The sequence below is a fragment of the Cherax quadricarinatus genome, chromosome 69, assembly GCF_038502225.1.
Source record: "Cherax quadricarinatus isolate ZL_2023a chromosome 69, ASM3850222v1, whole genome shotgun sequence".
Lineage (NCBI taxonomy): Eukaryota > Metazoa > Arthropoda > Malacostraca > Decapoda > Parastacidae > Cherax > Cherax quadricarinatus.
This window is the reverse complement of record NC_091360.1, coordinates 16,978,874-17,050,962: the sequence shown is the minus strand read 5'-3', so window position 1 is coordinate 17,050,962 and position 72,089 is coordinate 16,978,874. Positions and strand designations below refer to the sequence as shown.

General features: G+C 44.5%; 1 protein-coding gene across 2 annotated transcripts; it reads left to right on the top strand.

Annotated features, from left to right (window-relative positions):
• The first annotated feature begins 30,131 nt into the window (after positions 1 to 30,131).
• Positions 30,132 to 63,228, top strand: LOC128701830 (fatty acid-binding protein, liver). 2 transcript variants are annotated; one of them, XM_053795750.2, is made up of 4 exons: positions 30,132 to 30,278; positions 32,992 to 33,164; positions 48,064 to 48,165; positions 62,674 to 63,228. In XM_053795750.2, exons 1-4 carry the CDS (start codon positions 30,212 to 30,214, stop codon positions 62,677 to 62,679), a joined length of 348 nt encoding a protein of 115 aa, XP_053651725.2. In that variant the 5' UTR covers positions 30,132 to 30,211; the 3' UTR covers positions 62,680 to 63,228. The 2 variants fall into 2 exon arrangements, with proteins under 2 accessions (XP_053651725.2, XP_069955958.1); XM_070099857.1 differs by lacking the exon at positions 62,674 to 63,228 and adding an exon at positions 50,517 to 50,764.
• The last annotated feature ends 8,861 nt before the right edge of the window (positions 63,229 to 72,089 follow it).

The window sequence follows — 72,089 nt, the reverse complement described above, 5'->3', positions numbered from 1 at the left end:
TGGAGATTATAAGTTGTTTGCGAGAATATTAGGGAACAGAATCAAGAGGGTAATAGGCAAGGTAATTGATAGGGGGCAATATGGGGTGCCAGGAAGGTCGATGTATGAAGGGCATGGCATGATTCGAGAATTTATAGAGAAACAGGGGGAGTTGGGTGATGGAGGTGTATTGGCGTTAGATTGGAAGGCTGCTTATGATAGTGTAGAAAGGGAAGCGTTATGGAGGTTTATGCGTTGGCAAGGTTTTGGGGAAGAAATAATATCTTGGGCAAAATTATTGTATCAGGGGGCATCGATGAGGGTGCAGGTTAATGGGAGGCTAGGAGTTAAAATACAGATGCGACGGGGACTGCGCCAAGGCTGCCCACTATCACAAATATTGTTTGCGTGTATACAGGATCCATTTTATAGGGCCATTCGGAGGTGTGTTGCGGGAGGTGGGGAGGGTACTGACCGGGGGGAGGGGGGGGCTGGTATCGTAGGTTATGTGGATGACACGACTGTTTTGGTGAGAGGTAATGGGGATTTGCTTAGGGTGGGTAAGGTGGTGGATGTGTTTGGGGAGGCTTCAGGTATGAAAATTAATGTTGAGAAGACTAAGTTTCTAGACTTAAGGGATAGTACAAATGGGGATGAGGTGGTAGGGGGTGGGTGGAAGGTGGTGGATCAACTAATGATATGTGGGATAATTTATGTGAGAAATACACGGGTGGCTCAAGAGGTGAATTCGGTGAGAATAGTGAATGGAGTATTGAAAAGACTTGGTGGTTTGAGGGCGGCGCAACTAACGCTGCATCAAAGAGTAATAGTGACGAACGTGCTATTGTACAGCAAGATATGGCATGTCGTTGTCATGTACCCGCTGATGAGACGTGAGGTGAAGCGTTTACAACATGGGGTTTTTAGGTTTATATGGGGATCGGGCTGCGAATGGTTAAGTAGAGCGGTGTTAACACTTCCGGTCAGTCGAGGAGGGCTGGGACTTTTACCTCTGGAAAAAAGGATGATGAGCGTGTACCTAAAACGAAGTTATATAAGGGAGGGGTGCGGGAGGGGAGGTGGACTTGTGCGAGTACGTAAGGATATGCAACGGTGGTGGGGGGGTAGGGATTTAATAGTTGGTGAGGCCATGTTGAGGTTATTAATGACAGTGAGGGATCCGTCGTGTGTTAAATTGCGGGTCCTCGAAGGAGTGGAAGGTAGGTCAGTGGTGGCTGCTGTTGAAGGGGCATACCCTATGTATGCGTGGAACGAAATATGGACGCGTCTAAAACAATTACGTGTAAAACCGGGTGTTCGGGAGGTAATGTTTAGATTTTTACATGGGATTTTGCCGTCTGGGGTTGTCCTATTCAATAGGAGGATAAGGGAGGGAGGGGAATGTAGAGCGTGTGGAAGCATGGAGACAATTTTGCATGCGGTATATTTTTGTGACTGTATAGAAGTGGTGCGGGTCTGGTTAGGAAAGGTGTTCAGGTTAGTGGGTGGGGGAGGATTGCAGGTGTTGCGGGCTTTAAGTTTGGATATAGGTGGGGTGAGTAAGATGGTGGAGAATGCAGTGGCGTATTTGGTCACGGATTTTATATATACGTCATGGGCCATGAGGGAGGTGGGCGTGGATGAGAGGATAAAGGTGTTAGCTGCGACATTTTACAGAACTAAGTGTCGTAATAGGGAAATTTATGGAGGGAGTTGGGAGAATGCTTTTACTGAGGGCTATCGGAGTTTTAGGTTGAGGGATTTATGGGATTTACGTGCAATGTAAGGGGTCGCGGCGGGCTGGCTTCCCGATGAGGACAGTGTGAAAGGGTTTAGTGTGGAAGAGAATGAATATAGTACTGAGACATAAGTGCCTTTGACTGTATGATGAGCGGGTTGTGTGTTGTGAACGATACAAGTTCTTCAATTTAATTATTAATTATGCTAATGACAAAGGACGACAGACGTCGTAATGTGATGGAATATTATATATCTGCAACGAAATTATTGGTATGTGTGTAATGAAATGACAAAATGGGTGCACTGTGTGAATGCGAAATATATATATACACATGAAGTATTGCGTGTGGTAGGAAGGCTTCAGTATTTATCGACGTGTGAAGGTCATGCACTGTTATGTTTTGTGCTAACAGACTTACATCTTAGTAGTGGTTTTAATGATATGGGCGAAATATTTTTAGAAAGCTTGACTTATCCTGTTTTCTTAATACATATTGTTTTTTCATGGGAGCTCTATAGAGCCCGTAGGTTTAGGTTACCATTGAATTGATATATATTATAGGGTAATTGATGGATGACATAGGATTAGGTATTTGTGTTTTCACTGGTTGTGTTGTAAAGTGTATGTAACATATGTATATATTTATACCTTCCTGGAGAAGGTGATATGTTTGGGTGTTTAGTAGATATACGTTGTACATGAATCATGTAGAATTGAATTTTATATTATCTCAATACATTGAGTGATACTGAACGTATCATGTTGTTCAATATGGAATAATGAAAGTATTTCATACAATATACAGTTACATATAAAGATTGTTACGTGTCAGGTGGATTGACATGCAAGAAGGGGGGGGGGGTAGTGTTTTCAGAATGTAAGGTGTACATTCCGTGGCAGGATGTACAATCAGGAATGAGATGTACTTGCCAAGGAGTCTTTAGGTTAGATTTAGTGTTCCAGACATAATGTCATTACTTCAAGGATTGGAGTGGTCATTGTTTACTGTACAGATTTGTCTTTCAGATGTAATATGTTAATTGGAAAGTACATGTACTATGCAGAATTTTTCATCACTGTTTTCACTATGTAATTTGTCGTTTATTTTTATGTACTATGTATGTCTTTTCAATAAAATATAAAAAAAAAAAATGCCGCCTCCCATTCTATAGCCAACACCCACCCCCCTCCCAATTTTACTCTTTCTTCAATAAAACTTCTAATCAAACCATGCCCGTCATACATAGATCTTCCCGGCACCCCATATTGTCCCGTATCAATCACTTTACCCAGGACCTTTTTTATTCTGTTAGCTAAAATTCTTGCAAAAATCTTATAATCACCACACAATAACGAAATAGCACGATAGTCTTTGACTGTTAATGGCTCACCTTTAGGCACTAGAACGACCACAGCCATCCGCTGCTGTGCCCCTAAAACCCGATCCCGCTTAAGGATATTGAATAATCTTACCAAAAACCCTTTTAAAACGCTCCAATTTTGAAGATAAAAGTCACTGGGCAACCCATCAATTCCTGGTGCCTTACCTAATTGCGCCCCGGATAAAGCTTCCCATGTCTCACACTCCGTTATCGGCCCTCCCAAAACGAATCGATCATGCTCTGTCAACTCACACTGCACAAACCTTCCAATGGACTGTAATGCTATTTCACTTATTCCCACACATTGCGTTTTCAACTTAACCCAAGCATCAATATACCCACTCATACCCTCAGTCGTCGTCAACACCTGGTCCACTTTGTACCCTTGCATACCTACCTGAACATTCAACCCCATTAACTCCATTGCTTTGCGACGTGTGTGTTGACTCCGCAACACACGCGCCGACGGCCGATCTCCCCACAAAACCTCCTCAATCCCGCCCTTAAGCCTTTCCCCATCAAACCTCTCATTTTGTAAATTCCGGATATTTTCCTTCAAACTTTCAATTTCAATAACAGGATAATTAGCATTAATTTGTGCATAACATTCGCGCAACTGCCCCTCTAAATATTTTTGAAAACCGTATTGTAACTGATTATATCTCTTCCCTCGATTAATATAATATTCCTTAAAACGTTTTTTAGCTATTGTTTCCCACCAATTAACCATGGCAACATCCCCTGGTGCTTCTACCACTAAACGATCCCACATTTGTCCAAAAGACAAAAGACTATCCTCTTCCTTTAATAACTTTACATTCAATTTCCAAAATGATGGACCCCTCCGAGGCACACCCTCAATATCCACATCTATTACAACTCCTCTATGATCCGAAAAAAACACATCTATCACATTCTCCCTCGGCACAGTAACCGCACAAGGCACGTACATTCAGTCCAACCTCGCCGCATAACCTCGTTTAATGAAGGTATGCTCTACCATCCCTCCCCCCCCTCACATCCTTTAACCCCACCCCGGTCAATATATCCCCCAATATACCCAAACAACACCTCGCACCTCTAGGCTCCACATCTTTACGATGTATCACGCAATTCCAATCTCCGCCTATTATTGCAACATTCGGTAAACCACGTGAAAAATAGACCAGTACGTCCTGAACAAATTTAGTTTTAATACTCACGTCACCCTCAGCCGGGCCATATACACATACTAAACTAATGGGAACCCTACCCCAGGTTCCATCCACTCTAATTACCCTCCCCTCCCCCCCTTCACTACGCCTTACTATAAACGGGCTAGTTTCCTTTACCAAAATGGCAGCCCCACCTTTCAAACGTGTCGCCTGCTCCATGTACACATTATAACCACTCATATCCAACTCATAACCAGGCCTAATCATATGACCCACATAGCCGACACGTACGTTGTTGCCCCGCATACGTTACATAGACTTGAGTCCGTAATTCCTTCAACACAACATATGAAGGAATAGGGTGTCGAAGAGTCATTTTAACAGTATATGTACCTTCCAGCGCACCTGCATACGGTCCAGTTGCCCATCTCTCTGCTGTGGCTACGTGAACCGTCCCATAAGTAAGCAGTTCACTGCTAATATCAAAATCAGTCGCCTCAAAAGGCACATTCCTGATTTTCACCCAAGTGTAGTGTCGAGATACATCATGGAGTCGCACCGACACAGCTGTATTAACCGGTATGATGGTCTCCTGATACTTGTCGACCACCGCCTCGTAGACTCGTGCAGACGTCATTTTAACGAAGATTCTTGTCGTTCCATTGAGTGCGACACCACTTATCTCCTCATTTGCTATACCATAGGTATCGCGAATGATCGCTGGTAACAATAAATCCATGTTGGATCCCGTGACAGCCCCACGGATCATCTCAATGCAGACAGTATTGATTCTTCTTCTGCTATTCAGCGCCATGTTGGAGAAAATAAAGTTTCCACCAACCAACGCTAGGGGCAGCTCAATCAGGTAAACTGCGCAAAAACAAACTCAAACAGGAGCGTCTGCGCAGCTCGTCCACACGGCCCGGAAGCGATGAGGACAATGATCATGTCCCGAAGTACCTGGTTTACGAAAATGTAGAACAATGGCAGATTTCCACTGCTGGGGAACAAGTCCTTGCCGCCAAATGAGAGTAAATAGACGTAGAGGACAACAAGCAGAAAGTGTTGACTCTAATTCTAGAAGTGTAAAAGGCACATTATAAGAGTCTTCTCTGCTAGAAGAAAAGTATAAGGGCTCTAACTCTCTGGCAGACTTGGAAGAAAGAAACGAGGGGCATACATGGAGTTCCTGGGAGATACAGACAAAATAATTACCAATTTCAATGGCAACTTCAAGAGGGTTTGCTATAGTGACACCAGCAACCCGAAGAACGGGGGTTGGGTCTGGAAAGTATTTGTCATTCAGTTTCCATACTTTTTTCCAGACTTCGCTCATAGAAGATCCGAAGTAATGGTAGAAACATAATCCTGCCAATAAGTGCATTTACCTTCAAAAATAACACGGTGGACGACCGCTCTCGTCTGCTTAAAATCAAGGAGTCGCTTTGTGGTCCTATTGTAACGATATTTGCTCCATGCAGTGCGTTCAGACGTATCGCACGAGCACAAACAAGAGACCAAGGCACGCGTTTCTGAGAAAGCTTGCCCAAGGTTTGAAGTATAGAATATGAAGCCACGGTTAGAACTTGAGTTCGAAAATAGGTGTAACAGCTCATCAATAGATGATGAAGAAATGTCCTCACTAAAAGCAGTTTGGCGTGGATACGGGTCCCAGTTTACTCAGTCAAATTGTCAACGTGGGCTTCGAGGAGGTGGAGAACGCGAATGGGAAGTAAGGATGATAGGAAAATGATCGTTGTTATGTAAATCTGGGACTACTGACCAGGAAAGTTTAGTGAAGTTGACGGATGATGGATCAGTGTCCATCATTGATTTAGTCTCCTCAGTATATTCAGAGATCGTTTCAAGTGTTTCGGAGGTCAGGGACGTTGTATGTGGGACGATATCGGATACAGAAGGGGGGGGGGAGGATTGCGGTGACGTTGGATGTTACCAAAGAAAGCGGGGACGAGAGGTTAGAGTTAACATGGGAAGAAGCTTGGAAGGGGACAGGAGAGGAAGAAGCCTGGGAAGGGACAAGAGAGGAAGAAACTTAGGAGGGGACAGAAGAAGAAGGGACTGTACGAAGGGAAGGATGAACCTCCACACTCGTAACAGAGCTATTAAGAGGTACAGAACTGGATATTGAAACTGGAAAGAAAAAATATCCGGGAAGGATTAGTGAAGGAGAGGTTAGACGAGATTTACACTTTGGGGATGTTTTGGACTTCGGAGAAGTAGAGGAGCGAGTGGCAGTTGCTGTTTTGCGGGGTCTTGTAGACACCGAAATTTGCGAGTGAGAAGAATACGAGGTGACGAGGTATGAACCTCGGAGTCCTGGACTACAAAAGAGTTAGATACAGAGGTAATTGTGGAAGGTGTGACCACAGGGTAAACTGTGGGAGTTGGGACCCCAGAGGCTGGAGGCCTCTTGGTAACTAGAATAAGAAATACGAGGAAGTTTTCCTTGGAGGCATAGATGAGAGACCGCTATGGCGTAATTAAAACCTTCTGTCTCTTTGAGACAACGGATTTCTCGTTCATTTAAGTAAACTTGGCAGCGACGAGAATAGGATGGGGGAGCTTCAATACAATTGAGGCAAGAGCGAGGTAGACCACAAGATGTATTAGTATGGTGGGCAGCACTACAGACTGGGTATTCTGCCATGGATCTGCAATATTTCGCTGGATGGCCAAAACACCAGTAATTTATACACTATTATGGTGTAGGGATCAACTTTCGGATTTGTAACCAGTGCCCTGCAATAAAAACCGAGGAAGGAAGCTCTTGATAGTCGAAAGTTAAGCAAGCTACACTGCAGGGAAAGAGTCTCCGCCCACAGGCAGTGGTACATATGTGTTCAATTTGAGAACTGAGAGATCTTGGAACTCAAGTTGCTCCAGAATGTTGCCACCATGTGTGAAAATCACGCTGAATAATGGTATGAAGAAGAATGACAGTACCACAACAAGAATTGAGAGAATGGTGTTCATGAATTGTTACAGGAATAGCATTTATGGTGGTAAGGAGAGAAAGATCATGTGCTTCGCTAGCATTTTGTACCGTGATGATGCATGCACCGCTCTTGACAACATGAAACAAAATATTTCGACCAACATGACGTAGGAGTTCCTTGCTGATACTATGATCAGGAAGATAGTCTGAGGAAGATGTCAGCTGCAGAGTGAAAAACTTAATCCACTGTGTACTATGATGCATAGTATGTAAAGGGAGCTATTGTAGTGTTGGTCTTTTCTGAGTAGAATGAGAGGCATTTGAAGCAGTGTCATCAGAGAAAGGTCATGGTCGTTTAGATGCAGGACCGGAGGCGCTCCGTTTTGAAATGAGCGGGCGATCTGAAAATCCGTCACAGCATATGGGAAGAAGCCAGAAGCATGGTCAAAGATGTGCGAAGAGTGGATGTGTGGAAGGATTCAGGCCGAGCCTCGGTATATGGAGCGTGCGACAAAATGTCACTTGCAGAAGATACAGAGACATTAAAAATGTCCGAAGGGTGGTCTGGGAACAAGGCAGGGTCGTAAGAGGGCGCTGCTACAGAAAGGGGCCCAGGAGGAGCAGTTTCATGGATTTGAGACTCCATTTTTGGGTCTCTTTTCTTTTTAGGAAAAAAAGAAAAAATTGCCTATCAGACCCTCAAAGAGTATTTGATAAGGCCGATTACTCCTTATGGAAATGAAAAGATAGAAAAGTCAATGATAACATAGTAAGAAACAATTTCTTAATATGTAGAATTTGTATAGAATATAAAACACTTAAAAATTAAATTAATCCTCCCAGAAACAAAGAATAAAAAATTTAATAAATATGTATAATTAGTGATTCAAAGCTAATATGTACACAGTTAATTTGTGACTAATATAGCGGTGTTGTGCCGATGTTCCGAGCACGTAACTCTGAATCATGGTTTGGAACGCTGAGCCGTTGTTCCCGGAGCGGGATGGGGGTCGCTGGTGGACGTGACTGTTGTGATACGAGCAGTAAATAGAGAGTGACCCCAACATGGGCTGGGATTCTGGAAAACCGAGGTAAGGGCATCTTATGACAACCTTCCGAAGCAGTAAAGACGCCAGTCGTGGACCACAAGGAAACTTTGGTGGGGGTGACAATTGGAGAACGACTTTAGGATGGTATGCAGATTGCTTGACAGCTATGAGTGGAATGGGACCAGTTAGGTATAGATGCCAGTTTAAGTCTGATCTGTGCAAGATCTATGCTGCCCTTCTTGTTTCACTTTGTGCCGGGTGACCCAATCCCCATAGCAAGGCTGAGAAAAAAAAAAAAAAACTTACAAATCGGACAAGCAGACACTCATATGATAGGCTGAAGGCCTTTAAAAGAAACGTTAAGGAGAAATGCAAATTACGTTAACATCGTAATAGTAAAGTCAAGTCCGATTAAAAATTAAAAATCACAAAATCTACCAAATAAATAAATTGAAAGCCCTACATTTAGCAAATAACCAAGAGTGGAATTCCATACCTACAGACTCGATGAGAGCAGGAAGCCAAGTGACTTTCCTCCGTCAGTAAGGGGGGGGGGGGTAAAGGTAATGGTGCACACACCCCTTTCAGAACAATCATACTACCTTTCATATTGCCTCCACCACTCATTCATACTTCCACTCTTATTTAGTGAAATTTTCCCTCCTCATTCCGAAGAGGAATGAAAGGGCCATAATACCTCCTTCATAACGAAGAGGACCTCATTGCAGCTAGTAGTGGCATGGAACCTGTGGCATTCCCTACCTTTCATGCCAGTAAACTAGTAGTCTGGGATAGCAACCTCACATCCACCAAGCCACATTGGTGGACAAAAGAGAGGGCGGCCGGATACCCGTCATAAAGCATACCTTCTGGAATCCGATAGGCAGCCTCCAGAGATACACCCGTCACCTGAAAGACACCCGAAGCCTCCCCCTGGTAGATCTTAGAGGGGGCTGGATCTCCAGACGATCCAAATTCCACGGCAAACTACACTACTACCAAGGACCTCAACAGAATGGGATGGACCACGGTACCCTTCCCCAACTAAGGAACTAAAATGCCTTAGGGAAGAATCCCAGAGGTTGAAAACAGGGAAAGGAAAAGGGAGTGATGGGGCGAGAAGGAATAAGAAAGGTGGGATGGGGAGTATGGGACAGTGAAGGGGAAGATTGAGGGGTGGGTAATTAAGCTCGGTCGAAGGAAGAAGACCGAAGGGTCCATTTCCTCAGACAAATAGCCTCTTCGCCATGGCAAAGAGCCCCATCCCCTCCTTGAAGAGGAGGTTAGGTCTAGTTCTTTAGATCAAGGGCCCCTCACCAACATCAATGCTGAAGAGTAATCAGCTAGATAATTGCGTTGCGTTAGTTAACATTGCAAATAAAAAGCGTTATAATCCTTTGTAATAGACACCGACAAGCTGGTATAGAAAGAATCGTGAGTAAACATTGGGGTATATTCAAAGATTAAGGAATCTTCTTTATTTCAGTATGATAGTATTAGTACAGAGGTGGATGACATATAGGTGCATATGTAGAAAGTTGAAGATTAAGACACATGTACAGCAGTTGGGTATCTTTATTGTTGAAACGTTTCGCCTTACACAGTAGGATTCTTCAATGTAGTAGCGAAATGATGTAATTAGTCCATCAGTACATCTTTATTTCACTACTACATCTGCCCTCCGTATTTGACTGAAGAAGCATACTGTGTAGGCGAAACGTTTCAACAATAAAGATAAACAACTGTTACACAAGTCTTATGCCATACCCCGGCCGGGATTGAACCCGCGGTCAGAGAGTCTCAAAACTCCAGCCCGTCGAGTTAGCCACTAGACCAGCTAGCCACAATAATATTCGTCCAACTAGGTATATTTCTACACCATAGGAAGGTTAGCACAGGCACCACTGTGACCACAAATGCAAGTTTTTACAGACGAATCTCCAGCTGGTCTAGTGGCTAACGCGACGGGCTGGAGTTTTGAGACTCTCTGACCGCGGGTTCAATCCCGGCCGGGGTATGGTTTGTTTGCAATCGTGTCATTACGATTTCGTGAGACACAAGTCTTAATCTATAACTTCTGGGTATTTTGTCATTTTCAACATAATAAGCGGAAAGTTCCTTAGTGTGCAGAGTATTTCAGGCAAACTTAAGCCTATCTTAAGACTAATAATAAGAGTAACAAGACTAATAAGAGAGTAATTGCAGATGACACCTGAATTTGCATGAGTGTCCTCCGTTGAAGACACTGCAAGTCTCCAGGCGGACATCAACGAAATCTTTAAATGGGCGCAGAAAACAATATTAAGCTCAATGATGAGAAATTTTAATTACTCCGATATGGAAAACTGGTGTAAAAGACCTTGGAGTGATCATGTCAGAGGATCTCACCTTCAAGGACCATAACATTATATCAATCGCATCTGCTAGAAAATTGACAGGATGGATAACGAGAACCTTCAAAACTAGAGATGCCAAGCCCATGATGACAATCTTCAGGTTGCTTGTTCTATCTAGGTTGGAATATTGCTGCACACTAAGAGCAGGATTTTCCTTAATTTCCCTGCTAAGTTAAGAGATTATTTGTCTCTCATTAACTCACACTTGTTGCAACACTGGTCTCTTGCAAAGTGGTGTGACTATGACACGCTGGTACTGTATCTGGAATCAGTTATAAACTGTTGATGCAGAAGCAAGTAAGACGCCATCGCTCTTTCTGAGAGGGCTGGGCCCCTCAGAGCTGAATGAGCTGAAAAGGGCTGAAGGGGTCAATACCCCCCCTCTTTGGAGAAAATTTCTCCACAAGGACGGTAGTACCTCCCTGGGTGATTTTTGTCTACCAACTTACTACCACAGGATGGTAGTACCTCCCTGGATGGTTACTGTCTACCAGCCTACTGCCACAGGATGGTAGTACCTCCCTGGATGGTTACTGTCTACCAACCTACTGCCACAGGATGGTAGTACCTCTCTGGATGGTTACTGTCTACCAGCTTACTGCCACAGAATGGTAGTACCTCCCTGGATGGTTACTGTCTACCAACCCACTACCACAGGATGGTAGTACCTCCCTGGATGGTTACTGTCTACCAACCCACCCACTACCACAGGATGGTAGTACCTACCTGGATGGTTACTATCTACCAACCCACTACCACACGAAGGATGGTAGTACCTACCTGGATGGTTACTATCTACCAACCCACTACCATACGAAGGATGGTAGTACCTACCTGGATGGTTATTGTCTGTTTACCTGGAGTTTTACCTGGAGAGAGTTTCGGGGGTCAACGCCCCCGCGGCCCGGTCTGTGACCAGGCCTCCTGGTGAATCAGCGCCTGATCAACCAGGCTGTTGCTGCTGGATGCACGCAAACCAACGTACGAGCCACAGCCCGGCTGATCAGGAACTGACTTTAGGTGCTTGGCCAGTGCCAGCTTGAAGGCTGCCAGGGGTCTTTTGGTAATCCCCCTTATGTGTGCTGGGAGGCAGTTGAACAGTCTCGGGCCCCTGACACTTATTGTATGGTCTCTTAACGTGCTAGTGACACCCCTGCTTTTCATTGGGGGGATGGTGCATCGTCTGCCAAGTCTTTTGCTTTCGTAGTGAGTGATTTTCGTGTGCAAGTTCGGTACTAGTCCCTCTAGGATTTTCCAGGTGTATATAATCATGTATCTCTCCCTCCTGCGTTCCAGGGAATACAGGTTTAGAAACCTCAAGCGCTCCCAGTAATTGAGGTGTTTTATCTCCGTTATGCGCGCCGTGAAAGTTCTCTGTACATTTTCTAGGTCGGCAATTTCACCTGCCTTGAAAGGTGCTGTTAGAGTGCAGCAATATTCCAGCCTAGATAGAACAAGTGACCTGAAGAGTGTCATCATGGGCTTGGCCTCCCTAGTTTTGAAGGTTCTCATTATCCATCCTGTCATTTTTCTAGCAGATGCGATTGATACAATGTTATGGTCCTTGAAGGTGAGATCCTCCGACATAATCACTCCCAGGTCTTTGACGTTGGTGTTTCGCTCTATTTTGTGGCCAGAATTTGTTTTGTACTCTGATGAAGATTTAATTTCCTCATGTTTACCATATCTGAGTAATTTAAATTTCTCATCGTTGAACTTCATATTGTTTTCTGCAGCCCACTGAAAGATTTGGTTGATGTCCGCCTGGAGCCTTGCAGTGTCTGCAATGGAAGACACTGTCATGCAGATTCGGGTGTCATCTGCAAAGGAAGACACGGTGCTGTGGCTGACATCCTTGTCTATGTCGGATATGAGGATGAGGAACAAGATGGGAGCTAGTACTGTGCCTTGTGGAACAGAGCTTTTCACCGTAGCTGCCTCGGACTTTACTCTGTTGACGACTACTCTCTGTGTTCTGTTAGTGAGGAAATTATAGATCCATCGACCGACTTTTCCTGTTATTCCTTTAGTGCGCATTTTGTGTGCTATTACGCCATGGTCACACTTGTCGAAGGCTTTTGCAAAGTCTGTATATATTACATCTGCATTCTTTTTGTCTTCTAGTGCATTTAGGACCTTGTCGTAGTGATCCAGTAGTTGAGACAGACAGGAGCGACCTGTTCTAAACCCATGTTGCCCTGGGTTGTGTAACTGATGGGTTTCTAGATGGGTGGTGATCTTGCTTCTTAGGACCCTTTCAAAGATTTTTATGATATGGGATGTTAGTGCTATTGGTCTGTAGTTCTTTGCTGTTGCTTTACTGCCCCCTTTGTGGAGTGGGGCTATGTCTGTTGTTTTTAGTAACTGAGGGACGACCCCCGTGTCCATGCTCCCTCTCCATAGGATGGAAAAGGCTCGTGATAGGGGCTTCTTGCAGCTCTTGATGAACACAGAGTTCCATGAGTCTGGCCCTGGGGCAGAGTGCATGGGCATGTCATTTATCGCCTGTTCGAAGTCATTTGGCGTCAGGATAACATCGGATAGGCTTGTGTTAATCAAATTTTGTGGCTCTCTCATAAAAAATTCATTTTGATCTTCGACTCTCAGTCTGGTTAGCGGCTTGCTAAAAACTGAGTCATATTGGGACTTGAGTAGCTCACTCATTTCCTTGCTGTCATCTGTGTAGGACCCATCTTGTTTAAGTAGGGGCCCAATACTGGACGTTGTTCTCGATTTTGATTTGGCATAGGAGAAGAAATACTTTGGGTTTCTTTCGATTTCATTTATGGCTTTTAGTTCTTCCCGCGATTCCTGACTCCTAAAGGATTCTTTTAGCTTAAGTTCGATGCTTGCTATTTCTCTCACCAGTGTCTCCCTGCGCATTTCAGATATATTGACCTCTTTTAGCCGCTCTGTTATTCTTTTCCGTCGCCTGTAAAGGGAGCGCCTGTCTCTTTCTATTTTACATCTACTCCTCCTTTTTCTTAGAGGAATAAGCCTTGTGCATACATCGAGTGCCACCGAGTTAATCTGTTCTAGGCATAAGTTTGGGTCTGTGTTGCTTAGTATATCTTCCCAGCTTATATCGGTTAGGACTTGGTTTACTTGGTCCCACTTTATGTTTTTTTTATTGAAGTTGAATTTGGTGAATGCTCCCTCGTGACTAGTCACATTTTGTCGGTCTGGGGCTCCACGCATACATGTCTGAACCTCAATTATGTTGTGATCTGAGTATATTGTTTTTGATATTGTGACATTTCTTATCAGATCATCATTGTTAGTGAATATGAGGTCTAGTGTATTCTCCAGTCTAGTAGGCTCTATTATTTGCTGGTTTAAATTGAATTTTGTGCAGAGATTTAAAAGCTCGTGTGAGTGTGAGTTTTCATCAGAGCTGCCTCCTGGTGTTATTACTGCAACAATATTATTTGCTATATTCCTCCATTTTAGGTGCCTTAAGTTGAAATCCCCCAGGAGCAAGATGTTGGGTGCAGGAGCTGGAAGATTTTCCAGACAGTGGTCAATTTTTAACAGCTGTTCCTGGAATTGCTGGGATGTTGCATCCGGAGGCTTGTAGACTACCACAATGACTAGATTTTGGTTCTCGACCTTACTGCTAAAACTTCCACTACGTCATCTGAGGCATTAAGCAGTTCTGTGCAAACAAGTGACTCTGCAATGTACAGGCCAACCCCCCCCTTTTGCCTGTTCACTCTGTCACATCTGTATAGGTTGTAACCTGGGATCCATATTTCGTTGTCCAAGTGATCCTTTATGTGGGTCTCAGTGAAAGCCGCGAACATTGCCTTTGCCTCTGCAAGCAGTCCACGGATGAAAGGTATTTTGTTGTTTGTTGCTGGCTTTAGACCCTGTATATTTGCAAAGAAGAATGTTATCGGACTGGTGGTATTGTTGGTACTGGGGGGGGATTTTTTTTCCGGCATTAGTATCTGTATCTGTTGGTTTGGAGTGGAGGCCATCGACTGTGGTTCCACTCCAGGAATGACTGGATTTGGTGTACGATTTCTGCCATTTCCTGCCAGTTTTTTTTCCTTCCTGGCACTAAAAAACCTCTCCCTCTTGAGTGGCTGTGGCTACCCAGGTTTTCCCATGGCCTGGATGTTTTGTATCTTTTTGTCCCCTTTAGATGGTATGCCTGGCAATATAAGTTATAGCACAGTCTTTCCTGTACTGAAGAGGTACACATTTCAGGGTGAAAAAGCTTACAGGAGGGGAGTTTGCATTTTCCTGTTGTCATATGGGCATGGCATTTTCTAGGGTGGTCATAGTTGCATGTCCCATCTGTTTTTCCAGATTTCCCATGCCAGCAGATACCAAGTGCATAGTATGTGCACAGGCTTGGTTTCCGCTTGCCTTGGGTTTCTGTGACTGTATTCCCTGTTGGTGCATGTTTCCCTGTCTTACTTCTATCCTCCCTAGCACCAACAATGGAGCTCCCACCAGTTGTTTTTGGTAATTTATCCTCACTATTGCTATTGGAGTCCTCTTGTTTGCTATTTCCTGCGGTATTTCTAGTTTGCAATATTGGTTTTATCTTATCTTTGACTACACTTGTTTCCCTACTATGGCTCCTGTCCCCTATGAGGTCATTTATATGTATTCCTTCCTGCGTATAATTCCCGACTACCTGGACAAAATCTCCAGCTTCACCATTACTGTCTCCCAGGACAGTATCTCCAGCTTCACCATTTCTGTCTCCTAGGACAGTATCTCCAGCTTCACCATTACTGTCTCCCAGGACAGCATCTCCAGCTTCACCATTACTGTCTCCCAGGACAGTATCTCCAGCTTCACCATTACTGTCTCCCAGGACAGCACTATCAGCCCCTCATTTACTGACTACCAGGACATCACCTCCAGCCTTACAGTTTGCGACTACATGGCCAGTATCAAGGGCAGTACCATTCAGCCCAGACTTTTTATGTTCCCATCTGTAGTAGAAAGCTTCCAGGTTTTCTATGAAAGCAGCTTTGATGTTATCCTCTTTTAATACCCTTGTGATTTTAGTCCACAGATTTATCTCATTTGGGCATACCCAAAAACACTTCTCTGTTTTAATACTGCTTGTAGCTAGTTCTGGGATATCTGCACAAGGGGCGTGACACCAATTTCCACAAAAATGACAATTTATCCATATGGAAGCCCGTTTGTTTGACTGACCACAGACTACACACAGCTTCATAATGATTTGAATGGTTGATTTACTGCAATTCTACTAGCAACCTCTTGAATATTATATTAATAACCTTAAATGAAGTTCTAGCTATTTGTATTTCTGTTTCTAACTCTTTTTGTATATTGGACAGCTTACCGTCACGTTCCTGATTTTTAATGTTTGTGTTTATAAGGGCGCCTACGACCCCATCCGTTTACAGTCTGCTTTATTGTCCAACGAAACTGTTTGAAACCAGTCCCGGGTTCGGACCAGTCAAGGGTTCGGACCAGTCAAGGGTTCGGACCAGTCAAGGGTTCGGACCAGTCGATCTGCTCTGATCAGTGGGTCACTTATTTAAAACATACTGGTCGGTGATTTGAGCTAACACATGAAGGATCTACTGGAAATTATCTACCCGAGTAATATGTGATTTGACTGATACAAAAGTATAACTTGCGTTAAGGAGTACTGTACTGTACTGTAAAAAATATTTATATAAAATAACGCTCCATATATAATGTCATTTTCCGTGTAGTACACTGAAAGCAGACGTGTATTATTCCCTGAGAGTGAACGCGTTTTATTCCTGTCAGTCAGGCAGTGGCCGGGACAAGAGCAGATGAGAGGTGTGTTTAGTTCAGTACCAGACGGGTGGTGACGGGGGTAAAGTCATCATGTTTGGGCGGTAGTTTGAGAAGGTAATTTTGGTAAGTTTTTTAGTGTATACCATAGGTGTTTGTGTTTAAGTGCTCTCATGTTTATTTGTAAACCCCTAGTATGCAGGGGCCTGTGTTTTGGAGAGTATTTAACGTTTCCACTGTAGGCTATGTAGCCTGCAGAAAGTGGTTTGTCATGGACCCTCCCTGTTTATAAATGTTCATTGATTTTTAAAAAACCATACCACGGACGGGGATAGAACCCGCGATCAGAGAGTCTCAAAACTCCAGACCGTCGCGTTAGCCACTGGATCAGCTAGCCACAATAAGGTTCGTCCAACTAGGTATATTTCTACACCATAGGAAGGTTAGCATAGGCACCACTGTGACCACAAATGCAAGTTTTTACAGACGAATCTCCAACTAGCGTGGCCGTGACGAACTCTAGCTCAAGTCCTCTCAAAGCTGTTAACATGACTCACGAAATCGTAATGACACGATTGCAAACAAACCATACCACGGGTGGGGATAGAACCCGTGAGTCATGTTAACGGCTTTGAGGGGACTTGAGCTAGAGTTCGTCACGGCCACGCTAGCTAGAGATTCGTCTGTAAAAACTTGTTATATGTTATGTGTAATAAAGTACTGATTTTAATATACTGTGACACTGTGTTTGTGGGGGCTTCCCTCATATAAATGTGCCCTGAAAAATGTGCCCTGAAATAGATTTTTTTTTTTTTATTTTATTTAAAACATCATAAATTACAAGGTAGTATAAAATATTAAATACCACACCAATACAGGATCTGGACAAGATTACTAAGAATTACATCACAAGTGCAAGAGAAAAAAAATTGAAACACGCAAAATACATACACACCATTCACTGACACACATTATACAAAATGATAATATATCTGTCACATACACACAAAACTGTTGGAGGGGGGACGCCCCCATGAAAGCTCATCTATAAATACACCCACATCATTCACACACGTATTGTTCACAGCAGTGATCAAACATAAATTTTTGTAACTATATATACGTACATGCAACTGTTTATGAAATTTAACTTAAGAACAAAATCTGGTAATTATCCGTCAACATTACTCTATAACAAAAATAAGCATTACACAAAATTGCATAAGCATATAAAGCATCAACAACTGCAAGATTTTTACAGCATACGTTGCATCAGCAACGAAACTTAATAACATTACAAAAGTGATGGAAAACAAATTATGTAAAAACAAATATAAAAGCCATCTAAGAGGAAAGAAATTCCCTACAAAATTACAATAAATACTGCGAGAATACATACCAGAAAATTTATATTTGCAAAACTGGTAGACTAACATGGACAGTGAATTCTATAACTCCCTTTTAATCACAAGGCCCTAATTTATACAAATCTTGGGCTTATCAAAACCTTTCACACAAAACTTACATGTCAACACAGCACCACGCAGTACATACCTTCCCGACCCTCACATTCTTTTGCCAAAACTTTACCTCATACACTCCCCCTCCAAAAAACTAATGTCAACCCACTTATAAAGGAAACCAGTCCTTTAAGTATAATTAGCTCGCCAACTGCATGAGGCCATTGACTGTAATACTGCAGTAGGTCTCCGGAAAACGTACCCTCCACTGTCCCTCGTAAATAAGTTTGTTTCTGCACACCGTTCTATATATGCCCGCCGCAATTGCCCTAATCCTAATTCTTCCCCCTCCCGTGTCCCTCATCCCCCAGGAAATATACAGAAAATCCACCACTACATACATAATCGCCCTTTCCACTTCTCTGGAGACCCCGCGTACTTCTAATGTTAAGGCTCGCAGGGTCTCTACATTACCCCCACCCATCAACCTAAAAGCCTTCGCTAACCACACCCTTACCTCCCTCAACTCTTCACAGAAATAAACCGCATGAAAAGCTGTTTCCTGTTCTCCACAGTGATCACAGGTCTGTTCCCTCACCAATCCCATTGAACACAAAACAGCTTTCGATGCCAATATTTTTTTTATTTTTTTTATTATCACACTGGCCGATTCCCACCAAGGCAGGGTGGCCCGAAAAAGAAAAACTTTCACCATCATTCACTCCATCACTGTCTTGCCAGAAGGGTGCTTTACACTACAGTTTTTAAACTGCAACATTAACACCCCTCCTTCAGAGTGCAGGCACTGTACTTCCCATCTCCAGGACTCAAGTCCGGCCTGCCGGTTTCCCTGAACCCCTTCATAAATGTTACTTTGTTCACACTCCAACAGCACGTCAAGTATTAAAAACCATTTGTCTCCATTCACTCCTATCAAACACGCTCACGCATGCCTGCTGGAAGTCCAAGCCCCTCGCACACAAAACCTCCTTTACCCCCTCCCTCCAACCTTTCCTAGGCCGACCCCTACCCCGCCTTCCTTTCACTACAGACTGATACACTCATGAAGTTATTCTGTTTTGCTCCATTCTCTCCACATGTCCGAACCACCTCAACAACCCTTCCTCAGCCCTCTGGACAACAGTTTTGGTAATCCCGCACCTCCTCCTAACTTCCAAACTACGAATTCTCTGCATTATATTCACACCACACATTGCTCTCAGACATGACATCTCCACTGCCTCCAGCCTTCTCCTCGCTGCAACATTCATCACCCATGCTTCACACCCATATAAGAGCATTGGTAAAATTATACTCTCATACATTCCCCTCTTTGCCTCCAAGGACAAAGTTCTTTGTCTCCACAGACTCCTAAGTGCACCACTCACCCTTTTCCCCTCATCAATTCTATGATTCACCTCATCTTTCACCCATCCGCTGACACGTCCACTCCCAAATATCTGAATACATTCACCTCCTCCATACTCTCTCCCTCCAATCTGATATCCAATCTTTCATCACCTAATCTTTTTGTTATCCTCATAACCTTACTCTTTCCTGTATTCACTTTCAATTTTCTTCTTTTGCACACCCTACCAAATTCATCCACCAATCTCTGCAACTTCTCTTCAGAATCTCCCAAGAGCACAGTGTCATCAGCAAAGAGCAACTGTGACAACTCCCACTTTATGTGTGATTCTTTATCTTTTAACTCCATGCCTCTTGCCAAGACCCTCGCATTTACTTCTCTTACAACCCCATCTATAAATATATTAAACAACCACGGTGACATCACACATCCTTGTCTAAGGCCTACTTTTACTGGGAAATAATTTCCCTCTTTCCTACATACTCTAACTTGAGCCTCACTATCCTCGTAAAAACTCTTCACTGCTTTCAGTAACCTACCTCCTACACCATACACCTGCAACATCTGCCACATTGCCCCCCTATTCACCCTGTCATACGCCTTTTCCAAATCCATAAATGCCACAAAGACCTCTTTAGCCTTATCTAAATACTGTTCACTTATATGTTTCACTGTAAACACCTGGTCCACACACCCCCTACCTTTCCTAAAGCCTCCTTGTTCATCTGCTATCCTATTCTCCGTCTTACTCTTAATTCTTTCAATAATAACTCTACCATACACTTTGCCAGGTATACTCAACAGACTTATCCCCCTATAATTTTTGCACTCTCTTTTATCCCCTTTGCCTTTATACAAAGGAACTATGCATGCTCTCTGCCAATCCCTAGGTACCTTACCCTCTTCCATACATTTATTAAATAATTGCACCAACCACTCCAAAACTATATCCCCACCTGCTTTTAACATTTCTATCTTTATCCCATCAATCCCGGCTGCCTTACCCCCTTTCATTTTACCTACTGCCTCACGAACTTCCCCCACACTCACAACTGGCTCTTCCTCACTCCTACAAGATGTTGATCCTCCTTGCCCTATACACGAAATCACAGCTTCCCTGTCTTCATCAACATTTAACAATTCCTCAAAATATTCCCTCCATCTTCCCAATACCTCTAACTCTCCATTTAATAACTCTCCTCTCCTATTTTTAACTGACAAATCCATTTGTTCTCTAGGCTTTCTTAACTTGTTAATCTCACTCCAAAACTTTTTCTTATTTTCAACAAAATTTGTTGATAACATCTCACCCACTCTCTCATTTGCTCTCTTTTTACATTGCTTCACCACTCTCATAACCTCTCTCTTTTTCTCCATATACTCTTCCCTCCTTGCATCACTTCTACTTTGTAAAAACTTCTCATATGCTAACTTTTTCTCCCTTACTACTCTCTTCACATTATCATTCCACCAATCGCTCCTCTTCCCTCCCGCACCCACTTTCCTGTAACCACAAACTTCTGCTGAACACTCTAACACTACATTTTTAAACCTACCCCATACCTCTTCGACCCCATTGCCTATGCTCTCATTAGCCCATCTATCCTCCAATAGCTGTTTATATCTTACCCTAACTGCCTCCTCTTTTAGTTTATAAACCTTCACCTCTCTCTTCCCTGATGCTTCTGTTCTCCTTGTATCCCATCTACCTTTTACTCTCAGTGTAGCTACAACTAGAAAGTGATCTGATATATCTGTGGCCCCTCTATAAACATGTACATCCTGAAGTCTACTCAACAGTCTTTTATCTACCAATACATAATCCAACAAACTACTGTTATTTCGCCCTACATCATATCTTGTATACTTATTTATCCTCTTTTTCTTAAAATATGTATTACCTATAACTAAACCCCTTTCTATACAAAGTTCAATCAAAGGGCTCCCATTATCATTTACACCTGGCACCCGAAACTTACCTACCACACCCTCTCTAAAAGTTTCTCCTCCTTTAGCATTCAGGTCCCCTACCACAATTACTCTCTCACTTGGTTCAAAGGCTCCTATACATTCACTTAACATCTCCCAAAATCTCTCTCTCTCCTTTGCATTCCTCTCTTCTCCAGGTGCATACACGCTTATTATGACCCACTTCTCGCATCCAACCTTTACTTTAATCCACATAATTCTTGAATTTACACATTCATATTCTCTTTTCTCCTTCCATAACTGATCATTCAACATTACTGCTACCCCTTCCTTTGCTTTAACTCTCTCAGATACTCCAGATTTAATCCCATTTATTTCCCCCCACCGAAACTCCCCTACCCCCTTCAGCTTTGTTTTGCTTAGGGCCAGGACTTCTTTTCATTCATAACATCAGCAATCATCTGTTTCTTGTCATCCGCACTACATCCATTCACATTTAAGCATCCCAGTTTTATAAAGTTTTTCTTCTTCTCTTTTTTAGTAAATGTCTACAGGAGAAGGGGTTACTAGCCCATTGCTCCCCATCATAAATCCCCATCATAAATCTATATACAAACTCCCGTACTCTCGGCATTAACTTAAGCTTTTGAAAGTCATTCCATATCATCCCCCAATCATACAAGGGATAAACCGATACCCCCTGTATGATTTCCGGCCTCCTGCTCATCGTCACCAAACGCCCCACCCTAAGTTTTTCCACCTCCCTAATCAATAACAATAACCTAAGCATATCCTCGCATTCAATTAATTCTTTTCCACTCCACCATCTCTGCACATCCTCCATCACTTTCCCCACTCTAACCTCTTTTCCCCCCTCCCTAACAAACCTCTGTTTCACATACAAGGCCTTTACTCTCGGCCCCAACGCTAAAAGGCCTACTCCTCCACTGCGTATATTCGACATCACCACCTCCTTGCTTAGCCATGCCCTCCCGAAACCCCAAACATAACGTAATGGTCTCCTCTGAATCTCATGTACGTCTTGGGTCCACAGTGGATGCACCACAGCCATGCTCCACACTTTACTATAAACTAATGAATTTACGATTATCACCCGCTGTTGTAAGGTGACGTCCCCCGCCCATAAACTCCTTAACCTTTTTACTGCCCTCTCCACCACCACCTCCGAATTCACCTGCCTAGCCTCCCGCGCATCTGTCATGTATATAACTTCACAAATTTTTAGCCTAGCCACTACTTCCCACCCAAACTCCAACCCCAAGCCACCCCCACCCAGGCACCCACCTCCAGCAAACTTGATTTTGCTCTGTTCACCCTCATTCCAGATGCCCTCCCGAAAAGCTCCAACACACTTTCCACCTGGAGTTTACCTGGAGAGAGTTTCGGGGGTCAACGCCCCCGCGGCCCGGTCTGTGACCAGGCCTCCTGGTGGATCAGCGCCTGATCAACCAGGCTGTTGCTGCTGGCTGCACGCAAACCAACGTACGAGCCACAGCCCGGCTGATCAGGAACTGCCTTTAGGTGCTTGTCCAGTGCCAGCTTGAAGACTGCCAGGGGTCTGTTGGTAATCCCCCTTATGTGTGCTGGGAGGCAGTTGAACAGTCTCGGTCCCCTGACACTTATTGTATGGTCTCTTAACGTGCTAGTGACACCCCTGCTTTTCATTGGGGGGATGGTGCATCGTCTGCCAAGTCTTTTGCTTTCGTAGTGAGTGATTTTCGTGTGCAAGTTCGGTACTAGTCCCTCTAGGATTTTCCAGGTGTATATAATCATGTATCTCTCCCTCCTGCGTTCCAGGGAATACAGGTTTAGAAACCTCAAGCGCTCCCAGTAATTGAGGTGTTTTATCTCCGTTATGCGCGCCGTGAAAGTTCTCTGTACATTTTCTAGGTCGGCAATTTCACCTGCCTTGAAAGGTGCTGTTAGAGTGCAGCAATATTCCAGCCTAGATAGAACAAGTGACCCTCCACTCCCTCCACTCCGGCTATCAGAACAGTGGTATCGTCCACATACCCCACCACATCTGTTGAGAAATGGCTTTACCAGCTAAGATATTTATAAATATAAATATAGTGAACACTTAGCTGATAAAAGACAGCAAATCGTCTACACAGCCGCCCCTGCAGACGAGGTCTAGAAGCTGTCGAAACCATCTCACAACGGGCTGTCAAGAAATATTATTTGTAAGATTATAAATTACCCCTAGGGGGTGTTATGTCAGCATATTTCATTCACTGATGGCTGACAACTTACTTGTTTGGACTCAAAAGTCCACACCTTACTGCCGACTATAGGCTGATTACAAACTCCTTGCGACTCAAAAACTGCGCAGTCCCCCGTTCTACAAGAAATTCGTAACATACCTTGCTCTTGTAGCGTGAGCTATGGTGTTCTTCACACCTTCGACAGGTATCGGTGACTTGATAGAAGCTGAAGTGTCCTTGGATGTCCACGTCTTCCATTGTCTAGGAAACGCACACTGGTACACTATGTTCCACAAGATTTGTCTTTATTGTTCACAATCTTATCACAAGAGAAGCTGATCACACTTCTCTTAAGTGTTTATTGTGTTTTGTGAGACACTTTGTTCACACTAACGCACAGATCGTTGTTCTTTGTTGGTTATCCTGGCGTCAGTGTCACTCTCAGTAGAGTCAAAAGTAATCTGAAGACGCCACAACGCCCCATGCCGTCACTGCCCCCAGCACAAAAAAAAGCTGACATAGTACTTTTTGCTTCCTTGCCACTTCCTCGATGAAGCAAAGCAGGTTTGATTCTTGCTGTCTTAAGCATAGACAACAATGTCCACTATCTTTACTATGGTAATAAAGTGGGAGCAGGATTTTCCTTAATTGTCCTGCTAAAGTAAGAGATGTACTGTCTCTTATTAAACTACACTTTGCAACACTGGACTGCAAGGAGCAGAGGTCACTTGACCACATCGCATATTCGTACGGCATCTGTGATCAATTACTCACTGTAGCAGTAAACAAGATGCTTGCCCCTTCTGAGAGGGCTGGGCCCCTCGGGGCTGAAAGGGGCTGAAGGGGCTGAAGAGGCTGATGGGGGCTGATACCCCCCTCCTGGAGAAAATTTCTCCACAACATCTATACACCCATCCTTCTTCCCATTTAAAATCCCCCTCCCCTCAACGAGTCCATAAAATGGATGCTGCATACAAGCAAACAATATTTGAGACAGGGGACACCCCTGTCTCAAACCTCTCTCCATCCTTACAGGCCTTCCCAACCTGCCATTAATTTGTACCTGCACCATTGCAGATGAATACATTGTATCAACCCACCTCACCACTCCCATGCCAAAACCGAGATGCAACAAACTAGCCCTCAGAAAGTTTCTATCCACACAGTCGTACGCATTTTCCCAATCAATACCCAAAAGCCCTCCCCCGTTGCAACCCTCCAAAAAATCCCTAATTCGGCCATGCCCATCTCTGATGCTTCTGCCTGGAATACCCATCTGCCCCTTATGAATAACCCCACCTAACACCTTTTTCATCCTATTGTCCAGTATCTTTGCAAAAATCTTGTAGTCGGCACACATTAGCGAAATAGCTCTGTACTCACTCAGTACTCTTCCCTCTTGCTTTTTGCATACTAATACGACTACACCCGTTCGCTGAGTCTGTCCTAACTGTCCCTCCCATCACATACAATTCATGACCCTCACCAGACAGTACTTAATGTGTTCCCATTGAATTCTATAAAAATAATTTGAAATCCCATCTATACCCGGCGCCTTGCCAGTACTCATGTTGAACACAGCCTCCTCAACTTGCCCCATGCTAATCTCACCTCCCATCCCCATGCCCTCCTGTCCATATGACCCTAAACCTCTCCCCCCCACACCTCCTCAATAGCATCGCCCTCCTCCCCCTTCCCCCGCTTCTTTTGGAACCAGAAATAAACATAATTGCTCATGCCTTCTGTAGTATTCAGTATCTGTCCCTTATAATAACCACCCATATCCTCACTTACCTCCAAGTTTAAAATAGTCGAATCCTTCTGCCTTACCCTAAAACCTTGCAAAACACTTCCCGAAGGTTTATCCCCCCACAGCACAGCCTCCATTCCCGCCCTTGCACGTACCGCATCAAATCTACCATTATGTAACTCTGCCAACCTGTCCTTGAGTTGCACCATGTTTCCGTACTGCCGCCCCCCCTTCCTCATAACACCCATTTAGCTGATATTCAAAATAATTTTGCAACCCATACCTCCACCCTGCCTCTTCCCTTCCCTTCCTTTTATAGAAGCCTGCTATACCCGGCTTAGCGTGCCTTTCCCACCATTCTAAGACACACGACTCTACCTCTCTAGAATCCCAAAAAGTTTGCCACCATTCCCCAAAAGCCATACTCACCTCCTCACTCCTCACGAGTCTTGCATTTAATTTCCAAAAACCTGATTGTATTCTAACCATGCCCTCCCAATCAAGATCTGCCATAACTGCCCTATGATCAGAAAATCCCACATCAAAAGTCCTGACTCCCAACACACGTACAGCTTCCGTTGCATAGATCCTATCTAATCTTGCAGCATAATCCCGTCTGACAAACGTATACTCAACCTGCCAACCACCCCTCCCCACAACATCCAAAAACCCCACATCTCCAAACACATTGCGTAACATGCCCAGCATACACCCCGCCCCCCTCGGTTTCACATCCTCACCCCGAATAACACAATTCCAATCTCCCCCTATGACAGTGACTAAAGGTAAACCCCTTAAATAGTACATCAAAAATTCCCTCACAAAGTTCTCCTTGACTCGTGTGTTGCGATCCGCCGGTATATACACTCCTATAAAACAAACCCTCGTTGCACCCCATTCTCCCTCCACCCTCACGACCCTCCCCCCCTCCTCCCACCCCAAAATACGCAATGGACTGGTTTCCTTTACAGCCACAGCAACCCCACCTTTCAACCTCAACAAGCCACTCACATACAACTTATATCGTTTCAAAGACAACTCACACCCAAACTTATAATTATGCTCCTGAATGAAACATATATCTACATTAAATCTCTTTAAAAACCATTCCACCCATACTCTTTTAACCTCGGCTCTCAGGCCATTAACATTGATCGTTACAACCTTGAATTATGACAGTAAAGGCGGCTTGCCCCGCCGCTTTTGAAGGTTCCTCAAAAGACATGGCTGTTGACTATAGCCACGTTTGTCACTTGGTCTATCCAGCCCTCTGATCCCCCCCTTTTCCTTCGACCCTTGCAGCACCACAGAACCGGTGCCTCCATTCCCCGAGAGATCTAGCATGGTCTTCCAAGGTTTCTTTCCAGATCTCTGCCCTGGCGTTAAGACATCTTCCATATCAGACGTCCCAGCTGCTCGCTTATGTGTGCCACCTCCACATGTTGCCTCAGCATCCATGTCCTCCTGGTGCACCTCAACCACCACCGTGTGCTGCTTACTCTCGTTGCACAAGGTGTTCTCACACTCCTGTGCAACTGCTACCCCCCTCCAATACCCTTCCATCCTTCTCCCCTTCCTGACTGTCTTCCACCTCCCCCAAGAAGTCTTTCAAGACCTCGTCCAACAGACCATCCTGTTGTAAGTCACTTCTGTCAACAGTCGCATCCATAGATGGTCGCTCAGACACAGTTCCCACAGGTAACGTGGCGCACGCTCCCAACTCCGACTCCGCTCTGTCTACTTCTTCACTCCAACTTCCAGACGCCTGTCTTCCAGCTTCACCTGTCCCAGGCGCCAAGGAGCCCAGCCGTCGTTCCACAGTTGTTGGTGCCTGTTCCCTCCGTCTCTGCCTTTGATGACATTGGGCCGCCATATGGTCATAAGACCCGCACAGCCTACTTGTCTGACGCTGTCCTGCATAATACACATAAACCTGTGTTCTGAACTCTTCCATCAGAACGTATGATGGTATAGGTTGTCTCAATGTCATCTTCAATGTGAAAGATCCCTCTGGCAGCCCCATATAAGGCCCATCCTTCCACACTCCCAACTCTGCCGAATGGATCTTGCCATACCTACGGAATACCTCCACATCATATTCCAAGGCCTCAAAGGGGACATTTCTCACCTTTACCCACGTTACATAGCTTGATACGTCATGTAGGCAGACCTCCACTGCAAAATTAATGGTCATCCTCTTTTCTTGGAATGCGTCTACTATGCTGGAGTAAAACCCAGCACTCTTGAACTTGACACTCCATTCACTGCTACACCATACAACTCGTCGTTCGGTATGCAGTACACATCGCGGATGAAACTTGGCAGAATCACCTGCATTGTAGAACTACTCAGGGTACCACGTACCAGCTCCACACAGACAGTATTTACCCTGCGTCCATGTCTGTCCGCCATTTTGATTGTTCAAAACAGGAAAACTGCGCAGAAAACCAGATGATTCGGAAGCTACTGCGCAGCCTGTCCACACGGCCCGGGAGCGATGAGGACAATCAATATACTGTGACACTGTGTTTGTGGGGGCTTCCCTCATATAAATGTGCCCTGAAATAGATTTGTATTGATCATTGTGATGTTCATGATGCAAATTGTAAGTTATTGTGTGGGCTACATATTGTTAGTTGTACGTATGTATATGTATAGCTGTGTATGTGAGTGTTTGTGTATGTATATATATATATAGATATATGTGGAGCAGTGGGTAGGGTATGGAGGGTGTGATATGGCTACAGTCGGTGGTATGTGTGTTTATTGTGGAACTGTTTTTGTATTGGGGCATTTCATCTGGAGTTTTTATTTACAGTTTGTTTCTTGGCTTCAGTGAGCTTATGTATAGCATAACGTATACACTGTAAGATGTTTTAAATAAAATAAAAAAAAAATATAAGGTAAATTTAATGGAATTCTGTGTAATGACATTACACACTTATCAGTCGAGTGATAAGTACACTAATTGAAATATTAATGCATATTGTAGGTTTAGCGCTTCTTTTTTATAATAATAATAAAAATAATAATGTATATTGTAATATATTTTGATTGCTGTAATGTATAATCTTGTGTAATCTTGTATTTAGTATAGGTGTAAAGGGGTATAAAGTACAGGGGCTGAGGGACAGTTTGTGTCAGCACGAAGTTAGACGTCCAGTTTGTATTTCAACAATGAAAATTTATAATTTCTGAGGAAGATCCGATACTGCGTTCTTTTATTTATTTAATGTATTGTAATGTTTTAAATAAAATATAAAAAAAAATCATAATAAATATACTGGAATATGTTCGTAATCCACGTATCCTTCTGATACCTGGAGTGGCACTCCAGTACACACAAGTACACACTACTTTTATCACGTATATTTACTCCAGTGTTAATATGGATTTAATTTATATATATTTAAAACATATGAAAGCTGTAAGTACTTTCCTATAGACTACTTATGCTACTGTTTCATATTTATCACATGGAATGTCGAGGGTAAAATATTACCTGGTTGTGGACAATGTCCCACTTGTAACGACGTCCTGTCTGACTGCCTGTGTACCTTTCGGCAGCAGCTGAACGGTTAAAGTGACGGACAGATAAGGACTTACGTTGAGTATATATATCGGACCTTTAATAAAGTGACACCGTACACGGTGGCTTGATTGTAGAGGTGAGATGATAAGATGCCCCTGGCCACGTCTTCTGTCGTCTGCTTGCTCCTCAAGGGAGACTCCTTGAAGCTGGTGAGGGGCTCTTGATCTCGGGAATTGGATCTGTGCTCCAGCTCCCTGAATTGAGCCTGAATACCTTCCATCCCTCCACATGCGCTGTATAATCCTACGGGTTTAGTGCTTCCCTGTGATTATAATAATAATGCAGTCTGCTTGGCATCGCCTGATGATTGTTGCACGTGCGCCACACGGGACAAAACTCCCCAGTGGTACTTGCCACACCTGTCCGTATGGCACGAAACACGCATGCGACGTTGGCCACGAATACTTCCGCATCCGGTGACCGGCTAAATCGGCCACTTTGTCACAAACGCGTTCACTTGACTGATGATTCTCCACTAAGTACAACAAAGTCCGATAGTGGTGATGGTAGTAGTGGTGGTGTTGGGTAATGGTGGTGATGGTCCTAGTGGTGGTAGTGGTGCTGCATGGTGGTACTGGTGCTGGTCATAGTGGTGGTAGTGATGTTGGTCGTAGTGGTGGTGGTGGTGGTAGTGATGCTGGTGGTGGTGGTAGTGATGGTGGTAGTGGTAGTGTTGTGGCGGTGGTAGTGGTGGTGCTAGCATTGGTGGTAGTAGTGGTGGTGGTAGCAATGGTGGTGGTCACAGTGGTGCCTATGTTAACCTTCCTATGGTGTAGAAATGTACCTAGTTGGATGAATCTTATTGTGGCTAGCTGGCCCAGTGGCTAACGCGACGGTCTGGAGTTTTGAGACTCTGATCGCGGGTTCTATCCCCACCCGTGGTATGGTTTGTTTGCAATCGTGTCATTACGATTTCGTGAGTCATGGTGGTGATGTTTGTGGCAGTTGTGGTGGTGATGGTAGTGGTAGTGTTGGTGGTAGTAGTGGTGGTGGTAGTTGATGAGGTAGTGTTGACAGTGGTAGTAGTGATAGTAGTGTTGATATTGGTAGTGGTGGTAGCGTTGATGGCAGTAATGGTGTTGGTAGTTGATGGTGGTAGTGTTGACGGTAGTAGTGTTGATGGTAGCAGTGGTATTGGTAGTAGTGTTGATAGTGGTGGTAGTGTTGATGGTGTTGACAGTGGTAGTAGTGGTGGTACTGGTAGTAGAGGTGGTAGCAGTGGTGGTGATAATGGTGGAGGCAGTGTTGGTGGGGATGGTATTGGTGGTAGTGGGAGTAGGAGCAGTAGTGTTGATGGTAGTAGTGGTAGTAGTAGTAGTAGTAGTGGTGGTGGTAGTAGTAGTAGTAGTAGTGAAGCACGAGGTGGGGAGAGTGGGGGTTAGTGTTGGTGTATATAAGGCAGGTGTGGAGGGTTGGAGAGTCTCAGTCAGACTTGTTACACTACTTCAGTCTCTCAACACACCATCACCATCATGTCCATCGCTGGCACTTATGTCCACAGCTCTAACGAGCTCTACTCTGAGTGGCTGACCGCCCTGGGTGAGTCTCTGATGATTCTTTAATATTACATATTGAACAAGTTTGTCGTGTATGTATACAAATTGACCCTGATTTCTATACATCATAATATTTTTAACACCTCATTTATGCATACATGCATTAACCCAGAACTTTACCTATAATTAAATAATACATTAACCGGCAGCTGAAAAATAGTGGGTAAATCTGACCACATGTTGATGCCAATCCACTTATTTATACCTTGTTTATATGTGTTCTTCTCCAAGAATGTAATTTTTTTTTGTTTCTGTCAACAGGAGAAAATGTTTTTTTTTTTTTACACCAAAACAGCCTTAATTCTTAGTGGCATAGATTCAACAAGGTGCTGGAAACATTCCTTAGATGTTCTGATCTTTTGACACCATAACATAATGCAGTTGCTGCAGATTTCTTGGTTGCACATTCATGCCGCTAATCTCCTGTTCAACCACATCCCAGAAATTTACGGCAAATTCTCATCGTATCATTGTAACCTTTACAAAGAAATGAACATTTATTTTTATCTTTATCTTAATGTCGTAGCAGAAATCGCGAATCGTCAGACCAGGCGGCGTTTTTCCAGTCTTCATTTATGCAGTTATGGTGAGTCTGTTCTTAGCTGATACGAACCCGGTATGGCCTTTTGTTTGTGGACCATCCATTTCAAGGTGTTGTGCATTAAGATGCTCTTCTGCATACCACTGTTGTAAAGCGTAGTTGAATTACTGTCTCCTTCGTGTCAGCTTGAACCAATCTGGCCATTCTCCTCTGACCTCTGTCAAGGCGTTTTCGTCCACAGAACTGCCACTCACTGGCTGTTTTGTTTTACATGCCACTCTTGACTCTTGTGCGTAAAAATCTCTGATTAGCAGTTTGAGATACTGAAATCAATTGGTCTGTCACCAACAATCATTCCACTGTCACTTAGATCACATTTCTGTTCTGTCTTAACAACTAAACCTTTTGACAATGTCTGCCTCCTTTTAGTCGTTGAGGTACTGCCATTAACGAGGCGTACATGTGTACCTAATAGTTTCCAATAAGTGTATCAGTGAACTACCTAACCCAGTAAGCATGCTGATCACAGCCCGTGTGATTTCAGGCGCAGATCCCTTCTTAATAAGTTACATAACTAATGATGATTGCTATTCTATCTAAAATTATGGAACAAATCGCGACCCTCGGGCATTAGAACCAATGAAACCGAAATAAGATAAAAAGAGAAAATTCCTAGGTCTATGACAAAGTTTATATTTGTGTTTATTTCCAATACGTCAACACAAGTATCGAAGACTGTAAACAAGCTCTCTAAATTCCATTATGTTCCGTAATATTGGCTACAAGCACTTTACTTTTTCCTTCATTAAACTTATACCTAACACAGAGCATATCTTCCTAGGGATCCACTTCAACAACTCACCTGAAGTGAATCATCACCCAACAAAGCAACTCTCAGTCACAAGCTCTCATTAATAAGTTTGTGGCCTATAGGTCACTCTGCCTGTTTTCACGTCCCTAAACTTACTAAATATACATGTCATTTATACATACTACTGTTAGCTCCATTTTCTAGATCGCTGCACAGTAATAGTGGCACGAACCTTTCCTGGAAAATTATTACAGAGCAAACATCACACTAAAACAAATGACTGACGACCTCATGAGCCTTGGAACATCTGAAGAAATTGTGTAAATTAAAGGGACGAAAAATATGGAAAACTTTGTAAGTCCCCACATTGTACGTCCCACATTTTACGTCCTCGGTGTACATCCCTTAGTGTACATACATCCCTCGCAGTGTACGTGAAGAACATGCTACAATGTCTTCCTTCACACACAACTGTTACATTGATATTCTTATTCATTATTTTTTTTTTTTGGGGGGGGGGGGAGGAATTCCTTATATCCAGGTGTGTAGAAATAATTCTCACAACATACACCATTTAAATTTTGTGTCGTAACTGAAGTAACTGGTACAAGCCATGACTCAAGAAATCGTAATGACGCTATTGCAAACAAACCATGGTACGGGTGGGGATTGAACTCGCGGTGAGTAAGTCGTAAAACTGCAGGCCGAGTTTTCTCGTACCAGTCAACCTGTTAATACCAGTTATATTTTATTACATTTACGAATTAAATTCTTAGCTTGTATCTACTTTAAGTTATTAATACTGTTAGACCAACAGATTTTTTTTTTCAAATATTAAGTACGATATAGTTTAAGTTTTGCTCGAGATGCTGTGCATTCTATGGTTCTTCAGATTATTATATCCGGTACAGTCATACAGAAATATGAATTAGTATTAGTACATACGTAATAACTACAAACGTTATAAATTGGTTTATAAAACAATATGTATAATCCTACGGGTTTAGAGTTCCCCCATGATTATAACAATACAAAACAATATCCAGATCATTCGTCAGTGTTTGAGTTCATGTCAGATAGTAAACTTTAGTATTCTTGTAAAATAACTCGACAAATTATTCATTGGTTATAAGATAATTTTAAGGCTGCCTGAAATGATCTACATAGCCAGAGGCTTTCTAGAATCTGTCAGTAATGTCCACTAATCCTGCATCAATTGTTTAGTGCACTTTTTTACGAAACAGATTACTGTATAGTGAAGTACCAACCCACTACTGGATCTGTCTGGTACAGGTGGATATATATATCACCCTAAGTGAGTAACAGGTTGGTTACGTGTTGCAGGAGTGCCACCTGACAGTGCTGCTAAGTTGACAGCTGCCAAGCCTACTTTGGAAGTGAGCCAGAGTGGTGATCAAGTGGTGGTAAAGACCACAGCTGGTGACAAGAATTTCACAAACATTATCACACCGGGCCAAGACTCCAAGACTGAACTAGCAGGAGGACTCAAGTACACTGTTAGTATACTATCTTGCACGTACTAAACTATCTTGTTCTAATAGCACATTATCTTGTTCTTACCGTAGTATTAAACTATAGGTAATTTCTGATCATTATCTTGACCACGTCACATAATCTGTCACGTTTGTCACTTCAAACACATTACTACAGCAGCAACCTTTATTAGGAATTTATTATTTAGAGGGAACGCTTTATTGCTTGGGGAATGGAAGGTAAGCAGGTTCGATCCAAGGAGGAGAATTGGTTCAATTCCTTTTATCAATAACCACTCACTGTCTTCAAGGAACCTCACTCCAGGGAAGCGGGCGCGGGCGCGCACGCACACACACACACACACACACACACACACACACACACACACACACACACACACACACACACACACACACACACACACACACACACACACACACGGCAACTTGTCATCACACCGCTGTCAGCGCAAGTATTTCACCTGTTGAGGTTGCATTTTGCAAGGTTGAGTCTGGTCCTGCATCACTGTTAGATACTGGTCACTCACTCCTGCAAGCCATTACCAGAATTAGAGTAGAAATAGCATAGACGAGAGTGCAAGGAGTAAAGCGGTAGTGAGGGATAACGTCAGACACTTAAGCTGACACAAGCTAAATTTTACAACCTAGCTACTTTCTGAATTTTATAAGTAGAATCGATAAGTGTTACAAGTATTGGTAAGCTTAGAATTACTGGTATCTACCGGTATTTATTAGTAGTATGAATACTTAGAAGTGGGGGCACACACACACACACACACACACACACACACACACACACACACACACACACACACACACATACACACACACATACACACACACACATACACACACACACACATACACACACACACACATACACACACACACATACACACACACACACACACACATACACACACACACACACATACACACACACACACACACACACACACACACACACACACACACACACACACACACATACACATACACATACACACACACACAAACACACACACACACACACACACAGGACAGGACAGGAGAGATAGGGGGGACATGATAACGACATACAAAATACTGAGAGGAATTGACAAGGTGGACAAAGACAGGATGTTCCAGAGATTGGACACAGTAACAAGGGGACACAGTTGGAAGCTGAAGACACAGATGAATCACAGGGATGTTAGGAAGTATTTCTTCAGCCACAGAGTAGTCAGTAAGTGGAATAGTTTGGGAAGCGATGTAGTGGAGGCAGGATCCATACATAGCTTTAAGCAGAGGTATGATAAAGCTCACGGCTCAGGGAGAGTGACCTAGTAGCGATCAGTGAAGAGGCGGGGCCAGGAGCTCGGACTCGACCCCCGCAACCTCAACTAGGTGAGTACAACTAGGTGAGTACACACACACACACACACACACACACACACACACACACACACACACACACACACACACACACAGGAACAAGCACTTGTAAGCTGTAGTACACACGCAAACACACACATACACAGGATTTCACACCGTCCTGTGAACTGACCATCTGAACCTTGCTCCTCTCCCCCCCCCTCTTCCTATCCTAGGTAGAGACCTATCTCTACCTTTCTCACTCTTTACCTATATCTCTCTCTCTACCTATCACTCTCTACCTATCTCTCTCTCTCTCTTCCCTCTCCCATCTCTCCCCTCTAACATCTCTTACATCTAACACCTTCCCCCCTCTAACATCTGCCCCCCCTCTAACATCTCTTCCCTCCCGGACATCATAGCTCTCACAGAAACCAAGCTTACAGGTATGATAACAGATGCCATCTTTCCAACGGGATACCAAATCCTGAGGAAAGACAGAGGGAACAGGGGGGGTGAAGGAGTGGCGTTGCTGATCAAAAATCGCTGGAATTTTGATGAGCTGGAGAGAGGAGACAGCGGAGAAGAAAGTGATTACATAGCGGGAACACTTCACTCTGGAGGTCCCAAGGTGGTAATAGCAGTGATGTATAACCCACCACAGAACAGCAGGAGGCCAAGGCAAGATTACGACGAGAGCAATAGAGCGATGGTTGATACACTGGCTAGAGTGGCCAGAAGAGCTCATGCATGCAGGGCAAAGCTCCTGATCATGGGTGACTTTAACCACAAGAAGATCGATTGGGAGAACTTGGACCCACATGGGGGCCAAGATACATGGAGGGCTAAGATGATGGAGGTGGTACTGGAAAACTTCATGTGCCAACACGTAAGGGACACTACAAGAGAGAGAGGAGAGGATGAACCAGCAAGGCTGGACTTAGTATTCACCTTGAGTAGTGCAGATGTCGAGGACATCACATACGAAAGACCCCTTGGGGCCAGTAACCATGTGGTTTTAAGCTTCGAATACACAGTAGAGCTACAAGTGGAGGGAGAAGCAGGAAGGCCAGGACGAATGAAGCCAAACTACAAGAAAGGGGACTACACAGGAATGAGGAACTACCTGAACGGGGTTCAGTGGGACAGAGAACTGGCAGGGAAGCCAGTTAATGAGATGATGGAATATGTAGCAACAAAATGCAAGGAGGCTGAGGAGAGGTTTGTACCCAAGGGTAACAGGAATAATGAAAAAGCCAGGATGAGCCCATGGTTTACCCAAAGGTGCAGGGAGGCAAAAACCAAGTGTGCTAGGGAATGGAAGAAATATAGAAGGCAAAGGACCCAGGAGAATAAGGAGACCAGTCGTAGAGCCAGAAACGAATATGCACAGATAAGAAGGGAGGCCCAAAGACAATATGAAAATGACATAGCAGCGAAAGCCAAATCTGACCCAAAACTGTTGTACAGCCACATCAGGAGGAAAACAACAGTCAAGGACCAGGTAATCAGGCTAAAGAAGGAAGGAGGAGAGTCAACAAGAAATGACCGTGAAGTATGTGAAGAACTCAACAAGAGATTCAAAGAAGTGTTCACAGAGGAGACAGAAGGGACTCCAGAAAGACGGAGAGGTGGGGCACACCACCAAGTGCTGGACACAGTGCACACCACCGAGGAAGAAGTGAAGAGGCTTCTGAGTGAGCTAGATACCTCAAAGGCAATGGGGCCAGATAACATCTCCCCATGGGTATTGAGAGAGGGAGCAGAGGTGCTATGTGTACCCCTAACAACAATATTCAATACATCTATCGAAACAGGGAGATTGCCTGAGGCATGGAAGACAGCAAATGTAGTCCCAATCTTTAAAAAAGGAGACAGACATGAAACATTAAACTACAGACCAGTGTCACTGACATGTATAGTATGCAAAATCATGGAGAAGATTATCAGGAGAAGAGTGGTGGGACACCTAGAAAGGAACGATCTCATCAACAGCAGCCAACATGGTTTCAGGGACGGGAAATCCTGTGTCAAAAACCTACTGGAGTTCTATGACATGGTGACGGCAGTAAGACAAGAGAGAGAGGGGTGGGTGGATTGCATTTTCTTGGACTGTAAGAAGGCGTTTGACACAGTTCCACACAAGAGATTGGTGCAAAAACTGGAGGACCAAGCAGGGATAACAGGGAAGGCACTACAATGGATCAGGGAATACTTGTCAGGAAGACAGCAGCGAGTCATGGTACGTGGCGAGGTGTCAGAGTGGGCACCTGTGACCAGCGGGGTCCCGCAGGGGTCAGTCCTAGGACCAGTGCTGTTTCTGGTATTTGTGAACGACATGACGGAAGGAATAGACTCTGAGGTGTCCCTGTTTGCAGATGACGTGAAGTTGATGAGAAGAATTCACTCGATCGAAGACCAGGCAGAACTACAAAGGGATCTGGACAGGCTGCAGACCTGGTCCAGCAATTGGCTCCTGGAGTTCAATCCCACCAAGTGCAAAGTCATGAAGATTGGGAAAGGGCAAAGAAGACCGCAGACGGAGTACAGTCTAGGGGGCCAGAGACTACAAACCTCACTCAAGGAAAAAGATCTTGGGGTGAGTATAACACCAGGCACATCTCCTGAAGCGCACATCAACCAAATAACTGCTGTAGCATATGGGCGCCTGGCAAACCTCAGAACAGCATTCCGACATCTTAATAAGGAATCATTCAGGACCCTGTACACCGTGTACGTTAGGCCCATATTGGAGTATACGGCACCAGTTTGGAACCCACACCTAGCCAAGCACGTGAAGAAACTAGAGAAAGTGCAAAGGTTTGCAACAAGACTAGTCCCAGAGCTAAGAGGTATGTCCTACGAGGAGAGGTTAAGGGAAATCAACCTGACGACACTGGAGGACAGGAGAGATAGGGGGACATGATAACGACATACAAAATACTGAGAGGAATTGACAAGGTGGACAAAGACAGGATGTTCCAGAGATTGGACACAGTAACAAGGGTACACAGTTGGAAGCTGAAGACACAGATGAATCACAGGGATGTTAGGAAGTATTTCTTCAGCCACAGAGTAGTCAGTAAGTGGAATAGTTTGGGAAGCGATGTAGTGGAGGCAGGATACATACATAGCTTTAAGCAGAGGTATGATAAAGCTCACGGCTCAGGGAGAGTGACCTAGTAGCGATCAGTGAAGAGGCGGGGCCAGGAGCTCGGACTCGACCCCCGCAACCTCAACTAGGTGAGTACAACTAGGTGAGTACACACACACACTGGCTGCAGTGGCCAGAAGAGCTCATGCATGCAGGGCAAAGCTCCTGATCATGGGCGACTTTAACCACAAGGAGATCGACTGGGAGAACTTGGAGCCACATGGGGGCCAAGATACATGGAGGACTAAGATGATGGAGGTGGTACTGGAAAACTTCATGTACCAACACGTAAGGGACACTACAAGAGAGAGAGGAGAGGATGAACCAGCAAGACTGGACTTAGTATTCACCTTGAGTAGTGCAGATATTGAGGACATCACATATGAAAGACCCCTTGGGGCCAGCAATCATGTGGTTTTAAGCTTCGAATACACAGTAGAGCTGCAAGTGGAGGGGGAAGCAGGAAGGCCAGGACGAATGAAGCCAAACTACAAGAAAGGGGACTACATGGGAATGAGGAACTTCCTGAACAGGGTTCAGTGGGACAGAGAACTGGCAGGGAAGCCAGTTAATGAGATGATGAAATATGTAGCAACAATATGCAAGGAGGCTGAGGAGAGGTTTGTACCCAAGGGTAACAGGAATAATGAAAAAGCCAGGATGAGCCCATGGTTTACCCAAAGGTGCAGGGAGGCAAAAACCAAGTGTGCTAGGGAATGGAAGAAATATAGAAGGCAAAGGACCCAGAAGAATAAGGAGACCAGTCGTTGAGCCAGAAACGAATATGCACAGATAAGAAGGGAGGCCCAACGACAATATGAAAAAGACATAGCAGCGAAAGCCAAATCTGACCCGAAACTGTTATACAGCCACATCAGGAGGAAAACAACAGTCAAGGACCAGGTAATCAGGCTAAGGAAGGAAGGAGGAGAGACAACAAGAAATGACCGTGAAGTATGTGAGGAACTCAACAAAAGATTCAAAGTAGTGTTCACAGAGGAGACAGAAGGGGCTCCAGGAAGACGGAGAGGTGGGGCACACCACCAAGTGCTGGACACAGTGCACACAACCGAGAAAGAAGTGAAGAGGCTTCTGAGTGAGCTAGATACCTCAAAGGCAATGGGGCCAGATAACATCTCCCCATGGGTCCTGAGAGAGGGAGCAGAAGCGCTATGTGTACCCCTAACAACAATATTCAATACATCTATCGAAACAGGGAGATTGCCTGAGGCATGGAAGACAGCAAATGTAGTCTCAATCTTTAAAAAAGGAGACAGACATGAAGCACTAAACTACAGACCAGTGTCACTGACATGTATAGTATGCAAAATCATGGAGAAGATTATCAGGAGAAGAGTGGTGGAACACCTAGAAAGGAATGATCTCATCAACAGCAGCCAACATGGTTTCAGGGACGGGAAATCCTGTGTCAAAAACCTACTGGAGTTCTATGACATGGTGACAGCAGTAAGACAAGAGAGAGAGGGGTGGGTGGATTGCATATTCTTGGACTGCAAGAAGGCGTTTGACACAGTTCCACACAAGAGATTAGTGCAAAAACTGGAGGACCAAGCAGGGATAACAGTGAAGGAACTACAATGGATCAGGGAATACTTGTCAGGAAGACAGCAGCCAGTCATGGTACGTGGCGAGGCGTCAGAGTGGGCACCTGTGACCAGCGGGGTCCCACAGGGGTCAGTCCTAGGACCAGTGCTGTTACTGGTATTTGTGAACGACATGACGGAAGGAATAGACTCTGAGGTGTCCCTGTTTGCAGATGACATAAAGTTGATGAGAAGAATTCACTCGATCGAAGACCAGGCAGAACTACAAAGGGATCTGGACAGGCTGCAGACCTGGTCCAGCAATTGGCTCCTGGAGTTCAATCCCACCAAGTGCAAAGTCATGAAGATTGGGGAAGGACGAAGAAGACCACAGACGGAGTACAGTCTAGGGGGCCAGAGACTACAAACCTCACTCAAGGAAAAAGATCTTGGGGTGAATATAACACCAGGCACATCTCCTGAAGTGCACATCAACCAAATAACGGCTGCAGCATATGGGCGCCTAGCAAACCTCAGAACAGCATTCCGACACTTTAATAAGGAATCGTTCAGGACTCTGTACACCGTGTACTTTAGGCCCATATTGGAGTATGCGGCACCAGTTTGGAACCCACACCTAGCCAAGCACGTAAAGAAACTAGAGAAAGTGCAAAGGTTTGCAACAAGACTAGTCCCAGAGCTAAGAGGTATGTCCTACGAGGAGAGGTTAAGGGAAATCAACCTGACGACACTGGAGGACAGGAGAGATAAGGGGGACATGATAACGACATACAAAATACTGAGAGGAATTGACAAGGTGGACAAAGACAGGATGTTCCAGAGATTGGACACAGTAACAAGGGGACACAGTTGGAAGCTGAAGACACAGATGAATCACAGGGATGTTAGGAAGTATTTCTTCAGCCACAGAGTAGTCAAGTGGAATGGTTTGGGAAGCGATGTAGTGGAGGCAGGATCCATACATAGCTTTAAGCAGAGGTATGATAAAGCTCACGGTTCAGGGAGAGTGGCCTAGTAGCGACCAGTGAAGAGGTAGGGCCAGGAGCTCGGACTCGACCCCTGCAACCTCAACTAGGTGAGTACAACTAGGTGAGTACACACACACACACACACACACACACACACACACACACACACACAGGAGCTCGGACTCGACCCCCGCAACCTCAACTAGGTGAGTACACACATGAAGAGCCAGAAACGAGTATGCACAGATAAGGAGGGAGGCCCAGCGACAAACGAATGCGACATAGCATCGATAGTCAAGTCTGACCCGAAATTGCTGTATAGCCACATTAGGAAGACGACAACAGTCAAAGACTAGGAAGGTGGGGATCTCACAAGAAACGATCAAGAGGTATGTGAGATCAAGAGGTACGTGAGGAGCTCAATACGAGATTTTAGGAAGTATTTACAGTGGAGACAGGAAAGACTGGGAAGACAGAACAGAGCGGGGACACCAACAAGGAGTATACCAAGTGTTGGATGACATACACACCAAACCATGCAAAGGGCAGGGATAGAACCCGCGATCAGATAGTCTCAAAACTCCAGACCGTCGTGTTAGCCACTGGACTAGTGGCTAACGCGACGGTCTGGAGTTTTGAGACTCTCTGATCACGGGCTCTATCTCCGCCCGTGGTATGGTTTGTTTGCAATCATGTTATTACGATTTCGTGATTCAGACATACACGCAATTGATGAGGAGGTGAAGAAGTTGCTAAGGGACATTGATACCTCAAAGCCAATGGGACATGACAACATCTCTTCCGTGGGTCCGTAGAGAGGGAGAAAAAACGCTGTGTGTGCCTCTAACCGCAATCTTCAACACATCCCTTGAAACTGGGCAACTACCTTAGGTATGGAAGACGGCAAATGTAGTCCCCATTTTTAAAAAAAGGAGACAGAAACGAGACACTACACTATAGATCAGTGTCACTGACATGTATAGTATGCAAAGTCATTGAGAAGATTATCAGGAGGAGAGTGTGGAACACCTGGAATGGAACAAAGAGCATAAACGACAACCAGCACGGATTTATGGAAGGCAAATCCTGTACACAAACCTTCTGGAGTTTTATGATAAAATAACAGAAGTAAGACACGAGAGAGAGGGGTGGGTTGATTGCATTTTCTTGGACTGCAAGAAGGCCCTCGACACAGTTCCTCTCAAGAGATTAGTGTAGAAGCTAGAGGATCAGGTGTGTATAACAGGAAGGACACTGCAATGGATCAGAGAATACCTGACAGGGAGACAACAGCGAATCATGGTACGTGATGAGGTGTCACAATGCGCACCTATGACAAGCGGGGTCCCACAGGGGTCAGTCCTAGGACCAGTGCTAGTTTTGTTGTATATGAATGACATGATGGAAGGGATAGACTCAGAAGTGTCCATGTTTGCAGATGATGTGAAGTTAATAAGGAGAATTAAATCAGATGAGGATCAGGCAGGACTTCAAAGAGACCTGGACAGGCTGGACAGGTTTGCGACAAGATTAATTCCAGAGCTAAGGGGAATGTCCTACGATTAAAGGTTATGGGAAATCAGCCTGGCGACATTGGAGGACAGGAGGGTTAGGGGAGACATGAAAACGACATACAAAATACTGCGTGTAATGGACAAGGTGGACAAAGACAGATGTTCCAGAGGTGGGATACTTAAACAAGGGGTCACGCTTGGAAGTTGAAGACTCAGATGAGTCAAAGGGATGTTAGGAAGTATTTCTTCAGTCATAGAGTAGTCAGGAAGTGAAATAGCCCAGCAAGTGATATAGTGGAGGCAGAAACCATACATAGCTGGAAGACGAGGTATGATAAAGCACATGGAGCAGGGAGAGAGAGGACCTAATAGCGTTCAATGAAGAGGCGGGGTCAAGATCTGAGTTTTCACCCCGTCAACCACAATTAGGCGAGTACAATTAAGTGAGTACATATACACAGTACGTACGAAGCCTAGCTCATTATAAATAAAAAATGGGGCCCCAGAGGGAAAGTCGAAGACTCAGGGGACCAGAGGAAGATGGGTCTGGAAAGGAAGAATGGATAGAAGAGCTATTGAAAAGGATGGAACAAGACTGGGAAAACAAACTAGGTGAGCTTATTGCAAAAATGGAGAAAAGGATGGAGGCAGAGAAGAAATAGGAGCTGTGAACTGAAGCTGCAAAATCCAAGATATAGGCTCTAGAAGAGGGAGTAAACATGCTGAAGAGAGAGACAGGGCCAACGACCAGAGGGGATATGGCATCTGAAAGAGGTACACCAATATCTAACAAGGGGTTCAAAGGAAAGGAGACAAGACATACCTTGAGGCTCTATCAGGCCACCAGGCAAGGTCGAGGAATGAGAGGGAGAAATGTTGGGCAAGGGTACAGCAGTAACTGTGGACAGAGAAGTAGGCAGAGATGGCAGGCCCCAAACAGAAGCACAGCCAGTTCACCAGGACATATGGGAAATAAGAAGGGAGGAAATGGCAATGTATAAATGGGAACCAGAGATGCAGAAGGAAAAGCAATGTGAGGAGGAGAAAGAGAGATCAGAAATATTCATAGGATTCAGGAGAGCAAAGGGAGGACATACGATGAAAGATGGCAGAAAGAAAAACAAGAGGTTGAAAATATCAAACAGAAGAAGATATGAATAAGATAATAAATTTTCAGAAAATAGAGGGGTACTCGAAGGAGAGAAATCGGCCAGTCACACTGATTTTCAAGACTGAAACAGTGAGGAACATGATCCTGCAGGAAAAACTACACCTAAAGGAATCAATTAAGTATCGGAAAGTATTCCTAGTCAGTGACAAAATGAGAACAGGGCAACAGCAGCTGAGAGAGAGGATACAGAGACGGAAGGGACAAGAAAGAGAGACAAGCCTAGAGTCAGTAGAGGGCAACCAGAATCGAGTGGAGCAACAGGCACAACCACCCACAGAATCACCCTCAGAATCCCACAGCCAAACATACTATCTCAACATTCACAGCCCTCACCCCACACTACACTGTAGAATCCCATAGCACCTTGCCAGGTCCCCCACTACCACAGCCTCCACAAACCCCCCAGAATACAGTATTGGAGAGGAAAATGAAAATATGGTGCACCAACGCTGATGGAATAATAAATAAGTGGAAGGAGTGGCATGAAAAAATCTGAGGCATCACCAGAAACCAAACTCACAGGGCTGATAGCAAGCGCCATCTTACCAACTGGATATCAGATCCTGAGGAAAGACAATGGGATTTTGAGGAACTGGAGAGAGGAGGCAGAGGAGAAGGATGGAACTACATAATTAGGAACACTTCAGACAGGAGGTCCTAGGGTTGTGATTGCAGTGATGTATAACCCACCACAGAATAGCAGGGATGCTAGAAAGGATTTCTTCAGTCATAGAGTTGTCAGGAAGTGGAATAGTCTGGAAAGTGAGGTAGTGGAGGCAGGTACCATACATAGCTTTAAGAAGAGGTATGATTAAGCTAATTAAGCAGGGAGACAGTGGACCTAGTGGCAGTAAATGAAGCGGCATGGCCAAGAACTATGAATCGAGCCCTGCAACCACAATTAGGTGAGTACAATTATAGTTGATTACAAACACACACAAACACACACACACACTTACACACACTTACACACACACACACACGCACACACACACACACACACACACACACACACACACACACACACACACACACACAGCCACATGAGGAGGAAAACAACAGTCAAGGACCAGGTAATCAGGCTAAGGAAGGAAGGAGGAGAGACAACAAGAAATGACCGTGAAGTATGTGAAGAACTCAACAAGAGATTCAAAGAAGTGTTCACAGAGGAGACAGAAGGGACTCCAGAAAGACGGAGAGGTGGGGCACACCACCAAGTGCTGGACACAGTGCACACAACCGAGGAAGAAGTGAAGAGGCTTCTGAGTGAGCTAGATACCTCAAAGGCAATGGGGCCAGATAACATCTCCCCATGGGTATTGAGAGAGGGAGCAGAGGCGCTATGTGTACCCCTAACAACAATATTCAATACATCTATCGAAACAGGGAGATTGCCTGAGGCATATAAGACAGCAAATGTAGTCCCAATCTTTAAAAAAGGAGACAGACATGAAGCATTAAACTACAGACCAGTGTCACTGACATGTATAGTATGCAAAATCATGGAGAAGATTATCAGGAGAAGAGTGGTGAAACACCTAGAAAGGAACGATCTCATCAACAGCAGCCAACATGGTTTCAGGGACGGGAAATCCTGTGTCACAAACCTACTGGAGTTCTATGACATGGTGACAGCAGTAAGACAAGAGAGAGAGGGGTGGGTGGATTGCATTTTCTTGGACTGCAAGAAGGCGTTTGACACAGTTCCACACAAGAGATTGGTGCAAAAACTGGAGGACCAAGCAGGGATAACAGGGAAGGCACTACAATGGATCAGGGAATACTTGTCAGGAAGACAGCAGCCAGTCATGGTACGTGGCGAGGTGTCAGAGTGGGCACCTGTGACCAGCGGGGTCCCACAGGGGTCAGTCCTAGGACCAGTGCTGTTTCTGGTATTTGTGAACGACATGACGGAAGGAATAGACTCTGAGGTGTCCCTGTTTGCAGATGACGTGAAGTTGATGAGAAGAATTCACTCTATGGAAGACCAGGCAGAACTACAAAGGGATCTGGACAGGCTGCAGACCTGGTCCAGCAATTGGCTCCTGGAGTTCAATCCCACCAAGTGCAAAGTCATGAAGATTGGGGAAGGGCAAAGAAGGCCGCAGACGGAGTACAGTCTAGGGGGTCAGAGACTACTAACCTCACTCAAGGAAAAAGATCTTGGGGTGAGTATAACACCAGGCACATCTCCTGAAGCGCACATCAACCAAATAACTGCTGCAGCATATGGGCGCCTAGCAAACCTCAGAACAGCATTCCGACATCTTAATAATGAATCATTCAGGACCCTGTACACCGTGTACGTTAGGCCCATATTGGAGTATGCGGCACCAGTTTGGAATCCACACCTAGCCAAGCACGTGAAGAAACTAGAGAAAGTGCAAAGGTTTGCAACAAGACTAGTCCCAGAGCTAAGAGGTATGTCCTACGAGGAGAGGTTAAGGGAAATCAACCTGACGACACTGGAGGACAAGAGAGATAGGGGGGACATGATAACGACATACAAAATACTGAGAGGAATTGACAAGGTGGACAAAGACAGGATGTTCCAGAGATTGGACACAGTAACAAGGGGACACAGTTGGAAGCTTAAGACACAGATGAATCACAGGGATGTTAGGAAGTATTTCTTCAGCCACAGAGTAGTCAGTAAGTGGAATAGTTTGGGAAGCGATGTAGTGGAGGCAGGATCCATACATAGCTTTAAGCAGAGGTATGATAAAGCTCACGGCTCAGGGAGAGTGACCTAGTAGCGATCAGTGAAGAGGCGGGGCCAGGAGCTCGGACTCGACCCCCGCAACCTCAACTAGGTGAGTACAACTAGGTGAGTACACACACACACACACACACACACACACACACACACACACACACACACACACACACGCAGCATCATCCGACATCACTAAGTATAAACCGACTGCACATTAGTTCATGAGAGTCAGGCAGCAAAGCTCCAGTAACGAAATTAGAAGAAATCCCAAACTCAAAGGCTAATAGCTCGTTCAGTATAGGGACTTAAATACACTGAAAATGGTAAGGGAATGAGCTAAATACTTAAAGTGTCCCGTAGCTCGATCGCTAGTGCACTCAGCTCACACACTGACGTCAGGGGTTCGAATCTACTACGGTACGGCTGGAAAACATTTGGGACGTGTTTCCATAAGACACCTGCTGTCCCTGTTCCTGTTCACCCATCAGTTTAAAATAGGTACCTGGGTGTTAGTCGACTGGTGTGGGTCGCATCCTGGGACAAAACTGACCTAATTTGCCCGAAGTGCTCTGCATAACAAGCAACTTTCTATATAGTAGTATGTCATGATGTCATCAAGGTCTGTATACCTTGTATATGTACTTGTAGTACATATATTATTATTATTATTATTAAGTCATAATACGACTGTTCAGTGAACTACTCATCAGTCTACAGATCGATCATCAAAGATTTGTTCACAAACTAGACTCAAAACACCACTGACACCCTAATAATATTTGATGTAGCAGTCTTCCAGGGTGACTGGAGAAGCCGTTGACAGCATGCTCATGCATTCTGCTCCTGGGCCAGCCTTGTGGAACTCCACGTTAATCAAAACTGACAAGAAATTATTCTGATGCCTCTACTATTTTATGGGGACCTGGACATAGATGTCCTTCCATTTATTGAAAACCACTTAATATTGTCCCATTTAACAAAGAAGGCAGTAAAGCAATTGCTTCAGTATGGACTAATAACACTAGCTTCAGTTTATCAAAATCTTTCAATGGGTCCTAAGATTTCCAGTCACATAAAATCGCAACAACTGCACAATCCAGGGTTTGGAACGTTTCATTCCTATCTTTCAGAACTGCTGGAACATTTCGATATGGTCTTGGATGCACTCGAAGATAAAATCAATTCTCATGTTGTGTACATTGATTTCGCAAAAGCCTTTGACAAGTGTGACCACGGTGTGACAGCGTAATAAATGAGTGTAAAAGGAATAACTGGTACAGAAGGCAGATGGACATTTAACCTCTTAATGGAAGAGTAGCAGTAAACAGTGAAGTCCGAGTCTATTACAATGAAAACACTCTGTTCCTCAAGGGACAGTACTCGCTCCACCTCCATTTCTCATTCTTATATCCGAAATAGACAAGGACATAAACCACAGTTGATAAATTAGACACATGTGCAACACTTGGGTATCTTTATTGAGGAAACGTTTCGCCACACAGTGGCTTCATCAGTCCATACAAAGGAGAATCTTCAAGAACAGGAGGAGAATGAGGTAATCATTCCCTCAGCCTGGAGTCGATGTGTTCAGTCCATCAGTCTTGTAGAATGCACAGCATAGAGCCGTAGACATGGCTTATATATTGTAGTCAGGTGAGGCGAAGCGGGATGAGGACTGATTACCTCAAACTCCTACTCTCCTGACACCTGTCTGCTTTGTATTGGACTGATGAAGCCAGTGTTTGGCGAAACGTTTCCTCAATAAAGATTCCTATATATTGCATAAGTGTCTCAATCTTCAACTTGTCCGTTTTTTAAACTATTTATCACAAGAACTCTGTTGTCTGGATTACACTGAGGGATGACCAAATAAAATGTTAAATAGGGTAAAGGGATTTTCATAATCTTAGGTGAATATGAAGGTAACATTGAGTTGAACATTGTTAGGTAAAAGAACACATGTAAAACTAATGTCACATAATATTTTGGCGAAACATTGCCACAATAAAATGTCACATTAGTTGCATCTGTCCTTTTATCTAACATTTTGTCAATTCTACCATTAAAAGTTAAGTCTTGAAGAATTAGATGAATGTGCAATTTCTGAGTATCTTAAATGTAGAAGTTTCGCCAGCCATTGACTTGATCAAAACAAGTTAAGAACATCGTGGGATACTACAAGTATATAGAAAAGAACAGGTAGTTAGCCCTCAGCCTTGGTGAGGATCACCGTTTTTTTTTTTTTTTGAGATTCTTAGACTACGGTGCTCTTCAACTCCATGGTTGAGGAACTGGCTACCTCGTCTAGTCTTCCAAGACGTCCTTGAATTTTTTATAAAGCCACTGGTTTTGGGAAATGTCTACAGTAAAGATACCCCGATGAAGCACATGTCTAATTCGTCATCGTGTCTGTATTGTATGTCATACATATGCAAGTTGAACCTTATTATTCCTCCCGCAGGTGAACATGACAAAGAGTGGGTCGTCGCTGGAAGGTAAATGGATGATGGGTGACAAGAATGGCAAGGTTTCAGTCACGTTTACCAACGCTGGAATCACACAGGTCTGCTTCTGCCTCGTTTGTGAAGATTTGTAACATTTGATAATCTTTATTGTGGAAACATTTCTCCAACAAGTGGCTTCCTCAGTCCGGTACAGAGATAAATGGTGGAAGATGAGAAGGAGTTTGAGGTAATTAGTTCCTCAGACTTGGGCAAATTTGTTCAGCCCATTAACCTTGGACTGAACACTTCGATCCAAGGCTGAGGGACTGATTACCTCACTCATTCTTATCTTCCACCATTCATCTCTGTACTGGACTAAGGAAGCCTCTTGTTGGCGAAATGTTTCCACAATGAGATTATCAAATGTTACAAAAGTGTCTAATTCTTTAATCTGTTGGATTTTTAAAACATTTACATCTCATTTAGTTCGCAATTACCTCTTTGAAGTTAAATACTGAGAACTGTGCTTATGGTGTACCGTCTTCAGCACTTTCTGCGGAAGACTCATGTTGATTTTGGTTTGTGATATACCTGGAGGGTGTTCCGGGGGTCAGCGCCCCCGCAGCCTGGTCCCTGACCAGGCCTCCTGGTGGATCAGAACCTGATTAACCTTACGGTTACTGTTGGCCACTTTTGTACAGTTCTGAATATTTGTCAAAGTTTCAGGAGTGGCTTCGTCAGGACTCGTGGTGAAACGTTTCATTTAATGAAAACTGTACACAAGTCCTTTAACAAATAACAAAAAAAGGCACAATACCGAGACTGGAACAATACACAAATAACCTGCACATAGAAGAGAGGAGCTTACGGCGACGTTTCAGTCCGACTTGGACCATTTACAAAGTCACACTGACTTTGTAAATGGTCCAAGTCGGACCGAAACGTAGTCGTAAGCGCCTCTCTCCTATGTGCGGGTTATTTGTGTATAGTCCTTTAACAGTTTGTCTGTATTACTAGAGCACTCGCAACCTTATTTTCGTTTCAATAATAAATTTCTCACATTTTCTGCTGAATTTATTTATCAGTTCATAGAGCTTTCTTCTCACAACCGAAGAGACCCGCGTTCGATCCCCTGGCGAGCCTAGACCTATGGGCAAGTGTCCTTACACCTACTGTTCACCTTACAGTAAATATGCACCTGGGTGTTAGTCGCCAGTTGTGGGTAGCATCCTAGGGAGGGGAGTGGAGGTATTATTGCATTTATGGGGAAGTGTTAAATCCGTAGGGGTCATACAGCACCTGCAAAATGGGTAGCAATGAAGATAAATCAGAGGGAAATATGGTTTCAATTCCTTGACTCAAGAGCCCTTCAGAGGCATCAAGGTACCTCAGTGCTCTATACCCCAAACAAGGTCACCTCTTTTGTAAACGAAGTCTTCCTGTACTTCCCGGTGTGAGCTGCCTCAGCGTTTTTCTCTTACCGATGACTGGGCGAGATGTAGTGTACGATGCCTCACAGTGGAGCGTTATTAGGTGATGTTTCAGTGATGCTTCTTACGAAGACTGGGCGAGAGGTAGTGTACGGTGCTTCACAATAGTCTCACTGGATGATGATTCGCCCAGTGATGCTTCTCAGCAAGACACGAGACTTGCAAGAAGTGTCTCGCTATGTTCCTCTCGCTTGTGTAGAGATGTTCACAGCGAGACACTGCTCTCGCACCTCAACTTCATGTATCCTTGTACAAGAATGGTATACATTACCGACATGATGAAAACTAAGAAACATGTGCAGCATCTGGGTATCTTTATTGTAGACGTTTCGCCAACCAGTGGCTTTATCAATACAAATTCTAGGACATAATTTGAAGAAAAGAACGATGTACAAAAGATGAGGTAATTAGTCTCTCAGCCTTGGTGTTGGTGTGAAGAACACCTTCACAGCTACTACAACTTACCTATCCATTTGAGTATGACCTACTTCCACTGGGGAATCCCGCCTACCAGTGACCATGCCCTCGTCTGCTACCCGTCCCACTCCATCTGACGTTTGTACATAAGCGCCAGCCTCCTTGCCTCTGCTGCAGAATCTTCACGACTACGGTGCTCTTCACACCAACTCCAAGACTGAGGGACTGATTACTTCATCTTTTGTACATAGTTCTTCCGTCTTCAAATTATGTCCTAGAATTTGTATTGATAAAGCCACTGGATGGCGATACGTCTACAATAAAGATACCCAGATGTTGCACATGTATCTCAGTTTTCTTCATGTATCCTTCATAGTTTCTCAATAACTCCAATGAAGAGCCAGCAGATACATACCGACATCACCCCTGGTAGTGACCAGCGAAGAGGCGCCGTTGAGGACGACCTCAAACGCAATCTTACGGTTTCTCAACTAAAGATTTTTTAATGGAAAATTACTTATGCACGCAAATCTAAAATATAAATTAACTTCCTGTTGTTTCAGAAACTGTCCCTGGGTGACGTTACAGCCAAGAGGGTGTACACTCGCCAGTAGCATCCTACAGCATCAGTAACAAGGATCACTCCTCTCTACTTCTCCAGCAACACCCACAGTATCGTGTTTCCTGACTAATAAAACACCAGTTCAGTAACCTCACCAGTAAGACCTCAGTCATCAGTATCTTAGATGTAGAACTGAAGCAAATAATTTTAAACTATGAACCCCCCCCCTTCACTGCAGTAGCACTGTTGTGACTCCAGTAGCGATGCTGTTACCCTCCAGCAGCACTGCTGTCACCCTTCAGCAGCACTGCTGTTACCCTCCAGCAGCACTGCTGTCACCCTTCAGCAGCACTGCTGTCACCCTTCAGCACTGCTGTCACCCTCCAGCAGCACTGCTGTCACCCTCCAGCAGCACTGCTGTCACCCTCCAGCAGCACTGCTGTCACCCTTCAGCAGCACTGCTGTCACCCTTCAGCACTGCTGTCACCCTCCAGCAGCACTGCTGTCACCCTCCAGCAGCACTGCTGTCACCCTTCAGCAGCACTGCTGTCACCCACCAGCAGCACTGCTGTCACCCTTCAGCAGCACTGCTGTCACCCTCCAGCAGCACTGCTGTCACCCACCAGCAGCACTGCTGTCACCCACCAGCAGCACTGCTGTCACCCTCCAGCAGCACTGCTGTCACCCTTCAGCAGCACTGCTGTCACCCTCCAGCAGCACTGCTGTCACCCACCAGCAGCACTGCTGTCAACCACCAGCAGCACTGCTGTCACCCACCAGCAGCACTGCTGTCACCCTCCAGCAGCACTGCTGTCACCCTCCAGCAGCACTGCTGTCACCCTTCAGCAGCACTGCTGTCACCCTTCAGCAGCACTGCTGTCACCCATCAGCAGCACTGCTGCCACCCTCCAGCAGCACTGCTGTCACCCTCCAGCAGCACTGCTGTCACCCTCCAGCAGCACTGTTGTCACCCTCCAGCAGCACTGCTGTCACCCTCCAGCACCACTGCTGTCACCCTCCAGCAGCACTGCTGTCACCCTTCAGCAGCACTGCTGTCACCCTCCAGCAGCACTGTTGTCACCCTAAAGCAGCACTGCTGTCACCCTCCAGCAGCATTGCTGTCACCCTCCAGCAGCACTGCTGTCACCCACCAGCAGCATTGCTGTCACCCTCCAGCAGCACTGATGTCACCCTCCAGCAGCACTGCTGTCACCCTCCAGCAGCACTGCTGTCACCCTCCAGCACCACTGCTGTCACCCTCCAGCAGCACTGCTGTCACCCTCCAGCAGCACTGCTGTCACCCTCCAGCAGCACTGCTGTCACCCTCCAGCAGCACTGCTGTCACCCTCCAGCAGCACTGCTGTCACCCTCCAGCAGCATTGCTGTCACCCTCCAGCAGCACTGCTGTCACCCTCCAGCAGCACTGCTGTCACCCTCCAGCACCACTGCTGTCACCCTCCAGCAGCACTGCTGTCACCCTCCAGCAGCATTGCTGTCACCCTCCAGCAGCACTGCTGTCACCCTCCAGCACCACTGCTGTCACCCTCCAGCACCACTGCTGTCACCCTCCAGCAGCACTGCTGTCACCCTCCAGCAGCACTGCTGTCACCCTCCAGCAGCACTGCTGTCACCCTTCAGCAGCACTGCTGTCACCCTCCAGCAGCACTGTTGTCACCCTAAAGCAGCACTGCTGTCACCCTCCAGCAGCATTGCTGTCACCCTCCAGCAGCACTGCTGTCACCCACCAGCAGCATTGCTGTCACCCTCCAGCAGCACTGATGTCACCCTCCAGCAGCACTGCTGTCACCCTCCAGCAGCACTGCTGTCACCCTCCAGCACCACTGCTGTCACCCTCCAGCAGCACTGCTGTCACCCTCCAGCAGCACTGCTGTCACCCTCCAGCAGCACTGCTGTCACCCTCCAGCAGCACTGCTGTCACCCTCCAGCAGCACTGCTGTCACCCTCCAGCAGCATTGCTGTCACCCTCCAGCAGCACTGCTGTCACCCTCCAGCAGCACTGCTGTCACCCTCCAGCACCACTGCTGTCACCCTCCAGCAGCACTGCTGTCACCCTCCAGCAGCATTGCTGTCACCCTCCAGCAGCACTGCTGTCACCCTCCAGCACCACTGCTGTCACCCTCCAGCACCACTGCTGTCACCCTCCAGCAGCACTGCTGTCACCCTCCAGCAGCACTGCTGTCACCCTCCAGCAGCACTGCTGTCACCCTTCAGCAGCACTGCTGTCACCCTCCAGCAGCACTGCTGTCACCCTCCAGCAGCACTGCTGTCACCCTCCAGCAGCACTGCTGTCACCCTCCAGCAGCACTGCTGTCACCCTCCAGCAGCACTGCTGTCACCCTTCAGCAGCACTGCTGTCACCCTCCAGCAGCACTGCTGTCACCCTTCAGCAGCACTGCTGTCACCCTCCAGCAGCACTGCTGTCACCCTCCAGCAGCACTGCTGTCACCCTCCAGCAGCACTGCTGTCACCCTCCAATACTATGCATAAAATGAATATTAAATTGCTCATAGGCACTGTATTATTTCCATCCTATTGTGTTCCGTAGTAGGTCGTAATTCTTTAATATTTTCCTTCCAAGTTAAACCTAGTCTGGGACTGGTAGGCCTAGTCTGAGACTGGTAGGCCGGGGAGATGCTTCTTGAGACCAAGCACAAAAAATCCATTGTATGTTCATAAGGTAATCATATAGAGTTAATTACTATAAGGGGGAAGCGCTATGTCCGTAGGGGTGAGACAGTCGAATTCGATTCAAAAGGGAGGTTAGATCCAACTCCTTGTGTCGGGAGGGTTCGTGGAGATGTGATGGTTGGAGTTAAACACAGTCGTTGGATGGTAACACTTATATTAGCAGAGTGTGAGAGGGGAGCCCAGACTGCCTGTGTTGCCTGTCATAGACCTAAGCGCGGAGTGAGAACGAGGCCGGGAGCACAGCGCTCTCATGCGGCATCACGTGGCATCACACAGGCTAGTCACTGAGCCTAGCAAGGGGTCAACTATGTAAAACATATGGATGGTACTATGATACTCAGACAACATATACATATACAGGGGATCAACAACCATGCTGACAGCTCAGTCATGTTATGTATGTCGTCTTGACATACAATACTATGCTATAGGCTGAACAGGCAGGTGGCTCTGGGCAGATTCTATACTGTAGCAAAGACATGTGTAACTTAGAACTAATGGATGGTATCGTAATGGGTGTTAACATAATGGGTGTTAACATAATGGGTGTTAACATAATGGGTGTTAACATAATGGGTGTTAACATAATGGGTGTTAACTTAACACATTATGAATTATAAGTACAAATCATAGTATAATAAAGGATGGAGTTGATCAATCGATCTGTATTCATGCACTCTATGGATTCTGAGGAAGAATATATATATTTACAAAGGTGAAAGTAATTAACAGCAAAGGCAGATCTGGCGCGCTCAGATCATTACTGCTAAATTCTCAGAATTCGGAGGACACATGAACACAAAAAAAAAATTCTGAAAAACTGATCAGCTAATAATAAACACACAGTGGACAACTTAATACAACTTGAACATCTAATTATACAGGCTATGTACATTTAAACCCAACTCTGTGAGGGTAAGATTTACATATGCAGAATGGTTATCGTCTTTGGGAGGATCGAATTCCTTTAATTTGAATTAATGGCACAGTTATTTGTCTTTACTCTCAATTCAATAAAGAAATTCAACAATAAATGATAAATCATTCAAAAATGATAAAATAGAATAAAATCTTGTGCAAAGTTAAAATGGACTGGGAAAGCAAAGCTCTAAAAAAAATAAAGTGAGACACAAAGAATAAAATACGTGGACCCCCGGTTAACGAACTTTTTTCATTCCAGTAGTATGTTCAGGTGCCAGTACTGACCGAATTTTTTCCCATAAGGAATATTGTGAAGTAGATTAATCCATTTCAGACCCCCAAACATACACGTACAAATGCACTTACATAAATACACTTACATAATTGGTCGCATTTGGAGGTGATCGTTAAGCGGGGGTCCACTGTATTATGCACAGAACACAAGAAATTTTTTTTTTTTTATTATCACACTGGCCGATTCCCACCAAGGCAGGGTGGCCCGAAAAAGAAAAACTTTCACCATCATTCACTCCATCACTGTCTTGCCAGAAGGGTGCTTTACACTACAGTTTTTAAACTGCACTATTGCAATGAACAATTACTAATCAAAAAGTACTGCACAACACAACACAGACCGGGCTGAGGGGGCGTAGACCCCCAGAACTCTCTCCAGGTAAACTCCAGGTAAACATAAAAAATATTCTGAAAGAAAGAATGGCAGCACAATAATTGCACAAGAATCATTGCAGAATGAGGCAATACTGGAGTAAAAAAAATTGCACACACAAGAAAATGCAGTTTACACAAACAAAAAAAAATTATCAAGGAATGAACTTATTGAACACTTTAACTGTTAACTGCAGCTTAAGCAACACTTACTGAACAAGCAAAAGAATGATTTACTTTAAAAAGAAGGTAAAAATTGCACTATGAATGAATTTGTTCAATGAAATATGAAAAATAATAAAGGCAAAAATGCAAAACAGAGAAAGGTTAGCACTTACAATAATGCAGGAACAAAACACATCAATACATTATGTATTGATGTGTTTTGTGTATATATTATATATACACAATAATATGAGAATTTTCTTGCAATAAGGTCTTGTGTAGATAAAAATTGGAAAATAATTCTCTTGCTTCAACAAAATAATGGCACTATTGTCTGTGGAGATAGGATATATTAGACACTGACTAAATAAAAGAATTAGCACAAAAGAATGTTCAACACACAGTAAAATGTGAAATGAATTAATACAAAAACAGCAAGAATACACTAATGCTGGGAAAAAAAATTAACTGAGACAACACTGCATTGTGATGCAAAATATAAGATAACAAGGTACTTAAATACTTCACTGCATAAATTACTAGGCAAGGAACGCAGTACTGTGAACACAGTATAACTGTGAAGTGTAAACACAAGTTTATACTGCTTATATATTGCACACAACAAGGAAAAAATGGAAAAGTACTTCAAGTATACAAAAAAGAATACAACACAACAGACATAAAAATAAAGCATGAAAATTAAACACTGAAGAAAGAAAAAAAAATATTGCAAACAGGATATAATGAACACAGTCTAATCAAGAGTCACTGAATGTCACTAAGAAATCACTGAAAAGAAATGTCACTAAGAAATCACTGAGAAAAAAAAATGTCTCAACACTCACAAATGTCTGTGTAAAAAAATATTTATCACTGGAGCGACGTTAGTGAAGAATGAGGGTAGTGGTGGTGAAGAAGGGTGGTTGTTGCTGGCATGGCTCTCCACTACTCTCAAAAGCATTGACGTCTCGAAGAATTTTTGCTTAAATCGATGATAAACGCACACATGAGGCTTTTACGTTGGCGCACAAGGACAAAGGGACAATCTAGCATCTTGAACCCCTCTGTGGTCCGAAAAATAAGGTGCTAGGACCCATTATAAGGGTAAAAAAACAGTGGTAGTGGGAAGGTGTGGGTGGTTGAGGCAACGCGCTGGGACACTGCGTGGTAGCTAGGCCTACAGGAAAACGCTGTAATCCACATGCTCCGGGTACACCTGCACTGGGCACGTGAATATTCTAAGCCAGGCTGGCTTAAAACCCACAAAATACCACAACACCACAGGGATGATACAAGCACTCAGGATGGCTTGGAACTTGGAGCACAAGTGATGGTGAAGGTTGGAACTCATGTGGCTTGCTTGAGTACTGAGTTAGTCACCTGGGTTAGCTGGCTGGCTTGCTTGGCTTAATGCATCACAGAGATTGGCTGGTGTAGGGCTTGACTCCCCCCCACAGACTGGCTTGGTGGCTTGGCTTAATTTGCAAACCAGAGTCAACCCCTCAGAAGTAATGCAAATAAGCAGATAAACACTAAGACACAAAGACTGACCAGTAAGCAGGAAGCAAACTGGCTGGTGGACGCTTGCTTGGGTAGGTTAGCACGTGGTCGACACAATGTCCGTCGTCGGCTGACAGAAGTGATCTCCATACATCTGCATAAATATCAAATTTATGCCCGCACCACTGGCACCATTTGTCGGGAGGGTTCGTGGAGATGTGATGGTTGGAGTTAAATATAGTCATTGGATGGTAATACTTATATTAGCAGAGTGTGAGAGGGGAGCCCAGACTGCCTGTGTTGCCTGTCATAGACCTAAGCTTGGGGTGAGGACGAGGCCGGGAGCACAGCGCTCTCATGTGGCATCACATGACCTCACACAAGCTAGTCACTGAGCCTAGCAAGGGGTCAACTATGTAAAACATATGGATGGTACTATGATACTCAGATAACATATACATATACAGGGGATCAGCAACTATGCTGACACTTGGATCAAGAGCCCACTCATTAGCATCAAGGCTTAGGGCTAATCAGCTAGAAAAATGTTACATCAGTAAATGTTGCCAACCAATAAATGATGTTATAATTCCTTGTAATAGACACCGACAAGCTGGTCTAGACAGAATATATTTCAAGATTAAAGATTCTTCTTTATTTTAGTATGATAGTGTTAGTACAGAGGTGGATGACACTTAAACAGAGTTGGATGATGCTTAAACAGAGGTGGATGCTTGAATAGAGGTGCATGACACTTAAACAGAGATGCATGATGCTTAAACAGAGGTGCATGATGCTTAAACAGAGGTGCATGATGCTTAAACAGAGGTGGATGACACTTAAACAGAGGTGGATGCTTGAATAGAGGTGCATGACACTTAAACAGAGATGCATGATGCTTAAACAGAGGTGCATGATGCTTAAATAGAGGTGCATGATGCTTAAACAGAGGTGCATGACACTTAAACAGAGGTGGATGCTTGAATAGAGGTGCATGACACTTAAACAGAGATGCATGATGCTTAAACAGAGGTGCATGACACTTAAACAGAGGTGCATGATGCTTAAACAGAGATGCATGATGCTTAAACAGAGATGCATGATGCTTAAACAGAGATGCATGATGCTTAAACAGAGATGCATGATGCTTAAACAGAGGTGCATGATGCTTAAACAGAGGTGCATGATGCTTAAACAGAGGTGCATGATGCTTAAACAGAGGTGGATGACACTTAAACAGAGGTGGATGCTTGAATAGAGGTGCATGACACTTAAACAGAGATGCATGATGCTTAAACAGAGGTGCATGATGCTTAAATAGAGGTGCATGATGCTTAAACAGAGGTGCATGACACTTAAACAGAGGTGCATGACACTTAAACAGAGGTGGATGCTTGAATAGAGGTGCATGACACTTAAACAGAGATGCATGATGCTTAAACAGAGGTGCATGACACTTAAACAGAGGTGTATGATGCTTAAACAGAGATGCATGATGCTTAAACAGAGATGCATGATGCTTAAACAGAGATGCATGATGCTTAAACAGAGGTGGATGACGTTTAAATAACATGCAGAAAGTTGATGATTAAGACACATGTGCAACATTTGGGTATCTCTTTTGATGAAAAGTTTCGCCTACACAGTAGGCTTCTTCAGTCAAACACAGAGGCAGCAGGTGTACTAGTGAAATGATGTAATTAGTCCCTCATTATTTCACTACTGCACCTGCCCTCCATATTTGACTGAAGAAGCCTACTGTGTAGGTGAAAAGTTTCATCACTATATACTCAACTGTTACACATGTTTTATACAAGAGATAATTCCTCGGGTCAAGAATCCATTGACGTGCTTGAAGGGACTGCCTTAAAGGGATCACCTTGAAGGGGCTGCCTTGAAGGGACTGCCTTGAAGGGACTGCCTTGAAGGGACTGCCTTGAAGGGACTGCCTTGAAGGGACTGCCTTGAAGGGACTGCCTAGAAGGGACTGCCTTGAAGGGACTGCCTTGAAGGGACTGCCTTGAAGGGACTGCCTTGAAAGGACTGCCTTGAAGGGACTGCCTTGAAGGGACTGCCTTGAAGGGACTGCCTTGAAAGGACTGCCTTGAAGGGACTGCCTTGAAGGGACTGCCTTGAAGGGACTGCCTTGAAGGGAATGCCTTGAAGGGACTGCCTTGAAGGGACTGCCTTGAAGGGACTGCCTTGAAAGGACTGCCTTGAAGGGACTGCCTTGAAGGGACTGCCTTGAAGGGACTGCCTTGAAAGGACTGCCTTGAAGGGACTGCCTTGAAGGGACTGCCTTGAAGGGACTGCCTTGAAAGGACTGCCTTGAAGGGACTGCCTTGAAGGGACTGCCTTGAAAGGACTGCCTTGAAGGGACTGCCTTGAAGGGACTGCCTTGAAGGGACTGCCTTGAAGGGACTGCCTTGAAGGGACTGCCTTGAAGGGACTGCTGGTCTTCAACTTGCAACATGCGAAGAGCTCCTCAGTATGCAGATTATAATAAAAAAAAGAAGCGCTAAACCCACAAGGGTCATACAGCGCAGCAGGGCAGGGAAGGGTACAGGGGTATTGGGTAGCAAGAGAGAGGGATTATTATGAGATCATGGAGTGCAGTGGGGTAGTGGATAGTGTAAGGGTAGAGGGTAGCAAGAGACTGAGGTATAAAGGGCTGTGAGGAGTGCTAGAGGCATCATCAGAGTTTGTGCAGTAAATCAGTTGCTGTCAAAAAGTCAAGGAGAGAGTCTGGGTTACAAGAGAGTTCATCAGCAAGAAGGGAAGGTAAAGTAAGGGCAGTAGAGCGATGATGACATTAGAAGTAAATTCTGCATGCTTGTTGATACAGTGGGCAGTCCAACAGAATATGGCTAACAGAAACTGGAACCTGACAATTCTCACAGAGTGAAACAGGGCGCCTCTCTAGGAGATACCCATGAGTAAGACGAGTGTGGCCGATGTGAAGATGGAAGAGTGTAGTCTCCCAACCTCGACAGTGATGACATGAAAGCGGCCAGAAACCTATGCATGGTTTAACAGAATGTAATTTATGTAGCATATCAGACCAATGTTGTTGCCAACGGGTATGAAGGTGAGTAGCAATTACAGCAAAATACTCTGTGAATGGAACACCTCTGTATGATGACTTAGACACATGTGCAACACTTGTGCATCTTTAATGAGGAAACGTTTCAATACTCAAGTGTTGCACATGTGTCTAATTTATCAACCTGTCGGTTCTCTGAACCATTCACCTACATACCTCTATATGAAACTTGAAGATTGTGTACTGCTGACCTGGAGTTTACCTGGAGTTTACCTGGAGAGAGTTCCGGGGGTCAACGCCCCCGCGGCCCAGTCTGTGACCAGGCCTCCTGGTGGATCAGAGCCTGGTCACAGACCGGGCCTCGGGGGCGTTGACCCCCGGAGCTCTCTCCAGGTAAACTCCAGGTCAGCAGTACACGATCTTCAAAGACACAGCAGTGTCTGCCTGTTCATTGCCTTGTACATCAACATGACCGGGGACCCAACAAAAAACAATATCTTTGTGCTTGCTAGAAATACGGCATAACTAAAATGGATATCAAGAACCAGGGGATGAGGTGTATCAAATTTTCTTGTAGCCTGTAAAGCACTAAGGGAGTCTGAAGCGACCACACATGGTGACACAGGCATATATGCAATACGGATAAGTGCTACGAAAATGGCATACAATTCAGCCATAAAAATGTTAGCTGAGGATAGTAAATGCCCTCGCGCGATGCTGTCCAAAAACACTGCTGCGAATCCAATGCCGTCAGAAGACTTGGAACCATCGGTGTACTCTGCGATGGCATGAGAATGAGATCGGAAGTGGTTAAGAAAAAGAGAGTGAGAAGCCACCTTAGGCAGTTGGGCTTTCGCGCCTGGCAGTGGGAAAGAACAAACACAAACCATCAGAACTTCCCAAGGGGGTAGGGAAAAGTGAGATGCTACATGAACATAGTCGTAACTGAAGAGAAGACAAGAGCGAATGTAGGTGAAGAGAAAAGGGACGGGGTAAACAGGGGCAACGAACAAATGAAGAACGTCTACTAACATCAGTGACTATCTCATACATGGAAGGATTGGGGAGATGATGAGAGCGAACATTATAGCGAAGACAATGAGCATCACGTCGATCAGACAAGGATGGAATGTTTGCGTCTGCATAGAGGCTCTCAACTGGTGAAAAGCGACAAGCACCGAGACATAAACGTAATTCCTGGTGATAGATGGTTTAAGGCTCTATAGAACGAGTTGCAGGAGAGACCGCTTAATATATTTGGTCGCCATCGAGTTTCGGTAAAATTAGGGTTGAATGTAGTCGAAGGAGAGTTCTACAATCAGCTCCCCATAAAAGATGAGCGAGGGTTTTAAGAAGGTTCAGCCGGCTATAACAAGTTGTCTTCAGAGAGGTAATGTGAGGTTTTCAGGATAACCGACGGTCAAACAAAAGGCCGAGAAACATGACTGTATCACATTTTGGGATATGCGAGCCATATACAGTGCTCGTCACGGCATTATGCCGCCCCTTCCCCACACATGTACCAAAACGCAAACACATACCATTAAAGAATATAATATATATATATATATATATATATATATATATATATATATATATATATATATATATATATATATATATATATATATATATTTACACACTGAGATTTTAATACTTGGTGTTGCGTCCTTTACGCTTAATCACATAGGAAGACTCTCACACAAATTCTTGAGGGTTTGGGGAAGTATATTATTTGATGCCTCATGTAGAGCAGCCTCCAGCAGTGGGATGGAACTCATATTCTTGCCCAGTAAACATCGTTTCACTATTGACCAGAGGTTCTCAATAAGGTTTAGGTCTGGGGAATTACCTGGCCAGTCATTAAAGAACCTCACTTCACAGTCCTTAAGCCACTGAACTACAGATTTAGCAGTACGACTCGGTGCACCATCCTGTATAAAAACCATAGCCCCACACTTGTCAAATGCCTAAGGTAAATTGTCACACAATATCTCCAGGTAATTATACTGTTTTTTTGGGAAGCACAATGAGATCACCAACACTCTGAGCACTGAAACACCCCTAAACCATGAGCGAGTCTGGGTATTTGGTGGTCCCACAGATGTAGCGTGGGTCTAGCGGGTCACTATCTCTGGGCTGGTACACATGTTCACCATGGTTACACGTGACAGTGAAGGTTGCTTCATCACTCCAAAGTACTTCAGACCACTGTTGAGGATTCCAGTGAAGATATTTTTTTGCATAATCCAGCCTACGTTTCTTCTTTGGCTTGGAGAGGATCAGTTTCTTTACCTGGTGGTGACTACTGTAGCCCAATTTTGACACACGTCTATTAACAGTTCTAACATACACCTCTGAGAGAAGACATGTCTTTTTTTCTTTCAGTTCTCTAGCAGTTATCTTAGGTGTACTCTCTAACTGCTTCTTTAACATTGTTAAGGTACGAGGTCAGGCCGAGGTTTGGCAGATGGTATCTCAACACCGTCAGAAGCCTTGAAATGCTGCACCCAGTTCCTCACTGAACACTCACACACACACCAACATTCTCCACTATTTCTTTCATCTGGTGCCCAGCTTTGGGAGGCTCTATGATTTGAGCTATAGTTTCGGGTGTTAAAGACTCCTTTTATCCATAGTCAAACATGTATTGCCCCAAAACCAAAGAAATCACCAGACAAAAGATGGGGTGGATGAGAGACAAAAGTGCAACACTCTCTCACCACGGCAGTGTGAGGGAAAAGTTCATTAGAGAGGTGTAGTGAAAGTATGAATGTCTGGTGCTGGTAGTGTGTGGGGCAGTCTGCATGTTCAGGTAGGGTGGGTGCCTAGCTCCCGCTGTCCCTCTCCACCCCTTTTACACCTGTTGGGAGGTGACGTGAGCATCTCCAGCCTGTGGTGAATCACTTGACTGGCTGCTTCCATCAAATCTGCAAGTTTTCGTTCCACTCAAGTCTAATTTATTCTGTTTTAGGTTTGTCTTAATAAGAGCTTCACTCTTATTTAGGGTTTTAGACTTAAGTTTATTCCTGCCTTGCTTTGAATTTACAGTTATGTCATTTTTCAATCTTCACCATTTCATTTAAAAACCGTATGCCTATTGTGTGAGTGATTTTTCGAGTAGTGTGTAACTGTTTTTTTTTCTTCATTGTAGCCTTGATTGTCAACTCGGGTCATCCGACGCACGCAAGATAAAATAAAGACAGTAGGGATCTTGCCAAGATCCAGAGCCTTCAACTGCACCTCTCTACCTACACTGGTTCCCGCCCCTTTTTCCACACATAGCCAACCACCCAGTCCACTACACACCATACAAGCAGCCTTCTCCCAGTTGTTGCGGCACCAGCGTTCATGGTGGTTTAGGATTGGCTAATTAACTACTTCAACTTTGTTCAACTTTGCGGTGATCAGAGGATCAGTCAACCTCTCCTCGGCAGAATATAATCGTGTTGTGGACACCGTCGACTGTCTAGTCAAGATCAGCTGTGACTCCTCCCACCATCATCGACAACGGCATTGAGCTCCAGAATCATTCAATACTATGTGCCCAGAACATTGGCACGGCACCATTCTACACTAATTATTTATATCACTAATCACTAATTATTTATATATTTAATTTTTCGTAAAGTAGGATTAATTCCATAATTGTTTTATATTTACTGATGTTTGTTATAATAAAAATTGTTTATCTTATTATGTTATTGAATTTTCTATAGTTTTATTTCCACAAGGAGGAGCCAGCCTCGTCAAGTACTCTCTGAGGGTCTGACAGGGCTGATTAAACCTTTAAAGGCAGCCACGTGAACACTGATGAGTCACTGTGGAGTGTGGCAGCAGGCTATGACGTCATGCTAATGGATGCTACCCGGCATAATGCACTGATGAAAAAAGATCTCCCTGTATGGTAGGTCTTTGATTTTCGCCACAGCTTTATGCAGGAGCGCTCACCGGGCATAATGCCGTGATGAGCACTGTAGGTACAATGGATGATCAGAGATGACAGAACGTCTAGTAAAAGTAATTTGGCGAGTTTTAGTACTAGAAAATTTAAACCCATGAGTAGTGGCCCAATTGGGAACATGGTTGACTGCATGCTGGAGAGAAATTACAAAACTGCACTGGTAAGAGCGATGGGACGATAGTGGGAGGCATCATGTCCCAGAGTACCCGGTTTGTAGAAAGGGAGAACAATGGCAGATTTCCACAGCTGGGGAAGAACTCTTCCAACCAAATAAGATTAGAGAGTCGTAAGACGACAGCAAGGGCTGACTGAGGTAAATGTTGTAGCATACGAATATGAAAGCCATCAGGCCCAGCTGCCGATGATCGGTAAGCGGAGAGTGTTGCCTCCAGTTCCAGAAGTGTAAAAGGCACATTATAAGATTCTTCTCTGATAAAAGAAAAGTTTAAGGGCTCTAACTCTCTAGCAGACTTGAAGGAAAGAAACGAGGGGCATAGATGAAGCCCCTGAGAGATACCGACAAGATGATTACCAAGATGGCAACGTCAAGAGGTTTGGCTATAGCACCGGCAACCCAAAGAACGGGAACCAGGTCTGGAGAGTATTTACCACTGAGTTTCCATACTTTTTTACAGACTGCACTCATAGAGGAAGCTAAAGTGACGGTAGAAACATAATCCCACCAGCAAGTGTTTAGCTTCACAAGCAGCAGACCACCAAGGCATGCACCTCTGAGAATGCCTGCCCGAGGTTTGGGGTCTAGAATGTGAAGCTGTGGTTAAAACTGAGGTTGAGAAGTGTAAAAGCTTATCAATGGAGGACGAAGAAGGATCCTCACTAAAAGCAGTTTGATGTGAGTAAAGGTCCCAATTCGCTCGGTCAAATTGCCAGCATGGGCTACGAGGAGGTGGTGAATACGAAGGATGATGATTAATGCTCGCTGTCGTGCAAGTCCGGGAGGACACACTAGGTAAAGTCTAGTACAGTTGAGGAAGAGTAAACCGGGAGATCGATACAAGAGAGAGAATGAGTACGAGGATCAAAATGGGTGGGAGTACCTGTATTTAAAACATGGAGGGGGAGAGAAGCGAGAAAAGCCTCCAACTGAATGCCGTGGGAGACCTATTGAGACCCCCCCCAGAGGAAATGGTGAGCATTAAAATCGCCTAGTAACAGAAGTGGTGGCAGTAAGGAAGAAACCAGAAATGCAATACCTGGGATAGATAATGCCTGAGAAGGAGAGAGAGATGCAAAGAATAGACTGTATACCACTTATTCAAGCGAATGCGGGCTACAGTGGAATGCAGCGACGTATGAACAAAGAGCTGATGGTTTGGAATACCGGTGCATATAAGAGTGCACTTTCATTAAAGGTTCCATTGGGAAATGGATCTGATGAATATAATAAAACACAGCCCGAGATGGAATGGATAACAGCGGAGCTTAATTTGGGTTCGTGTAAATAAACAGAAACAGGGGAAAATTGGGAGAGCAACACCTGAAGCTCACCCCTGTTACCTCTAAGGCCACGGATATTCCACTGTAAATAAGACATGATTTGAGAAAAAGATACAAGAAATCTGAAGGTAGAGGTATCTACAGACTAGAAGGGTTAGAAAAGTCCACATGTGGAGGCAGAAGAAAACGCACAAGCAGGGAAGGATTGGGATGCTGCAAAGTAAGGAGTTGTGCAGATGGAGAAGAGTGAAGAGGAGGAACAGGACGTGGACTGGTGTCCATCACCGGTCTAGTCTAATCAATATATTTGGAGATAGCTTCAAGTGTTTCAGAGGACAAGGACGTTGTATATGGAATGATACTGGAGATGGGAGGAGGAAGGTGAGTAAAGATCAGGGCGATTATGGAATGTACCAAAGTAGGGAGGCAGGGATGAAAGGGTAGAGGGAACTGGAGAAGTTTGGGAGGGGACAGGAGAAGAAGCGACCTAGGAAGGGGTGGGAGAGGAAGAAACTTGGGAGGGGACAGGGGAGGAAGGTACTGTACAAGGAGGAGGATGAACCTCTACACTCATAACAGAGCCAGTTAGAGGTGAAGAACCAGGTACAGAGACTGGAAAGGAAAAACATGCAGGTAGAAGAAGGGAAGGAGAGGTTAAAGGAGATTTTAACAATGGGAATTTTTTGGAATTCGGAGAAGTAGAGGGGCGATGGGGAAGAGTTGTCGTACGAGGTCTTGTCGACACAAAAGCGTGCGAGTGAGAAGAGGAAGAAATGAGAACAGAACGAGGTGTCGTGGTAGGGATCTCTGAGTTCAGGACAGCAAAAGAATTAGAGACAGGGGTGACTGTGGAAGGGGTGACCACAGAGGAGGCTGCAGAAGGTGGGACCTCAGAGGTGGGGGTTCATTTAGTAACTCGAGAATAAGAATACTGTACGGGGAAGTCTCCCTTGGAGGTATAGATGAGAGACTACCATAGTATAAGGAAAGCCTTCTGCCTCTTTGAGACAACGGGTTTCTCGCTCATTTAAGTAAACTTGGCAATGGCGACAGTAAGATGGGTGAGCCTCATGACAATTAAGGCAAGAGGGAGGTATACTACAAGACATATTGGTATGGTCGTCAGCACCAGACTGGGCATTCAGCCATGGACCTGCAATATGTTGCTGGATGACCAAAACGCCAGAAATTTCTACACTGTTGCAGTTTAGGGATCACCTTTCGAACTTGTACACGGTGTCCCACAATATAAACCGATGACAGAAGCTCACGGCAGTCAAAAGTTGAGCAAGCTATATTGCAAAGGTATTGTCTCTGCCTGAGGGCAGGGAGGACAAAAGTGTCTACTTTGAGAATTGGGAAGTCTTGGAGCTCAAGCTGTTCCAGAATGTCATCACCATATGTCTGGAAATTCTGTTAGACAATGGTACGAGGTAGAATTGAGAAAATGATGCTTTTCATTAGCTACAGGAATAGCGTCTATGATTGTAAGTAGAAAAAGATCGCGAGCTTGGCTAGCATTCTGCACCATGACGCTGTGTGCACCACTCTTGAGAGCATGAAAGGATATATCTTGACCAACATGGCATAGGAGCGCCTTGCTAATACTATGATCGAAAAGATAATCAGGAGAAGAAGTCGGTTACAGAATAAAAAACTTAGTCCATTGTGTATTTTGAAACACAGCATGTAAGGGGAGGAAGTGTTATGGTCTTTTCTGTGCAGAATGAGAAGGAAGCGAAGGAGTATCATCAGGCGTGTAGGTGTGGGACCAAAGTTGGTCCGAAGTGAGATGGGCGGGCGATTCAAAAAGTGCCCTACAGTAGAGGAGAATCTGGAAGCATGGTCAAAGAAGTGTGGAGGTCAAATATATCAAAGGAGCCAGGCGGAACCCCAGTACCTGGAGCGGGTGACGAAACGGCACCAGCAGGAGGTACAGGGGAATGAGAAATGTCCGAAGAGTAGTCAAATAACAAGGTAGGGTCGGAACAAGATGCAGTAGCAGAAAGGGGCCCGGGGGGAGCTGTTTCACGGACTTGGGACTCCATGGTTATGTCAATTCTTTCTTTTTGTTTTTTAGAAAAAAAGAAAAAAAGGGGGTAACACGGAGGGATAACTCCTAGGAGGACTGAAAGGTCTGTAAATCCCCCTCCGTACCCAAGAGGACCCCACCATCGCAAGTAGTGCAGATGCCGCATGAAACCCGTACCATACCCTACCCTTCATGCCAGTAAACCAGCAATCTGGGATAGCAACCTCACATTACCGAGCCACCTTAGTGGACAATAGAGAGGGCAGCCGGATACTTGGCACAAAGCATGCCTCTTTTGGCCACCACCCCCCAGAATCCGAAAGGCAGCTTCCAAAGATACATCCGTCACCGGAAAGACACCCAAAGCCACCCCCCGGGAAGCCGGAGAGGGAGTGGGACAGTCCCAGGTGATCCAGATTCCACGGCAAACTACACCACCTTATGATTACAGGTAATGAGGATTTTAGCATATTAGCACTAAATTGGACCTAGTCCCAGACTAGGCCTAAATGGGAAGGGAAATATTAAAGAATTACTACCTATTACAGAAGTGATCAAGGTCCCAGGACCAAAACATTTTGCAATGTCTCAGTGTTTGCTCACTTACCTTTTTAAAGTAATTAATAAAGTCACCAAGTGGGTAATAAAGTATCCCTGAAGTGGCCACCTTCACCTATTTTTTTTATTATGCTATCAATTAATCGACTTTCTTATGGACATTCAGTTTTATCAAATTGTCTTTTTTACTATAACTATAAAACTGTAACCAAATGTGGAATTTATGCATGTCCAATAATAGATATTTTATTATATATAGACTAGATATCAGTACTTCAGTAGTGGTCGGGCGTAATATAACAATAAATCTAAAACTAAGAAAAGTGTTATGACAGACGTCATTAGTACATTTATATAGATATGGAATGACATCATTATTTAACAAAGCAATAATTAAACCTTCATAATATGTGAAACTACAGGCATTGTGTGACTCCCCTCCCTCGTTTATTATAATTATAACTAAGCACTAAACCCATCCTTCCCTCATTATTTGAAAAAACGAAGTCTGAATGCAACAAGCTTATGTTAAAGGCCAGACAATTATTATTATTATTATGAGGGGGGCGCTAAGCCTGGAAGTGGTACAGCGCCTGAGGTAGTTAAGAGACAATCAGGAATGTTCCGAGGAAAGGGATACCACTTCCAGTATTATGGACTCCTCTCCAGCATCAAGGAACCTCAGGTGTTACCAGGCCAGACACAAGTGCACAAATTATTGACTAAGGAATTAACAATATCCATCACAGCGGGGCTGATCTGCCACCTGATGAAGATGGGTGCCTGTCCAACGCCTTCTTGAAGACAGCCAGGGGTCTATTTGTAATCCCCCTTATGTATGCTGGGAGGCAGTTGAACAGTCTTGGGCCCCTGTCACTTACTGTATCTCTTAGCGCACTGGTGATGCCCCTGCTTTTCATTGGGGAAATGTTGCATCTCCTGCCGAGTCTTTTGCTTTGGTAGGGAGTGATTTTCGAGTGCAAATTTGGAACGAATTCCTCTAGGATTTTCCAGGTGTATACTATTATGCATCTTTTCTGCCTTATTTCCAGGGAATACAGGTCATGGAACATCAACCCATCACAGTAATTTAGGTGTTTTATCGTACTTATGTGTACCGTGAAGGTTCTCTGTACACTCTCCAGTTAAGCAATTTCGCCTGCCTTGAAAGGGACAATTAGTGTACAGCAGAATTCCAGCCTAGAGAGAAACAATTTGAAGAGAATCATCAAGGGTTTTACGTCCCTAGTTTTGAAGGTTCTCATTATCCATTCCATCATTTTTCTAGCAGATGATGTAAATACTTTCTTGTGGTCTTTGAAAGTGAGATCCTCTTACATTATCACTCCCAGACACTTCACATTAGTTTTTCGCTCTATTGTGTGGTTGAAATTTGTTTTATACTCCAGTACAGTTTGAATTTCCTCAAGTTTCCATATCCAGATAATTGAAATTTCTCTTCACTGAACTTCATATTGTTTTGTGCGGCCCAGTTATAGATTTGGTTGATGTTAGCTTGGAGTCTTGCAGTGTCTACAATGGAAGACACGGTCGTGCAAACTCGGGTGTCAACCGCGAAGGAAGACATGGTGCTGCGGTTTACATCTCTGTGTCAGATATGAGGATAAGGAACAGGATGGGAGCGAGTACTGTGCCTTATGGAACAGAGCTTTTCACTGTAGCCGCCTCAGACTGTTTACTATTACTCTTTGTGATCTGTTTGGCCGGAAGTTATACATCCAACTACCAACTTTTCCTGTTATTCTTTTATCATACATTTTTTTCGCTATTACATAATGATCGCACTTGTCGAAGGCCTTTGCAAAGTGTGTGTACATCCGCATTGTGTTTGTCCTCCATAGCAACCAAGACCATGTCATAGTGGTTAAATAACTGGGACAGGCAGGAACGAGTTACTCTTAAACCCAGGCTTCCCTGGGTTGTGCAACTAATGGATATCCAGGTGAATAGCGATCTTGCTTCTTAGAACTCTTTCAAAGATTTTTATGATGTGGGACGTTAGTGTTATCGGTCTGTAATTCTTTGTAATTGCTTTACTGCCACCTTTATAGAGTGGGGCTATGTCTGTTTGTTTTTAGTGACTGTGGGATGACCCCTGTGTCCATGCTCCGTCTTTACAGAATGCTAATTATTATTATTATTATTATTATTATAATCAAGGGGGAACATAGAATGCTAAAGGCTCGTGAAAGGGGCTTCTTGCAGTTCTTGTTGAACACGGAGCTCCACGATTTTTATAATCAAGGGGAAGCTCTAAACACGTCAGAGTTCCATGAATCTGGGCCTGGGGCTGAGTTCAAGGGCATGTCATTTATTGCTTTTTCAAAGGTGTTATGATGATGTCAGATTGATTTTTGAATTAACCAAATTTTGAGTCTTGGTAATAAAAACTTCTTTTAGATTATCGACTCTTAGTCTGGCTAATAGGTCACTGGGACTTCAATATCTCACTCCTTTCTTTGCTGTCATCAGCGCAAGTCTCACCTCGCCTGAGTAAGGATCCAATACTTGATGTTGGTTTTGCTCTAGATTATACATAAGAAAAGAAGTATTTTGAGTTTCTTTCAGTATTGTTTATGGCTTTAAGGCCTTCCTGAGTCTCTTGTCTCCTGTATGATTCCTTCAGCTTAAGTTAGAAATTTGATGTTTCTCTGACCAGTGTTGTATTAGTATTATAATCATGGGGGAGCGCTAAACCCCATAGGATTATACAGCGCATTTGGGGGGGGGATGGAAGGAATTCAGGCTTAATTCAGGGAACTGGAGCAGAGATCCAATTCCTTGGAGCAAGAATCAAGAGCTCTTCGCCAGCGTCAAAGAACCTCCCTTCAGGGGACCAGTGCTGTAAATCGAACCTACACATATGCAACAGTTAGACAACTTTATTCCGAAACGTTTCGCCTACACAGTAGGCTTCTTCAGTCGAATACAGAAAGTAGGCTGATTACATCGTCTTCACATCTCTACTGTTCCTGCCTACTTTCTGTATTCGACTGAAGAAGCCTACTGTGTAGGCGAAACGTTTCGGAATAAAGTTGTCTAACTGTTGCATATGTGTTTTACCTAACAACCTGTCGGTATTGTATACCATTTTGATGTTCAAATCGAACCTAAACAAATCAGGTTGAGGTGACTCACGAAATCCTAATACCACGATTGTAACCAAAACACGGTATGTGTGGTGTTCGAACTCATGGTGTCGTTAAAACATCAGGCCGGTGCGTAAGCAACAGCGCCAAATGGCTACAGGCTGAGGTAGTCTTCGCACCCTTACTACCAACATTGTAGCATAGTTTGGCTAAATGTTAATCTATGTATACCATTTCTTACTAAATTAACTATTCCTGTTGATGACAAGTTTTGCGGAATTTTATATTTACAGCGAATACTAGCGCACTACATGTGCACTTCCGCCACACACCTCTAAACCATGTTGTGAACTAGTGTTCTACCGAGACTAGAAATATTCTAAGGATTATACTAGACGAATGGCCTTTATAAACACTGAACGGAATAGTCAAGAAGTAAATAACTGAATACATACCTGTGGTGGGTATCCAATAACACATGGTATCCCATGACACATGGTATCCCATGACACATGGTATCCCATGACACATGGTATCCCATGACACATGGTATCCCATGACACATGGTATCCCACGACACATGGTATCCCATGACACACGGGATCTCACGACACATGGTATCCCACGACTCATGGTATCCCATGACACACGGGATCTCACGACACATGGTATCGCACGACACATGGTATCCCATGACACATGGTATCCCATGACACACGGGATCTCACGACACATGGTATCCCATGACACATGGTATCCCATGACACATGGTATCCCACGACACATGGTATCCCATGACACACGGGATCTCACGACACATGGTATCCCATGACACATGGTATCCCACGACACATGGTATCCCATGACACATGGTATCCCACGACACATGGTATCCCACGACACATGGTATCCCATGACACATGGTATCTCACGACACATGGTATCCCACGACACATAGTATCCCATGACACATGGTATCCCACACACAGTTACTTAAGTAACAGATACAATATATCATAAGAGATCGCTGTAATACTGCTACTGGTCATACAGTGTTGTATATAGACCTGTGTAGCCTGTCTCTGACGACGAGAAGTGTTGATATTGGGAACTGCCTGGAACTGACACACACTGGTAAACTGATGTCTCTCTCCACTCCTTGTACTATCGACTACAGTGTCTGGACAACATTCAACACATAGCATGCATCTCTAGGTGTATTCCCCTCATGGAAGGTTCCTTGATGTTGGTGAGGGGCTCTTGATTTAGGGAATTGGATCTGTGCTCCAGTTCCCCGAATTAAGCCTGAATGCCTTCCACATCCCCCCTCCCCTGGGCGCTGTATAATCCTACGGGTTTAGCGCTTCCCCCTTGATAATAATAATAATAATAATCTAGGTGTATTGTACTCCTCAGCATTCCATTAGGATATAAGATAAAATCATTAT

Excerpts from the sequence above, each read along its gene's own strand:
- LOC128701830 (XM_070099857.1), top strand. The coding sequence starts at position 30,212 with ATGTCCATCGCTGGCACTTATGTCCACAGCTCTAACGAGCTCTACTCT. Across the intron at positions 30,279-32,991 it reads TGAGTGGCTGACCGCCCTGG|GAGTGCCACCTGACAGTGCT; the intron begins GTGAGTCTCTGA and ends TACGTGTTGCAG. Across the intron at positions 48,166-50,516 it reads CCAACGCTGGAATCACACAG|AAACTGTCCCTGGGTGACGT; the intron begins GTCTGCTTCTGC and ends CTGTTGTTTCAG.